This window comes from Myotis daubentonii, chromosome 2 (genome assembly GCF_963259705.1).
Source record: "Myotis daubentonii chromosome 2, mMyoDau2.1, whole genome shotgun sequence".
NCBI lineage: Eukaryota > Metazoa > Chordata > Mammalia > Chiroptera > Vespertilionidae > Myotis > Myotis daubentonii.
The window spans coordinates 164,190,846-164,262,934 of NC_081841.1; the positions used below are offsets into that span (position 1 = coordinate 164,190,846).

The 72,089-nt window shown below is 39.3% G+C and overlaps 1 pseudogene; it reads right to left on the reverse strand.

Moving 5' to 3' along the window:
- Window positions 1-10,207: 10,207 nt before the first annotated feature.
- Window positions 10,208-12,697, reverse strand: LOC132226382 (protein Jade-3-like; annotated as a pseudogene).
- Window positions 12,698-72,089: the final 59,392 nt, after the last annotated feature.

A 72,089-nucleotide genomic window follows, 5' to 3' on the forward strand; every position in this document is an offset into this window, starting at 1 on the left:
ATTTTAAGGTCTCAGTGGCAGGAAATATACTTTTGTCATCTCTGCATATCACGTAGATTTTGTATAATGCTTTGTGCTTATTAAATGCTCTATAAATATTAGTTGAGGTTAAGTTATTTAAAAAGCAGTATTGTTGGACACACTTTGTTTGATAGTTTGTTATTTTTTAGTTATTTGGTGTTTTTTATGGTCATTTTCATGATCCAAATGAATAGTTAAGTCTGAAGAGTGTAGTTTGAGTAAAACAGAGGTCAGTTATCAGTCATTTTAAAAATGTGATCATTTGTTAATGGGATTTAAACATAAAAGCATTCATTTACAAATCATTTTAAGAAGCAAAAAATGTGTTACTTTGCTCATAGTAACTATTTTGAAATATTTAGGCCAAATTTTATTTTAGTTTGTGTCATTGACTTGTAAGAGATAAAGAAACACTGTGTTATTTATGTTTAGATATAAAATAAAAGAAAAATCTTTGTTTTGTCCATGTGAAACAGTTCTAAAACTGACAAACTCATCCATTATTGTCAAAGCTCAATTGCTGATGCCAAAGTGCGTCAAACTAGCTCTTTCTTCAAAGCCTTTTCATAAATATATCTATCATAAAACAGAAATAGCTCAACAATATTTATGTAAGTATTTGTTTTTCTCTTAGACATATTTCAATAGGGCAATTGGATATGAAACGCTTTCAAAAAAACCTTAAAAGTAAAATGTAGTTCAATGTCCCCTAGGATCTCACATTAAGAGCAGCATCTTTTAGAGTTATCTTCTGTTATTTGTTAAAATAACATAAACTTTGGAAGAAGTGACATCGTTTAGCAAAGGAAATTTCAATGCTGAGAGCATGAACTTGAATTCAAACCAATTAAAACATAATTTATTTGGCAAGGAAAGAAGTATTTTGGTAAGTAAATAAACAAAATGTTACTTAATCTCATTCTTTACAACTAACAGAGGCTTTGGTTGTAGCTAGTTGATAATCTACGACAGATTTTTCCCCAATGATGCATTTTGTATACAATCGGTAGAAAAACTAGAGAATTCTCCACAAAGCTCCATAGGAGGTGGCAGAATCCAATGTGAACAGTTTACAGAGTGTTGTTCTGGGAATTAAAGAATTGGTTATGAAGGTTCTTTTTAATCAAATTATTACATAAGTGAGAGAATATTTTGAAAACAGTAATTTGATGCTTTGGGTTCTTCTCTTCTATTTAAAAATCATTATTCATGGGGAAGCAGGGAAGGTAGATACTTCCAAGGGAAGGAGGTGCCAGAACAATGAGCGATGATCAAGAAAACCAGCCACACAGTCATCGCAGAGTTGTCTGAGCGGCACAGGTCCCTCACTACTGATCCATTAAGATCCTTCACTTCCTCTCTGCCCAGATGAGGATTCAAGGGGCTAATGAGACATAAAACATTATTTTTGAGGGGGTGATAGGATAAAAGGTAGAGAGCCAAAAGGGAAAATATCTCCTTAATACATGCTTTAGCTCAAATATTTTAAGAACATTTCATGTTAAAAGAAAAAAAACCTTCATATTTATGACCAACAAATTCATAAGATAATTTCCATGTTTTCTCCATAAGCATTGGGTTTTTTCTCTTTGAAAATTCAAATTGGGTCTTTCCATGTTTCTCTTTAATATGCTTACTAGTATGTTTTCCTGTACTTTCTTGAACATATGAAATATGTAGTTCATCCTTGAACAACTAAGATGGTAAAGGGAATCCACCCTAGTGTAGTTGAAAATCCACATATCACTTTTGATTCCTCCAAAACTTAATTACAGTTTGCCTTCCATATTCATGGATTCAACTAACCAGGGAGAGAAAACAGTATTTTTGATCCATGGTTGGGAATCTGCAGGTGGGAATGAGAAAATACTGTTTTGATCAGAAGTTTGTGGAATCTGCAGATGTGGGAAACCTGCAGATAGGAGGGTCTAACTGTATTTATTGTTAAAAAAAAAATCTGAGTGTAAGTGGACCCATGCAGTTCAAAACAATGTTGTTTAAGAGTCAACTATAGTTTTAACAACTCATAACTCTCATGGTACTCTTGTTTACCTATTCTATCAGCTGTGTCATTTCTAGATCTGTTTTAACTGATGGATTTTTTCCCTCATTCCTGGACATATATTCCTGCTTCTTTGCTTATCTGTAATTTTTTATTAGATTCCAGACATTGTAGATTTCACCTTAGTGGGCACTGGATGTGTGTGTGTGTGTGTGTGTGTTGTGTGTGTGTGTGTGTGCATGTGTACAGATGCTAATCCTAATATTCCTTAGTTTTGATTTGGGACACAGGGTTAAGTTACTTGGAAAGAGTTTGAGCCTTTAGAGGATTGCTTTTAAGCTTGGTCTGGAAGTTTCAGAGAAGTCTTTATCTTGGATTGATCCCTCCCACCCCACATTCTGCCATTACTAAGGCAATAGTTGAGCATCTACTCATTACTCCATGAATTATGAGGTTTTTCCACGATGACTGCTGGTAACAAACTATTCCTAGTCTTCTTGAGCTCCAAGAATTGTTCTGTCTGTTCTTTTCCAGTGGATCTTTCACCCGGAATGTGGCTGAAAGAAACTCTGTAGGTCTCTGGGACTCTTTCTCATTGTATCTGTCTCCTTTGGTACTAGACCCTAAGAACTCTAGTCTCCTTGGCCTCCATAGAACTCCCAACTCCCAATTAGGTAAACTCAGGAAGACCATAGGGCTCAATCTACATTCTTTTTCCCTGCTCCAAATCCTAGGAACATTTCCTAGGTAGTTATTTGGTACAAAAATAGGACTCATGCCATTTGCTTCTCCTCTTATAGGCATATTGTCCAATATTTGAAAACTGTTATCTCATATAATTTTTTTCATTTTGTTGTTTAAAAAAGTGGAAGAGTACATCTGATTCTTGGAGCACCACTTTGGCCAGAAATGTCTCTCTTTTCTTAATATTTAAGAAATTATCACTTTTATCTGGAAAATTATGAAAGTCACTATACAAAGCTATGCATAATGAGATTGTTAATAACCTTCAGTTGTTTTTAACACTTATAACTTCTATTCATTGGTCATCAGGCATTTGTAATTTGTTAATTGTATCTGGTATTATACCAGGAACTGGATATTGTTAAGATTATAAAGCAATTCTTGCCATGTTCACAGATTAAGGAGTTTCTAGTATTTTAATCATTATTTCTCAAAAGCAAGTTTCCAGTTTACTTTTACATATTTAGAGATTCATCATTAGTATGAATTAATCTACATAACAGCATGTACCAAAATATTGCTCAATTCCAAACTTATTTGTTTTTTTCTTCAGTTATAGTTGGTCCTGTCCGTGCTAAAGAAATTTAATTTCTATAAATTTTCACATTAATTACTAGTTTTGGTTGAAAACAGAGCAGTAAGGAAATACTTTAAAATTCACAGGAAAATACCCTAACCAGTTTGGCTCAGTGAATAGAGCATCAGCCTGCGGGCTGAAGGGTCCAGGGCTCGATTTCAATCAAGGGCTCGATCCCCAGTAGGGGGCGTGCAGGAGGCAGTTGATCAGTGATTCTCTCTCATCATTGATGTTTCTATCTCTCTCTTTCTCTCTCCCTACCTTTCTGAAATCAATAAAAATATATTTTAAAAAAATTCACAGAAAAACAACAAAAATGATTAAGGGATTGAGGATGACAATAATAAAACTTTTACAAATTAGTTTTAGAAAACATATAAAAAACACATTGACTCTTGGTTCAATGCCTGTGTATCTTGGCTGAGAGACAGTTGGAAAAGGAGGAACACACAGTGCCTGCTAAATGAAGTTTGGGCAGAATAGTGGTATCTCAGCTATTGAGTGGGCTTTTCTATCTAAACTAGGACCTCTAAATACTCAGCATCTCCCCATTATTTTACCCTCCAAGTTATATACTTATCTTGCTTCCCCACCAGCTATATAAATAGCATATCTACATTTTTAAAAAGTCAAACAAAACTTTAAAGGTTGTTTATTTAAAAAACAATCTCCTTATATCTCATACTCTGAAATAGTCAACATTAATTTTCTATGGTTGTCATGTTAAATATTTTTTATGCAAGCATAATTTTATATATAATCATATGCACATACTTTAAAAATTGTTTATAGTTGAATTAGCTTTAAAGTCTCTTCCTTCCTTTATCTGGAACCAAGAGTTAATCTGGCCTTAAGAAAACTACGTGGAGTGAGAGCGAGGAAGCCAAGAGAAATTAGGAGTACCATTAACAGAACAAGGTAGATGGATGCAGGGCACTTTAAAAAAAAAAAAAAAAAAAAAAAGCCCACCACATAAGGATTCTGGACATAGAGTAATGAGACATAGGCATGCACCCTAACAAACCTCTTATTAGTTTTATGACCTCCAACCACGTCCTTTAACTTTTCTGAGCTTCAGTTTCTATATCTGCAATATGCGCTTATAGAAATGAAATACAAAATGTATATAAAATGTAGAGTGGGCATTCCTTTATTATTCACATCTCTCCTACTGTTTTTCATACATTCATGTTTTCACCACATATTCTGAGTGTCTATTTTGTGCCAGATACTGTAGTCTTAATCAAAGGATTACATTCAGAAATGTTAAATTACATAATAAAGGGCATTCAGGAAGTTTCCCTGAAGAACTAGTAATTGTCCTGTGATCTGTAGAAGGTCAGTGGCTGATGAGGTCAGGAGGCGGGAGAGTGTTCCAGGTTGAGAGAAAGCCATCTGGAGGTTTGGGACCATGTGTGTTTGAGGAACTGAAGGAAGGCCAGTGCAGCTGGAGTATAGTGACTGAGGGTTGTTGAGTGGAGATAAGATTGGAGACAGAGTTGCGTTGGAGACCACTGTAAAAATTTTGTTCATTATCCTAAGAATGAAGGGCCATCATTGTTGTATTTTAAACAGGGCAGTGAATAATAAGGTTGCATTTTGAAAGGATCACTTAGACCATGGTATTGGAGAAGCGACAGAGTTGGAAGGTGGCTGACAAGAGTGGATAGAGCTAGAGCAACTGGGAGGTAATTGGGGAAGTCTAGGCAAGATAATTTGGTAGCTTAGACCAGGTGAACAGCCAGAGAAGTAGATGGATGCAGGATACGTTAAGAATAGCAGGACTTGGTGATGGTTTTGATGTGGGAGATAATGGAGAGAGTGTGAGCGCTGAAGGTGATTTTGATATTTTTGCTTTGGTGATGGGCTGGAAGGGTTTACCATTCACTGGTTTAGTTTGAAGATGTGATGCAGAGGGTAGCCAGACAACTTGAATTGATTCTGACATATTTTTCCTATTTCTTCCACTAAGTACAAGTAAAAACCTTGGATATTATATATAAAACAAACATGAGAAGACCTTGAAAAGTAGAGAGAAAGACTGATTAAGGATCTTGGGACCCAGAGAATGACATGGTAGTGAGTTTCCAGGGTTCCAGGTTTGGAGTTGAAGAAGCCAGAAACCCAGAGATACCAAAGAGCTCAGAAACAACAACAGTAACAACAACAATAAAAGTCTGATTTTCCTAACCAAAGATCAGGAAAGAAACAACCTAAAAAGATAGAAAACATTTACACAATAACTCCTCTACTCCAAGCAAACAACACAGAATTAACTTTGACACCTCCCCAATTCCACCAGCAAAGGTCTACTGGGGTGCCCAGACTTCCATATTTTCTGTGTTATAATGTGCTCCCAAAATTCTATCCACCTAGAGAAATGAAAACTTATGTTCACAAAAATACCTGTACACAAATGTCCATAGGAACATTATTTGGAGTAGCAAAACTGGAATCAGCACACATGTCCTTCAACTGATGAATGGTTAGACAACCTGTGGCATAGCCATACTATGGAATACTACTCAGCAATTAAAGAAATAAACTGTTGATACATGTGACAGCTTGGATAAATCTGCAGAGAATTTGCTCAATGAAAAAATCCAAACTGAAAACGTTACATTCTGTATGATTGCCTTTAAAATATTTCTAAAAGAACAGAAGTATAAAAATGAAGAACAGATTAGAGGTTGTCAGGGGCTAAGGGGAGCACACAGAGGAGGGAAGGGAAGTGAGTACAGCTATGAAAGGGCCATATGATATGTTGATTTTATATTCCCAATTAGATTGCAAATGTCTAAAGAGAAGTACATAGCCACCTATCTACTGAGCTACCTCTGTGATTATAGGTTCAGGCTCCAGAGTAAGTCAAGATGGATTCTGGCTTTGCCTTTTGCTAGCTAGGCAATTTTGAAAAAAACTGTTTAAATTTTCTGGGTCTTTATTACCTCATCTGTGTGGATATGGGGATAATTGAATTGCATACCTCAAATGTTTGTGGGAATTGAATTATACACATATAGTCCATAGAATAGTGCCTAACACCATGTGAACACTCAGCATGCTGTCTATTATTATCTGCTCTCTGTATTACTTAGCATTGTGTGGGAAAGTCTTTATCCAACCCTATAAATTAAAAGAACCAATAAGCTTCTCATAAAAATATATGCTCTCCTTTTCTTTCTGGGTCCTCTTATTTCCCAAATCCTTTAGAGACTGGGTGTTGACCAATAGAATGTTAGAGGGAGTGATATATGGTATTTCAGGCCTAATTTATTAAAGACTTCCTACAAGTACTTCTCCTTGCTTCTGGCCACTGGCATGGAAATTACCTGAGACATGGAAGCCATGTGTTGAATATGGCAGCGCCTCCAACATCCTGTCACCACACCAAACTATTCATCCACTGGTTAGTTGTGTCAGGCAGAAATAAATAAACTACTATTGAATGAGACCCATAGTGCATTTCTTGAGTCTGTTTGTGATAGCAGTTCACAAACAGACCCTGCTATTATACACAGTGAAGAGCTGTAATAACTGTGCATGTGAGAAACATCTTGGTATAAGGCAATGTCTCTATCTTGAAGTATCTGCCATCTGTCTTTTAGTTTGGGCCTCCCATTCAAACACCTGCTGTTTTCTCCATCCACAGCTTCTCCACATGCATGGCAAGGCTTGCCTACTCAGTGATCTCATGGGATCCCAGTTGTATCTTAATTTTAGTTCTATTAAGTGTAGTTTCTATCTTTTTAAAGTTTATCTCAGGATACTTCAAACCAAAAATTGTATTTTCTGCACAGCCCCTGTTTAAGTAAGAGCATTCCAAAAATCAAACACTATACCCAAAACTTAACACTTTTCAAATAACTTGACAACAGAGAGGTGTGTGTGTGTGTGTGTGTGTGTGTGTGTGTGTGTGTGTGTGTGTGTATGAGAGAGAGAAAGAGAGAGAGAGAGAGAGAGAGAGAGAGAGAGAGAGAGAGAGAGAGAGAGAGAGAGAGAAGCTGAAGTGTTCTCCTGGGTAACAGAAGACCATAGGTTAGAAAAAGCAGGTGTTCCTGAGTAATCACTACTTTCTATTCTTTGAGGCGAACTTAAGTATTTATCCATGTCTCTCAATTCTCCCTCCCTGCTTTGTTCATGCAACAAACTTGGCTTTGGTTGAGTCAACAGGAAGACAAAGATGCATCAGTGCACATGACATGCTCAGGAGAGGCACTCTGACGCATCTGCCCATCCTGTGACTTCACTGCAGAAGCTATTCAAGAAGCACTTTACAAAGCATTTCTACAGGGTATTGGAATTTTGGGATCAGAAAACATGTAGGATAAGCCCTCAAAATAGTATGGAGTAAAAATAAAATTAAGTAAAAATAAATTTTTTTCCAATATGGGGAAAGATTTAGTCAGGGGCAGAAGTGGGTGCTTTCCTTCAGAGATGGAAATTCAGGATCCTGTCCAGCGTCATTGTGGTTTGAGAATTAACTCTGTTCCCAGCAAATGAAATATGTGAGCCTTTTCTTTCTGTGAGACACCTAAACTCTAATAAAAGGGCTCTAAAACTGCTACCGGTAACGGTTCAATGACTCAGCTTAAGCTGGAATGGAGTGAACGTGCATCTGGTCACTGAATTCTAAGATTTGTGGGGCAGTGTCAAAAGAACCGTATCTTGGCCAAAGTTCTATTGCTGGTGCTCAGGACTAGTAGCCAAGAAATGGCAAGATTGAGCAATAGCCCCCCTCCCTTTCTCTGTCGACTTCCCTTCAGAACTGTCCCACCCAAGTCCCAGCAGATGTTAATGTTTGTGGGTTGACCTTACAGAAGCATCAGAGCAAATTTATGAGTTCATGAGTTCCTCTCTTTCCCTTCCCTCCCCCCTCTCTGCAGCCTACAGAGCTGGGGAGAAAGAGAAATATCCCAACAAAACGAGAAACAAATCATGACTTTGCTACTTTTTGAGGGGTTAAAGCTGTACCACACATCATTTTTCACTAGGCTAGTAGTTTTGGTATTACCCAGTACTTTTGTGGTTATTTAAGTGCAGTCTTGGAATTTTAAATGCCACTTTAAATTACTAATCATCAGACTAAAGCTGGATGTCTCCTGATCCTGCAAAACATGAGTCAAGTACCAGATGTTTAGTAAGTTTTTTAAAAAATCAGGAAAACGAAATTCAGGGTCTTGGTCAGGAGGGCTTAAGATACAAAGCAATTAATATATACCCATTTGGAGATTTATTGAATTCTATAACTATGCACATTCCATCACAGTCTTTTTTAGCTCCAAAAGTTAGTTCTTGTAGAAACCATAGATAGTTATTCTAGGAGTGCCCAAATCATGTAGGCTAACTGAAATTAAAGAAAGATTACGTTTGCTGCCTCAGTTTGAATGTGATTCTTTCTCACATTATCCTTGGAGCTTATTTCTTGGACTCTGTCTGAAGGAAATAAGTAAAAGCAATACCACAAAATATGATGTTTAAGCATGTGTATCAGGTCATGGTTTATAATAGGACTTATTGGGGGAAAATATCTAAGTACACACTAGTGAAAATAATTGTATTAGATTCATAAAATGTAATGTCTTGGATTTATTTTAAATATTATTGTATCAATATAAGTTCATTTCAAATAAGTTCATCCCCAAACAATGTATACTCACTTTAATAGCTGATAGCTCAATTTTAAAAGTGAAATGTATTTTAAAAGTGAATTAAAGTGAGAAAAGGGTAATAAAAAAACTATATCATGTGTTAAAATAATATATACATATACTGTAGAAAGTTTAATAAAACACAATTAAAAGTTCTCTATATTATAAAAAAATACTATATAAAATATAATTAATGATTATCACTTCATGGTATAATTATAATTTTTTTCTTACATATAGTGTATGTGTTTATAAACATGAGTTTCTTATGCCATAAAGATAAATTTATATTAAAATATTATAGATTTTAGACTAAAATGGCAAAATGAAGCTGGGCCACAAAAGGTCTCTCACTAGTAAGTAACAAAATAAATAAAAAATAGTAATGAATAAATAAAAAAATAACATTTACCCAACAATCAAACAAAAAAAGAACCACATGTCATCAAATTCAAAATGTGTTGTTTGAGACAAAAACCAATTTCTTTCATGGAGCTGAATGTGTAGCTCCTAACCTTTTCACCACGTTTCAGTAGTTACATTAGATAGAAAAGTTAAAACAACAAAACTCTCATTCTTATTAAGATCTGCACCCACTATTACCAGATTTGAGAGTAGTAAGCAGGCAGAAGTTGGGAGGTTGAAGAACTTATTCCAGAGACAGGCAAGGACAAATTCTGTAGAGAAAAGGCCTTATCAACAGAGCCAATAGAAATGGACCACAACACCATTGAAGAGGCTAGGGATTATCCAGGATTTCCTGATAAATTCTGGGAAAAAATCCAAAGACCAAGTGAATTCCCTTTCAGAACTAAAGACCCTTAACAATTAAATGGAATGATATGGAACATTTAGGAAAACCCCAAAATAGAGAGCAGAGCTGGTGACCTTCAATGAAGGATACACATGGACCAGCTGAGGTCCTTCCCACTCCACTTTTCTCCCCCAACACTCACCAGGGCCTTTAGGCTATAGAAAGCAGGTGGGACACTACCTCAGCCTTCGAGGTGGTCAACCAAGACCAATGAACAGGTTCTAAAACCTGTGGAGTGGGTATCAAGGATATTTTAAATACTTAAATGTACTATTTCTTCCTTTCTATTCTTTTCAGCAAAATTTCTCCTCAACATATGTCAGAATTCTTTTGGTGTGTGGGTTTTCCCCAACATGTGAGACAAAGGCAAAGATTGAGTTATTCTTGGAAGTTGTTATTCACCTTTGCACTGAACTGTGGGAGAGGAGATATGTCTTGCTTTTACCATGGCAATCCCGTCTAGGGTCATGGGAGGATTCTCCCTGTTTGAGGTCTCTCTCCTTACCCTCACTTTCTCTTTATTCCCATCACCTTCTGCTCCTGAGTCACTCAGCTCCAAATCTGGACAATACCCATTGTTTTCCTGGTATGGAGCTTTCCCTTCAGAATGCTTGACAAGCTGCTTGCCCCTGAGATACTCCCTGTGGTTAGCATTCTTGGTTGTCTTCCCACAGCCCTGGAGGCCCGCTGTGGTCCTCACCCACATGTTGGTGGACTCCTGCTGAAGAGTTTCACAATAGGTTTTCAAAAGCTGCCCCAGTGGGAACTGAGCATGGAATCCTGGCCACATAACATCTCCCTTGTGCTGTCTTTTGGGATGATCTCCCCAGACCAGCTCCCCTCCCTGCCATTGGATTTGGCAAACTTGGAGTTAGGCTAATTTTTCCCATTCTCAATTAAGGTCTGTCCATGCAGGGCAGCCTGGAGGGCCAGGGGTTTTCCCAATGACTGTCCATGATAGAACTCCAGAGATGGAGTTGTCCAAGCAGGACTGGGATTCTGTGATTCATTCCTAGAAAAGCCCACCAGTCAGCAAATGGTTATTCTCGCTCTCTAATGGATGCCTTGGGTATGCTATCATTCTCATTTCTAATGATTCCTGGGGCACTTGCATGCTCCCCATATTGTGAACAGAGGAGTTGCTGTCAGGAGAGAGGGGTCCATGTGGAGCTGTTTCAGCAGTCTTCTGGGGCTGATCTGGGCATTTTTAAATTTAAGGTATTTCTTGGTAGTGGGTAAAACAATGAGCTTTCTCGTGTACTTGTCAAAGGCAGTCTTTCAGCCATTTCCTGGTTAAGAAGCTGAAGATCTATTACTATACTTTGTTGTATGGCAACTTCAGCTTCTCTCGCCTGCTCATCATGCAGCACAGATTTCGGCCCCACTCTAGGTCTTGCTGAAGGTGCATAAGCATTCTCATGTGAGTATGAATACTTTCTGCCTTTGGCTACACTAGGCCTTTTCCTTTATCCTCCTTCAGAGGAAATAATGGCTTATTGCGGTTACTTTTCCTCTTCAGTTTCCAGTAGTTATAAAGTCCACAGTTACTGTGGGCAGCCCAGTTCTGTGGCCACATCTCCACACTGACCAGGGTATAGAACTTCTCCAGTTCCCAAAGCTTCTGTGCTTGCGGGCTGGTCTTGCTTTTGGCCTGGCTCTGCTCTGCAGCCCTGTACAGGGGGTACTGGGTGTCCCTAGATTCTGCCTGTTTTGGCTGTGCTTGAGGTAGAAAGACTTAAACTTCACTTCATCCCTCTGATCTAGGATGGTCTTCATCTCTGGGCTGTGCTCAAAGGCACAGATGACATGGAAATCAGCGATGCAGCTTTTCACTGAAGGCAAGCCCCTGTCTTTACCTTGCACAGGCAGCAGACTAAGGCCCACCAACAGGTGAGATGTGGGAGATCATTGTGATTGGTCCCATCCTTTCAGGACAACCAATGCTGACCTCTGGAATCTACAGTGCACAGCTGACATGAGCTCATTTATTCCCTGTCCTTGTGGTCTTCCTGGCTCCACCTTCCTTTGGACATAACAGGCTTTGGGAATGAATGCCCAGGACATAGGAGCAAGCAAACCAGCTGCCTTCTGGCACTGTAAGGATGCCATATCAGGGCAAGGTTACTGGCACAGGGTGTAACCTGATGATGTAGTAGGGATGTGAAGGCAGAGGGGAGACTCCCAGGTAGGCAGCAAAAAGTCTCCCCAGGGTACATACAGAGATGTCATACTTATCACAGAACACAATGTCATTCTCTTCTTCACTGTCTGGAGACCAGGACAAATCACAGATCTCATCTTCATCATACTCTATGCCTAGCCCTTCCTCTGCCTCAATAGCATGGTTCATATTTTCATGTCATTAGCATTCCAGGACTTCTGTCTTTTCCATAAGATTCTCATCAGTTGGCTCACAACCCATTTCTGCAAGGTCTTCATTAAGTGCCTGGAGCCAAAAGATGTCCATGTCGTCTAGGTCATAGTGGCACACAGATGCCACCTGCTCCTTGATGTGGATATAGCCATGTTCTGTGGCCTCTGGGATGGAGCAGTAGATGTACTTCCGGGAGAGGATAAACAGAACATACTTTTAACTTCTGGACTACAATTCTGAGGGAAGGCTGTGGAAGAGTGTCTGTATTGGCTTATACCTGGAGTCCCTTTTCCCATTCTTCTTTCCATGTATCCCTAAAGAGGTACTAGGATTAATGTGGTGAGAATCTAAAAGTTTCACAAGGTCATTCTGGAATACCTCAGTAGAATTCTTGTGTTCATTTGGGATTTTTGACTTGTTCCTCTATACTGAGCCAGCAAGGAAAACCAGTAAGGGAAGTGGAAGGAGTCTCATCAGAACTGACACTGCTGCTGAAAGTTCTATGACATTTCATTTTGGAACATCGTCAGAAGGCCAGGCTGGGAAGTGAATTTAAATCGGGTTTTGGCAAATGTTTTCAACCAGACACATCAACCTGGAGGATGATCAACACCGAGGCCACTATCTTCTCTTCTACTTTGACTCTTCCTCCCTTTTACTGGTCTAAGTTGGCACCCTCCTCTATGCAGTCATACATCTTACCATATAATTGGGACAGGAATGCACAAATAAAATTAAAGATGCATTAAGAACCTCCATTGTAAAGAGAGATGAAAGCAATTGAATTCTCTCTCCGAGTCCTGGCCAGTACTTACTAAATGCAGTAAAGCCAATACAACCACCCCAAACATAATCATCCTTTACTTCCCAGAGTTAGAGAGGCATCAGAAAAGAGAAGGCCACTGGGGACTTGCATCCTAAAGGGAGCTTAGTGTTAGCAATGAAGGATTATACCTTTCCTCCCCATGGAGGAGAAGGAGGGATTCTCTTACTTAAATGATGGAAAGACTCCCACATAATTAGATGTTGGTGATGTCCACAAAGGGGGGAAACTGATCTATCTACTCCCTGGCTGGATGCTTGCTGAGCCATGAAATCTTTGGGCCCATCATGTTTCCTTAGGCCAGTGAAACAGACTACGGTGAAGGAGTTCAGCATCACTTAGAGTTGTAAATGTTGCATTCTAAGCACTGATGCCTACTGTTCTTCCAGAGATTTTAGAAGGTTCAGCATTTATTTGTGCAGACATTTCTAGCATGGGTAGTGGATCTGGCAAGGAAAGAATTCCCAGCCTTGTTTTCTACAATACTTGAAAGACCTCCATGGTTCCTATGACTCCATATGAAGGAAAACAGAGTTCAGAGGAGGAAGCAGAAGATTCAAAGTTGACTAAGTGATCATTACACAATTAAAATGTAGCTTACAAGAAGGAAAGAGCAGAAGGAAAATGAGTGCTACTTTTAGAAGAGTTCTTACAGATGAACAGGACACAGTGAGCTGCATGCCAACTCAGAAAAACCACAGACAGTCTATATTGAGACAGCACATCAGCAGAGGCCACCAGCAGTAATGGAACCAAACCAAGTCAGAGAATGTCAGAGATGCCGCTACACCACTGATATGGGTGGTTATGAGTGGAGAATCCTCCCTCCTTTTCCTTCCCTCTCTCTCCTTCTCCTTTTTTTTTTTTTTAATCTTTATTGTTGAAAGTATTACATATGTCCCTTTTTTCCTCCTTTTTAAAAAATATAGATATAATTGAGGGAGAAAATGCCAACAGATTATTTGTGAACAATAGAATAAGGGTTTGTGAATGAATGTGTGCTTGGGACTGGGGAACCAAGGTTGGCATGGAGGAATATGTTGACAGGGCAGAATAGATGCTCCTGGTGCCATAGCAATGGTCTAATAGGGAAAGACTGCCAAGCCCAACCTAGATATTTTAGGCTCCAGCTATATGAACAGGTGTCCCCACATTGATGAAGCTGTTTACATCTACCAGAGGACAATTTAAACTTTAAGGAGATTCTAGCCTAAGGTACTCTTCTTTTAAAAGTAATGTGCCTATCAAAAGTGAAGCAGGGGAGAAACCAAGATGGCGGCATAGGTAAACACCAGAAATTGCTGCCTCACACAACCACTTCAAAAATACAACTAAAAGACAAAACGGATAACATCCAGAACCACAGGAAGGCTGGCTGAGTGGAAATTCTACAACTAGAAGAAAAGAGAAAAGCACTGAGACTCAGTGGAGGTGCAGAAGCAAAGTGCAGAGGTACGGAGGCACACGCCTAAAGGGCTGGCAGCTGAGGACGTGGGGCACATGGAAAGGGCTGGCAGCTGAGGACGGGTTGTCTTTTTCAATCGGAGGGAGTCTCAAGCTCCTAATTGCTCTGAACTCCAGTTCCAGGTGAGTCTCTGGGGACCTAGACTCATACAGGGAGAAAATGGACGGTCTGGCGGGCAGAACTCAAGGTCCGCTTTTTCTCAGAGGTGCTTACAGTGATTACCGGGACATTGAGATGTGGGGCCTTTTAGGGTAGAACTGGGGAGCAGCCATAGCTGCTTGCTCTGCCCTGTTGGTCCCCTGAGACCCCGCCCCACCAAGCTGTACACAGAGGCTTTTGCATATGAAAGGCCTGGTCCTTGCAACCTAAAAATTACCTAACAAACTGCAGCTGAATCAGAGAGACCCAGAACTTCCAAAAGAAGGTCCAAGGCCCCACAGCAGCTTGCAATGCTTCACAGCTGGGCCTCATCTGGGCACCTCCAAACCCCAAACGAAGAAGAGGAATTTCTCCATAGCTCCTGCTGGGTATCCTCAGGAAGAAGCTAAATTAGCACCTCCTTAGAGATCCAAGAGCCAGTGTACCCAGTGGTCAGAGAGGGACCATCCAGATTACAACTCCTCAGGTCCATAGGGGACACACTCAGGGGGCAGACTCAGTGAGCACCAAACCTCACTGAAGCAAGTCTTGCCCCAGAAGAGTGTCTCTAGGTCAGAAGTTCTCCCACTGCAGACACAGCTGATTCTCACAGCCAATTGGCCTGGAGGTCAATTCCTCCCAGTGATACCTACAACTATCAAGGCTTAACTACAACAAGACTGTGCACAAAGCCCACAAAGGGCTGCACCAAGAGTGTTCACCTCAGGTAATTGGGGAGGCTGAGCCACTGGGCCCTATAGGACACCTAGCACACAAAGCCACTCTATCAACACAGGGAAGCATAAATAATGCGGAGACAAAGAAACAAGTCACAAATGACAGAAATGGAGGAAAGCAAACTACTGGATATAGAGTTCAAAACCACACTTTTAAGGTTTTTCAAGAATTTTCTAGAAATCACTGATAAATTTAGTGAGACCCTCAAGAAATCTAGTGAGACCCTCAAGGTTACGAAAAAGGACCAGCTAGAAATTAAGCACACACTGATTGAAATAAAGGATATTATGCAGGGTTCCAACAGCAGACAAGAGGATCCCAAGAATCAAGTCAAAGATTTGAAACACAAGGAAGCAAAAATCACCTAACCAGAAAAACAAAAAGAAAAAAGAATCCAAAAATATGAAGATAGTGTAAGGAGCCTCTGGGACAACTTCAAGCGTACCAACATCCAAATTAGGGGGGTGCCAGAAGAAGAGAGAGAACAAGATATTGAAAACCTATTTGAAGAAATAATGACAGAAAACTTCCCCTACCTGCTGAAAGAAATAGACTTACAAGTCCAGGAAGCGCAGAGAACCCCAAACAAAAGGAATCCAAAGAGGACCACACCAAGACACATCATAATTAAAATGCCAAGAGCAAAAGACAAAGAGAGAATCTTAAAAGCAGCAAGAGAAAAAAAGTCAGTTACCTACAAGGGAATACCCATACGACTGTCAGCTGATTTCTCAACAGAAACTATGCAGGCCAGAAGGGAGTGGCAAGAAATATTCAAAGTGATGAATAGCAAGAACCTACAACCAAGATTACTTTACCCAGCAAAGCTATCATTCAGAATTGAAGGTCAGATAAAGAGCTTCACAGATAAGAAAAAGCTAAAGGAGTTCATCACCACCAAACCAGTATTATATGAAATGCTGAAAGGTATCCTTTAAGAAGAGGAAGAAGAAGAAAAAAGGTAAAGATACAAATTATGAACAACAAATACACATCTATCAACAAGTGAATCTAAAAATCAAGTGAATAAATAATCTGATGAACAGAATAAACTGGTGAATATAATAGAATCAGGGGCATAGAAAGGGAGTGGACTGACTATTCTTGGGGTGGGGAAAAGGGGTTGTGGGGGTTGCGGGAAGAGACTGGACAAAATTGTACACCTATGGATGAGAACAGTGGGTAGCATGGGTAAGGGCAGAGGGTGGGGTGGGAACCGAGTGGAAGGGAGTTAAGGGGGGAAAAAAGAGGAACAACTATAATAATCTGAACAATAAAGATTTAATTAAAAAAAAGTGAAGCAGGAATTTGGGGGAACATAGGCAGGCTTAGGGATATTTTAGAATTGGGGTCCATGGAAAAGTATGGAGCTGCAGACTGGGAGAAGGTACATTTCCATAGCACAAGGAATCCAGGTGCAGTTACATCTCCATAAGACAAGGGAACAGCAACAGTTGGCATTTACACAAGACAAGGGAACTGGAAGTAGCCAAGAAAGGTCTATATTTACAAAATAAAGAGAAGGAAGCTCTTCATTCAGATGGAAAAGAAGAAATCCCAGTGAGAAGGAGGGGAGAGAACCTCACATTTCCCATGTGAGGTTCAACCTTTGAGCCCAGCTCCAAGGAGAATATTGACCAATCAGAGGGCATATCAGGCACCAGGATCCGCAGCCTTTATAAGCCATAGGGAAAGGAACCCAGTGGGACTCATCGCCCTCCTTACATGGGAGTCAGTTCTGTGGGACTCTTTCCCTCCCCCTATGAGGGAGTCTGTATTTGTTCTGAAATAAATTTCCCCCTTTGCTATACCATTTTCTGTCTGTGGATTCATTCTTGGATTCCGGTGGACAAAGAATCCAGGTTCCAGTCCAAAAATTCGGTATCAAAAGCAATGACTTCATTCCTAGCAGAAAGTATTAAAAACAATCCTTTTAAAAGAAAGTAGAAAAGTTGTGGCAATTTCCAATTAAAAATTATAATTTCTGAGTAAAAATGTTAATAAACTAAACTAAATCAAACTAAAATTGTTTGATAGAACATAGAGTTTCATTAGTTAGCTTTTTAAAAAAAGTACATTTTAAAATTCTGAATAATGGAGCATAACATTTTGTAATTATAGCCCAAAGGTATTTTCCTGTTAATTATACAACAAATTAGATAATCCCATAATTCACTGTGGACATTAAATCTGTTTTAAATGAAAAGATGGACATTATGCCAAGTTATAGTTTGGGTATATAGCTATGGCTTAGAGACAAAATGAGATAGAAGGCTTAGGAAGTATTAGGATAAAAATGGTAAAGAGTTAACTAAGTGATATATCATATAAAGAAAGAGGAAAAGATGTTTTTCTGATCTAAATTTGAATTTATTGCACGAAATGACAAATAGAAATAAAAAAATAAAAGTGCAAACAAAAAGCACAATAAAATACTTTTTAGTTTAGATGAGAACTTTATTAGTATCTATTTACTCTAGTTTGATTTTTTTTCCTCACGTCATTCACATTTTCAAGTTTAACTAGCAAGAAAAAAAATGAAATATACATGTAATTCAGATACCATTTCTTATGAGCCAGAGAGACAAATCCCTTCTATTAAATTCCTGAATTAAGAGAAAGGAATTTCACTATGTGGGAGGTATTCACCTCTTAATCACAGAGATGAGCCTTTGATGAGAAATCAGCTGAACAGTAGTTGTGCAATCACTGATGGGACAGCAGAAGTCACTGCTGGGAAAGCATAAGGAAGTCTGAAGATTCCAAGGATAGAGGGAAGGACTCCAGCTCCCTTGGTGGAATCAGGGAATTTATGACTTCAGATAAAGGTGATGTGGTTTGGTATTTCTACCCCAGAAATATACAGCAGATAGTTCAAAAATGTTAAGTGGATCTATAGCCACAAATTTTATTAAGAAGAAGGAAAAGAAAACCAGAGAAAAATGGTTAGGGGCATCTTTACACAACAAAGGTTTAAAAAAAGTATTCTTTGTTTCTCTGTATGTTACTCTGGATTGTAATATTTAAAAAGCACTTAAAAATGTCGCTGTCCCCCTGCTGGAAACACTGTTGATTTAAATCTATAACTTTCTCCATTCCCTTTTAGATTCTCATTTTAGCATCATAGAGGGTAAGTTTAAGAGTTCTTACAACTCCCCTTGCTGGCAGCAAATAAGAATTGCAGCTTTAATATGGATATGGAAAACTTCAGCATATTTATGCTTAAAATAATGGCTAAATATGAGATCAATTTTTAATTTTAAAAACAAGATCTCTTCCAGCTCTGATCTCTAAGTTTGAAACATAAATTAAAATCATGAAAAATAATAATAAAATTTGTTGGAGATAATAATTTCCAGAAGACAGACCAATAATGAATTAAAAAAAAATTTTAAAGCAATTGATTTGATAGCTAGCTTCAAATGTTTATATTTTTAAAATATGTTTTAAAATAATGTTATGATCTTTTAGACTTTTAGATTGTACCTCTGCTTGCTGCCATTTTCTCTCTGTAAACCTATCATTATCTAGGGCAGAAATAGGAGGTTGACCAGTCATTTAATGTGGTCACACACTTCGCAGCCCCTGGCTTGCAGTTACCAAGCAGAGATGGGTGTCACTTATTGGTCCACAAATACAAGATCCAGCCCATGACCCCCACATCTGTCTCCTCCACTGCTAGTGATACAGAATTTTTGGACTGGAACTTGGATTGTTTGTCTACCGGAACCAAATAATGAATCCATGGACAGAAGATGGTATAGCAAAGGTGGAGATTTATTGAAGAACAAGTACAGACTCCCACATGGGGAGGGGGAAAGTTTCCATGGTTTATAAAGGCTGCAGTTCCTGTGTCCTGATATCCCCTTTGATTGGTCAATATTCCCTGTCAAATTGGTTACTATAGTAACTCCTGAGGTCCTCCTCCCTCATTGTCCTCCTATTTCTTCTGGGCTTTCTTCCTTCTTCTTTATTTTATAAATATAGACCTTTTTTTTTTTTTTTGGCTACTTCCAGTTCCCTTGTCCTATGGAAATACATCTGTTGTTGCTTCTTTGTCTTATGTAAATGCAACTGTTGCTACATCCTTGTCTTATGGAAATGTACCTTCTCCCAGTCTGTAGCCTGGTGTTTTTTCCATGGACCCCAATTCTAAAAATTCCCTAAACCTGCCTATATTCCCCTAAAATTCCTGCTTCACTAGGGTCACTGAGGAAGTCCCAGATAGTGTCCAATGGCCTAGGTAGTTGAGTATCTATCTGGAGCAGAGTCCCTCTGTGTACTTCCTCCTCTCTTTAACCAACAGTGGACTTTAATTGAGTGAGAAATGCCTGTAAGAAGCTAAATAATTGAAGTTTTGAGGTTATTTTGTCCTGAGAATTATAAAGTAGTTGATGTTTTTAGATAACTTGCAGCACATTAGGCACAATCCTGAACACTTTGTATGTCTCAATTCTTGTAACAGTGAAAAGAAAAATGGGGGCGGGAGGGGGGTGGCTTGCAACCTAGTTCAGTATCTGGTTAAAACTGTAGTCTTACTTCCCCACTCTGACTGACGTGGGTGGAGCTGTGGAGCATGTCTCCAAGGCCCTGCCAGGACTGACTTGGGTGGAGCCACGGGGACCCGCAGGGGCTCGCCACAAGAGGAGGTATATAGGTCAGAGCCTCCCTACGAGTTCAGTTCAGGCTTTGGATACGGAATTCCCCTGGACTAGCAGATATTCGAAATAAAGGTTAAACTTTCCTCCCTCAGAGTGCTGGCTGACCATTCTCCTGTGCATTCTGCCACAACATTTGGTGTATTGGCAGAATCATCAGTTGAGCTGGCTCTTAGGCCACTGCTGATGAGAACGGACTTTGGGGCACTCGCTTCGGGCTCTGGGACCCAAGGAAGGTGTGCTACCGACGACGCATTAGCTGGTTCCTGAACTCGTGGGGCCGGGAAGGGACTGCAGTGACTCTGCAATCCAGCGGACCCAAAAGAGGCAGGAAACACCTTTCTGGGACTTCCTGGGAGGGAAGTCACAATCAGACGTCTGAAACTATGTTTTTCCCCTGGGGAAACGGGTCCGAGTTATGGCCTGTCCTATGGGACAGAAGAGGTGGCTGGCCCCTACCTAGGTAATTATTTACCTCAGGATAGCTGGGATCATCTGGAGGAACGGCTTCCAGACAGTATTCACCCTCTCTGGGACTTCCCGGGAGGGAAGTCAAAACTCAGACTGGCTAAGGGTTTGAGTCTGGCCTGCCTTTGAAAAAGGTAGAAGAGAAGCATTCCTAGGCAGTTTTATACTGCCTCTGTTCAGGGACTTGTTCTGTATCTCTGCGCAATTGAAACTAATTTGGTGAATGCAGGGTATTCTGTGGTGTAAATGTGGTGAGCGCCAGTGTAAAAGTGTTCATTTACTGTTGGGGCTTTGTGTCCGTTTGTTTGTTTGTGTGTGTGTGTTTTGTTTTATTGGGGTTTTTGTTTGTTTGTTTGTTTTTTTAAACCTTCTAAACCTCTCCCATGTTTCCGTGGTGATTCAAAGTTTTTAGTGGGGAATGTTATCTGTCTTTATTGTTTAAATATGTCTCTTTGTTGTTTGTTTAAATTGTTTAGCTAGTGAAATTTCTGTTTGTGTCTCTTAAAAATTATGAATGTATTGCTAATCTGAGGAATGTTAATTATTTATATGTCACCTAAAAATTAAGGCTAAGAGATCTAACTAACTAGAAACAAAGTATGGCTTTGGTGTAATGGAGAAGGGTAAAGAGAAATGTTGAAAGAAAGTTGCATAAATGACAGGCCAGTAAGCCAGGACAAGTAGAATAGGAAAACTGAGACTGTTAAATAGCAAATTGGAGGCATCTTGTAAATCCTATCTTCCCTAAATCAAGGACATTGGAGCCATCTTGTATATCCTATCTTCCCTAAACCAAGGACACTTGGGAGTAAATGATTTGCATTTTGCCTCCATAAACAGAGGTTAAATAGCTTATGTCAATGTACTCAGGGAGACTGATAGCAGAGATCGGATTAGTGTAATTTGCTGTTCACACCCAAGGACAAATGAAATTAGAAATAAGCCTTATTTTGATTAGTTCTTTTATTCAGGTATTTTCTTTAAAAGGATGCAACCCAGTCCCTCCCTGCAATGTGGGTAATAGCTTCTCCTCAAACTCTACTGTCTTAGAATGTATGTTTAGGAATTTTAAAAAGGGGTTTATTGGGGACTACAGGGTAAAACTAGTCCTCTGGGAATTAAAAAGGATTTGTGAAATAGACTGGCCATCTTTTAGAGTAGGATGGCCACTGGAGGGCATATTAGATTTCCCCACAATCAGGAATGTTCACAGAATTACCACAGGAGACCCAGGTCATCCTGACCAGTTCCCTTATATTGACCAGTGGATAGAAATAGCAGGGCTTAAGCTGCTTTGGATTTGGTTTTGTGTATATAAGGAAAAAGGGAAGGCTTCTCAGAAGGAGAATAAGCCTCCTATTCTGCAGGAACCCCCTGAGGAAGCCCTGCCAGTTCTACCACCTCCATATGCCAGGGACATTAGACACAGACAGATGGTCCAGGGAGGCTCTCTCAGATGTGGACCCAGATGGGACATAAATTCAGAGGACAGGAGGGCCAGATTAGAGAGATATCGACTGACCATCCTCCAGGGGTTCTGGGCTGGGGCCAAGAAACCCACCTATATGGCCAAGACCTCTGAGGTTTTCCAGAGGTCTGATGAAAGTCTAACAGTTTTTTATGAGAGACTCTGAAGCATATCGAGTTTATACTCCCTTTGACCCAGAGATTTCAGAGAATAAAACTGTGGTCAATGCAGCCTTCATTAGTCAGGCTCAGCCAGACATAAGGAGAAAGCTACAGAAGCTTGAAGAATTTGTGGGAAAGAATGCAACCTAGCTACTATAAATAGCAAACAAGGTTTTCATTAATTGGGACAATGCAGCTAAAAAGGAGGCTGAGGAGAAACTAAAAAGGAAAGTGACTCTGATTGCTGTGGCTGTTATAGAAGCTAGCTCCCAGAAAAGGAAAGGGAGACAGCAAGGAGCCAAGTCAGGAAAAGGAAAGATGGAACTTAAATGGGACCAGTGTGCCTATTGTAAAGAATTAGAACACTGGAAGAATGAATGTCTAAGCTGCCATAAAAAGCAGGCAAGGCCATCCAAACCACCCAGCTGCTATTGGCCAGGGCTGCCTGAGGCAGACCTCATTGGACTGGCAGCAGCTCACTCTGACTAGAACAGATTGGGCTCTTTCCAATGGGCCCCCGTGAATCCATGGTTGAAATGAAAATTAGGGGCCACACTGTGAACTTTATGGTTGATACAGGAAGAGAGCACTCAGTAGTTACTCACAGGGTACTCCCTTCTAAGGACGGGATGTCACCATTATTGGAGCTACTGGGGATCACACCTGCAGACCATTCTGCTGCCCCCACCAATATCATTTAGGTGGCCACCAGGTGGTTCATGAATTCCTGTACTTGCCAATTGCCCAGTCCCTCTAATGGGCAGAGACCTTTTAGCCAAACTGGGAGCAGAAATCACCTTTGACCTGGACAGCTCAACACAACTGCACTTAGGTGAGGAGACCTCTCCGATGATCCTGTCTTTAGCAGTGCCTAGGGAGAAAGAATGGAGACTTTATATTTCCTAGTCAAAGGACTCACTATTAGAGCCTGAACTAGAGAAGGAATTCCCGCTGGTCTGGGCAGAAGGAAATCCCCCCGGGCCTGGCTAAGAACCATGCCCCAGTGCTAATTGACTTGAAGCCTGGGCACAGCCTATAAAACTTTGCCAGTATCTAATTCCAAGGAATGCACACCTAGGTATCCAGGGCCACCTAGAACTACTACTTTAATGGGGACTTCTTAAGCGGTGTCAGTTTCCATGGAACACCCCTCTCTTACCTGTCAAGAAGCCTGGGACCAATTATTACAGCCTGGTACAAGACCTACAAGCTGTTAATGAAGCTGTTATAACCCTGCATTTGGCGCTGCTGCATCCACACACCCTCCTGGGACTCATTCTGTCAGAAGCGGAATAGTTTACATGTCTAGGTCTAAAGATGCCTTTTTCTGCCTTCAGTGGGCACCCTTCAGTCAGCCCTGTTTGCCTTTGAGTGGGAAAACCCGACCACAGGGGCTAAGGAACAGTTCACCTGGACCAGACTGCCACAAGGGTTCAAGAACTCCTCAACTCTTTTTAGTTGAGCACTAGCAGCAGAGTTGTCCAAATTTCCAGGACAAGACATGGGGTGTGTTCTACTCCAATATGTAGATGGCCTCCTACTGGCTAGCTCCCCCAGAGCTCAGTGTTGGAAGGAACACGAACCCTGCTAAGACTTAACTGAAACAGGTTACTGGGTGTCCAAAAGGAAGGCTAAAATTTGTCAGAGGGAAGTCAAATACATAGGTTTCTGAATTACCCAAGGGAAACGAAGACTAGGGATTGAAAGTAAGCAGGCAGTATGTGCCATACCAGTCCCAAGCACCCGGTGACAGATTCAGAAATTCCTAGGGGCAGCAGAGTTCTGTCGAATTTGGATCCCAGGATTCTCAGATCTAGCTAAGCCCCTGTATGAAGCCTTAAAAGGAGAGGAAAAGGGAGCCATTAACTGGGGTCCTGAACAGGAAAAAGCCTTTGTGACCATAGAGACAAAGCTCACCAAGGCGCCAGCCCTTGGGCTACCAGATGTGACATGGGACTTTAACCTTTTTGTTCACAAGAACAATGGAAGCTAAACCTGGGAAACATGGGAAACTAAATAGCAATAGAGGAGACTTACAATCTATGACTCATCAAATTAGCCTTTCACATAATAGGTGGTCAGTAAATGTTTGTGGGGTGAAAGTAGAGGAGGGGATCAGAAAGGAAAGATGAAGAAAAACCAAAGAAGGTAAACAAAAGGATTACAGGGCAGACTCCCATCTTTCAGGATAGGGTACTCAGACTCTATGAAAGAGGTGGGGCTTGAGCATGAACTTGATGGATGAGTAGGCTTTTATATTGATAGAGAGAGTGGGCCAGGGTGTTCCAGGTGAGTGGATCAGCAGAGACACATGAATAGACATGAAACATCTCTAAGGAGAGTGAATAGTCTTAGTTTAGCTGGGACAGAAAACTTATGTGTTATTGAACATTGTGAAAAAAGGCAGGTAAGAATAATTGTCACCAAATTATGAAAGTCCCTATTAAGGAAAATGCAGTTATTTTATAGGCAGAAAGACATTCTTAATGTTTGTAGAATATTGAGCTATCAGTGAAATATAGATAATGCCTAAAGATCTAGGCAGAGAGTGATCATTAATACACACACATAGGCACATGTGTGCATATTATTTTATCTATGGCAATCTTTCTATGGTGTCTGCATATATGTTTTCTCAAATTTTATCTGAACTACTATCAAAAGTTATATCTATTAACAGTGTTTATGCTATTTCATTCTCTTGCTTTCTGTATTCCTTAATTTAAAACAAATGAGATACCACAGACAAAGTAAGTGAACATAATTTTTACTGGAGAAATATATGCATATGGATCACATAAAATACGCAAAAGAACTTACCATCTTTACCCCCAGTCCAATTCCCCAAAGGTAAGCTCTTTTAACTGCCTCTTTTAGTCTGGAGTGATAATTACCTTCATTATTTTAAACTAGGGGCCCGGTGCACGAAATTCGTGCACTGGGTGTGTGTGGGGGGGAGTGTCCCTCAGCCCAGCCTGCCCCCTCTCACATACTGGGAGCCCTCAGGCGTTGACCCCCATCACCCTCCAATCGCAGGATCGGCCCCTTGCCCAGGCCTGACGCCTCTGACAGAGGTGTCAGGCCTGGGCAGGGGACCCTCATTTCCCCCATCACTGGTTCTGCCCCCAGCCCAGGCCTGATTCCTCTGGCCCAGGCATCAGGCCTGGGCAGGGGACCCCCAGACCCCTCCGATTGCTGGCTCTGCCCCTTGCCCAGGCCTGATGCCTCAGCCAGAGGTGTAGACCCCCATCACCCTCTGATCACCTGATCGGCCCCTTGCCCAGGCCTGACACCTCCGCCAGAGGTGTCAGGCTTGGACAGGGGGCCCCCATTTCCCCCCGATCACTGGCTCTGGCCCCCGCCCAGGCCTGAGGCCTCTGGCCCAGGAATCATGCCTGGGCAGGGGACCCCCATCTCCCTCTGATCGCTTGCTCCACCCCCTGCCCAAGCCTGACGCCTCTGACCCAGGCTTCAGGCCTGGGCAAGGGGACCATCATATCCCCCCAATCCCCGGCTCAGCCCCAAGCCCAGGCCTGATGCCTCGGCCAGAGGAGTTGACCCTCATCACCCTCCGATCACCAATCACCGGATCGGCCCCTTGACCAGGCCTGAGGCCTCTGGCTGAGGCGTCCGGCTCGGGCAGTGGGGACCCGCAGCTGCAGCGGCCCTGTGATCATGGGCTCCGCTTTAGGCCCAGGCAAGGGACCCCTAGCTCCCGGGACTGCCAGCTTCGACCGTGTCCAGCTCCCATCGCTGGCTCCACCCCTACTTCCTGCTATCACTGGCCAGGGCGGCAAAGGCACCTGATTCTCTGATCATGGCTGGGAGGCAGGGCAAAGGCGGCCCCAGGGCCGCCTTTGCCCTGCCCCCCAGCTCTTAGCTCCCCGCTGGGTTTCCGATCACTGTCAGTGGCAGGGGGCTTCTTCCTGCTTTCCCTTTCGCCTCCCTGCATTGTGCCTACATATGCAAATTAACCGCCATCTTGTTGGCAGTTAATTGCCAATCTTAGTTGGCAGTTAACTGCCATCATAGTTGGCAGTTAATTTGCATATAGCCCTGATTAGCCAATGAAAAGGGTATCGTCGTACGCCAATTACCATTTTTCTCTTTTATTAGTGTAGATGATATGCTTACCTTATTTCTTGACTAATAAAATTTTTAAATTGTCAGGCATTCAGGGGAGTGTTGAACTAATACCACATGATCTCACTCATTTGTGGATTATAGAGAACAACATAGACTGATGAAAAGGGACAGACCCAAAGACTGAGAAACAAGATCAGGCTATCAATCCCCAGAAGGAAAGTAGGGGAGGGCGGGGGTAAGGGGAAGAGATCAACAGAAGGACTTGTATACATGTATATAAGCCAAACCAATGGACATGGACAACGGGGGGATGGGAGCATGAGTTTGTGTGTGGGGGGGAGGTTGGGGGTTAATGGGGGGGATGAGGACACATTTGTAATACCTTAACTTATAAAAAAAAATTTTTTTTAAATTGTCTTTTGACTTCTTAATACAAAATAAGACAATTTATCTCATGATATTCCATTCTTCTTGATTTGATATTTTACATCATTATTTTAGTTTTTAAAACTACTTTTGTAACTCTTAATAATATTATTAATTTCTCTTTATTTTTCCATCAACTCTGACAATACTTCTCTACTTCCACATTGTGAGATAAGCCCTTCTCTCTACAAGTTCTCTTTTTCCTAAAAGTCAAACTTCCACCACAAATTTGTCAAGATTATTAACATTTATAACCTCTCCAGTAACTCTAACCAAGTCTTTTTACCTTTTGACAATACATTGATGGTAAAATTTGAAAAACCAATAACCAGTCTTTACACTGGTCTGTGTAAATCAGTGCCAAAAGTTGTATGCTCAAGTCAGTTTCCACTTTTTAGGCCCAATGCCTTCACCTCTTGATCACCCTACAAAAATGCTATTAGAGTTAAAGCCAATTCAATTTTCCTTTTAAATACTTCATCAATTATTAAGTTCATGTCACATAATTTTGCTTTTTATCTTGACAATGAATTTCATGATCAGGGATTTTTGTTTGTTTTCTGTGAGGTTTTTAATTGCCTTTTTTTTCTTAACTTGTGTTGGTTATATTCATTATACCCTGTTTTTTCCTCTGTTCTTATATTGTGCACTTAATATGTTCTGATCTCTAAAAATATTAGAGACCTTCTAAATATCTTTCTCTAAGATCTGTGTTCTGGTTGTTATCCTCTTTCCTGCTATTGATTTTCCTCATATGCTTGGTAATGCTTGATTATCCATTCAAGATTAATATAGAAGAGGGGTAGCTGGTATGAGTTGCCCTGCTATTTCATTTATCAACTGAAGTTTCTCCCTGTGAGGGAATTATAATTGGCAGCTCTGCAAGGGGCTGATCCAGGCAAAGAGAATGACTGGATCTCTAATTAACTCTGTGCATATCAATATAGTCCACTCTTCCTTGCTGTAGAAGAAGGGGATAGTGAACATGTGTGATTATTTTTTTTTCTTTTTCCCCCCACATAAGCAGGACTGCTCTGGTAGCCCTATCGCAAAGAGGTTTTACTTTAGGGAAAATGGGTCAGAATCCTTTCTCTGACTATAGCCCTCCAAATTCCAGAATGAGGGGATTTCTTAGTGGTTGGGGATCTAACATCCCTATTGGAATCTATGACTTTCTCCCTATACTTTGGTTAAGTTTCTTTAGAGAATAGACATGCAATACTTTGCCTGAAGAGAATACCAACTGTCTGGGCTCTGATCTGGGTTGAATGGGCACATAGACTGGTACAATGGTCCCATAAAAGGTCTTTATTGACTCCCTTGTTTCAACTGCATTTCCCTTTTCTATATTTCATCTTTAGCTAATTCTAAACTCTGAGTCCCTTAGAGGTCCCACTAAACAGATATTACTCCCTGGTAACATTTTAGGCGGACTTTACCCATTGTCTCGTTTTAAAATTCATTTCTATCCTTTCTTTATTTCAGACATTAAAAAAAATATTTGTCCGCTCTCAACAGTTATTCCCTGTCATCATCTTGTTCTTTCAGATGCCATTGTATTTTCTTTGTGTACTTTATACTACACCACCTCATCAACTCAGCCTGCTACTGTTGGTGTTTGAAAAAAAAAAAAAAAAAAGATGAGAAGCAAACAGGGATGTCAATCATAGTATCTTCTATTTTGCAGAGATATTACACATTTTAGAATCTCCGATTACAGGTTTCCAAAAGGAATATCAGTATAAAGAATAAGAAGTAGAGGTTGCTACTTGAGGAGTCAAATGGTATAAAGGAAATGAAGACATAGTGATAATCAGCTATTGATCATATTTCATAGCCTCATAAAGAGAATTGAGCCAAGCTGACTTTTGATGAAGGAGATGCATTTGTAGTATTTTTAGAATCCTTAATTATTGTCTTTTCAACTGTATCTGGTTCAGTGGTTGCTCTATTTCAAACTTGCTTCTGCACATTCAGTTTCCTGACTCAGTGTCTTGAAGAAGAATATTTCTTTCACATCTCTACTTGATGTCTCCACAAAGAATTTAACCAGAGTTTTAGTTTCATCCCCACCATCTATGTTATTACAGAAAGGATTGTAGGACACTGATTTCTTTTTCTAACCTCTTAAAATCCCGTTGGATTTTTAATATGCAATTCCCAGTGTTTGTCAGTTTAGTACCATCTGCAAATTAGTTAATGTGCAGTTTAGCCTTTCTTTGAAATCAGTAATTAAGATGTAAAGTAAGACTGAGCCTGAGACTAATTCCCTGGGCTTCCCACTGGGACCTCTCCTGAGCCTAATAACTCTTTTATCATCACCTCTGGTTTATCTGCTTCCAGCCAAGTCTCAGGCCATTTTACTAGGTATACAATTAAGTTGATTTATTAGTTTACTACATTAATTTTATTTTTAAAATGTTGTCAGATACATATAGTTATTTTGTTTAGCTGTATATGTACTTGCATTGGAGTAGCCAAAGAAGAGGAGAATATTTTTAGCCAAGCTAACCTTGGTATTTTCTGATAGACAATCAGTCTGGAGATATACAAAGATTATTTCTTAATATTAGTTCTATTATTTAACTGCAGCCAAAGTCCAGCATCAACAGTATAATTTTATAATTAAATGATATTTTTCTTCTATCTTATTTATTTTTAATATATATATATATATTGTTTGTTTTATCCTTTAGGATAAAAACAACAAAAAAGTAACTCTAGTTTAGTAAATTTATTCACTTATTCCCCAATCAACCATAGGACAATTTTTTGTTTTTGAATCTTTGGCCTTTTCTATTAGCTGCCAATTATCTATGTCTCAGACTGACATTCAAATAATTAAATATTCAGGTGCACTGATCTTGCCACCAAGAGTTTTATGAGCATTTGAGAAATTTGTTTAAATTTAATTGGGAAATTAAGCCATGGGACAACGTTACTGCAAAGCTATACTGCTGTGTTCTGAATAACTAGACTAATCTAGGTCTAGAAAAGCACAATAGGACATACAAACTCCCAAAGAACTCAAAATTGTGCTTTTAATGACTGCCAAATTCTGAGATACTTTAATCTTCCCATCGCAAGCCGACTCTTCTTTCTTTTTGGTGTACAGATTAGGTTCTGGTTTATAATCTAAATGTTCTTAATGATTTCTAGCTCCTGCCTCTTCTCTCTGGTTCTCCTCTCTCTTTTCAGAACTCACTCATGTATTTTATTACTTGTGTGTTTACAAAATATATTGCCTTTTTTTTTCCTGCAGCATCAGACAACACTCCCAGAACTCTGAACATCCTAGATGTTGATTTCTCTGTTTCTGGGAAACACATCCAGACAAGCAGTAAACATTGTTATTTCACTATAAGTACTTGAGAGTTTATGGTGTATACATGACTGTAGAATGATTATTCTTTTCCCCAGATGGTTTTTAGCTACCTCTTGGCAGAAATAACCAAATGAACGGGCCTTTTTCACTTCACATTTTCTTGAAGACCTGCTTCACATAACTGAAATTTGCCAAAAGAGAAAGGAAAAGAAAGAAAAAAAGAGAGAAGAGAAACTGAGGGATAGAGAGAGGAAAGGATAAAGAGAAGGAGGAAGGGGGGAAAAAAGCTTGAGAGTATGTGGACTTGTTTCTAATTTTGAACTCAAACTTTCCCAGCTGTTTTCTATTATCAGTACAGTTAAGACACTTAAAAAAATTTCCTGGATTATTCTTGGGTGAAACATTTCACAGCTACACAGTCACATTTCCTACTTTTTTGCCTTTTTAGCAAGTAGAGCAATTAACTGAAGACCAGTACATGGCTTTAAAAGAAAATTATGCATGTTTAAGATTTCTGAAATCACAAATCTCTTGAGATAGACACAGAAGTATTAGGTTCTTTTTTAAAAGATAGAAGCCTTTTAATTAGGAATTTAAGTAAAATTGAAAAGAGTTTTGTCAATGGTGTTCTCAGCTCTGCTATTCCTTGTGACTTTCTCCATCAGATCTAACAATCCTGATTTTGGCTTGTTACTATTGTATTCTTGGTTTTGATTATATATTAATTTAGTCTTCTCCCTGCTATTTTACATTGATGATGACTTACAATAAAGCTCTACTAAACCTAAATACAATATGTAAGAATAATTAGCATGCTGCTTTGTTTCTCCATGCATATTATGGAAATAGCATACATAGGCATATATGAAATGCATAATCTTGAATATCTCTTTAAAAACATCTTATAGCCCTACCCGGTTTGGATCAGTGGATAAAGCGTCAGCCTGCGGACTGAAGGTTTCCTGGTTCGATTCCGGTCCAGGTTGCAGGCTCAATCTCCAGTGGGGGCGGAGGGGGAGAGGGGTGGCACAGAGGAAGCAGTTGATCAATGATTCTCTCTCATCATTGATGTTTCTATTTCTCTCTCCTTCTTCCTTACTCTCTGAAAATAATAAAAATATATTAAAAAAATAAAAACATCTTATTATTGCTTATTTTTTTTCAGATAATCTGATAGGCTAAATTAGAATATTGGGATAATAGTGTTCTAAATAGGTAAGTAGAATTTGTATACCTGGTAAATAAGTATTTTTCTACTTCTAGCTATATCAAAGGATTTTGGGAACAGACCTTTGATAGTAAAAACTTTTGGTCCATGATGTTGAATTAAACTATGATCCTACATGTATCTTAGTTGGGTATGCCATTAAAATAAAGTACTTTTGCCTGGTAGGCATGGCTCAGTGGTTGAGCATCGACCTATGAACCAGGAAGTCACAGTTTGATTCCAGGTCAGGGCACATGCCCAGATTGCTGGCTGGATCCCTAGTGTGGGGCATGAAGGAGGCAGCTGATCAATGATTCTCTCATCATTGATGTTTCTATCTCTCTCTCCTTCTCCCTTCCCCTCTAAAATAAATAAAAGTATATAAATTAAATATAATAATGTACTTTGGAAGCTATAAGGCAACTTAGAAATCAATTACTCTACTATTTCAACTTAGAGATAATATAACTGAAGTTCAGAGACTTTAATCCATTAGCCAAGGCAATCCAGAGTGTTAGCAGCTACAGAACTAGAACTAGAGCAGCTAGTGAGAGTATTCTGCTGTTCTCTCACCATCAAGATTCCTGCTTCATCTGAGTATGAGAGAAGCACTGCAAAACATACAGGCTTGTCCTTTAAGAGGAAATATCTATAGCTATGGCCAGCACCAACGAAAAACCTCTGAAAATATACATAAATGAGTAAATGAATTTTTTGCTACTTGTGTATTCTAAAAGTAATAGGTAGGTGATTGTTATTGAAAGCCTTTGGCTAAACTCAGAAAGAAATGATCAGAATATAAGCTACAGAAGAGTCCTGGGTTAATCTGCTTGATATTAAAGTTAGCTATAAAGAATGCACTTTTTAATATGCAAACCACTTAAAACACTGACTGTTTCCAAATGTAATCATCCTTTGCATTATATAAAACATTTTTAAAAATTCTAAAAACTGGGAATTCTGTATTAATTAATAACCTGTTCTTCCGTTATTATGTACAATTAATTATGGAACCGGTCATAGACACCATTAGGTGGCAGTATGACACAAAACTATTATTTCTATTAAAAGCTTACAGTTCAGTTTCCACATCCACATTGTAGTCATAGTAAGTGCTTAAATTTTACAACCGAAATGCAAATTAGAGACTGATCCAGGAGAATGAGACAGAACTGAGAGAGAAAGGTAAAAAGAAAAAGAAAGAAAAAAGAAAAAGGACTTGGAAAGAGTAATAAAAGCATGAAAGCTGATGACAGAAAAAAAGATGTATTCCAGGAAGACCAACAGAACTTCTCTCTACCATGCTGACTTAGTGCTTATATGATACAAACATTGCAAAGTTTGGAAAATGTTTTGGACAAATTTATTTTATTTAAAAATTGAAAGAAAAGTCATTTAATTACTTTGTGATGTCTCTAACTTCGAAATGAAGAGTAACCCACGTCCCATCCATCATTAGGTCTGTAGATAACCATCATTTTAATGCCTAAGAGGTGGGTCTTCACTGCAGGATAATTTTGTATGATGATGATTTAACATATAAAACCTTTTTAAAAAAAGAAGATTTAGGTTTAGTAAAACTTTAAAAAATAATCCAGTTTCTTTTTTGGAGAATATGGTTATGAAATGCAACTTACTCTAAAGCGTTGGCATTCTTTATAAACAGCTTGTTTTATCAGTGTTAACAGGAAGGAAAAAACTGAGAGACTAACTCCAAACTTTCTATTTACCCCAAAATTATTTTGTATAAAGTACAATAGACACCATGCTTAGGAAAAATTCTTTGCTGATGTGGAAACACTGAATTTCTTGGTAGGAATGTAGAAAGAAGTAAAGTTGAAAGTCTCTATTGCTTTAATTGGTCAATGGTGAATGTAAGTTTTGAAGGGCACAACATAATACTCCAATTTTTAACACTTTTCACTCCTCTCCTTCCTTTGTATGGCCAGCTCCTGACATAATGAGAGAAAAGTAGCCTACTGGGACCAGCTCAGTTCTGTGCCATGTTTTAACAAGGCATGATCCTCATTAATGCGAGGGACTTTTTGGAGCCCCAGTGGTACCCTCTTATAAACATGATTTGTCTAGTACCCAGATCTGCAATAGTATAGACTTGCCTGTCAGGTTCTTTCTTTTCCAGATTATTCTCCACAGTAGTGATCTAGTCTGGTTAGTTCGGTATTTTAGTGCAAATCCATAAACTTTGCTAACTTGAGAGTCTTATCATTCATGTGTATAGAGATTTTTAAAACCAAAAATTTTATCCAGCCTTCCAGAAAACAAAAACCAAAAACAATGCAGTTAAGATCTGCCCTATATACAGGGTGCCTGATTCTTTCATGCTCCAGGGCATACTGTTAACACCAGCTGTGGTCAGGGGAAAAAAATCCCCATCCCTGTGATGTGATACAGTACAATTAGGCACATAATGTAGATTTTATGCTTTTCTTTGAAACATCTGGCATGCTCCACTTTCTAAAACCAAACCTTGGAGAGCCAGACCTCCTGTAGCATTTTAATATCAATGTGTCTTTTCACATATTAGTTATCTAGTGTTGGTGCCAGTTTTTGAAAACACCACATCCTAAATATCAGCTCTTGAATGAGTATAAATTCAAAATGCCTGCCAGGGGGTTATGTGTTTGGGGTAGAAACTAATATCTGCCCTAATCTGAATACCAAATGAATTTTAGATTGCCATTCTAGCCCAGAATTAACATTGGCCCTTGGGAAAATCATTGCTTATGTATTCTTTTCAGTTACCTGGAAATAAGAATCAATCTATTTAAACCTTGTTGCTAATATTACACTTGTATTTCTGGCATATTAGGAAAATATGCATAGAATGATTACTTTGTTCTCAGAAAAAAAAGTTAGCAATTAAAAGTTTTAAACTAATTATCTCCAAGAGGAGAACAATAGGGGTTGAGGTAACTGTTCTAGTAAAATGCACTGGTCTTGTCATGCCATCTTCATAGAATTCCATTTTCCTATAAAATCCACATCTGAACAAACAGCAGATAAAAAAGAAACACAAATTACACAAAAGGAAAGACTAAAAATACAATGGAGAGAAGCCCATTTGTTCAGAGAGTTTAATAATATAGTAAAGTGTTTATAAAAATGTACAGGCTCAGTTGGCATTTAGTCCTGATTCCATTAATTATGTTGAAATTGTAATAATTATGGACTTATTTGAACCAACTACAACATAAATGAACTATAAAACAGTAAAAAAAAAAACTAAAAGTATTATAAGTTGCATAGACAATTTTCTACCTCCCAGATAATTGCTTTAAGACATGTTAATAAGTTTAATGAAGAGATGATATGGATACTTATTTTAACATTAGAATGTCAGGTTGATTCTGAACAGCAGATTCAGTGCCTCAGTGTTATTTGGTAGAAGTATTGCAAAGACCTTAGGAAATTGTTCTTGAACTCTCAAGGCCTTGGTTTTACGAATTGAAGAGTTGGTTATCATGAAATGGCTTCTAAGGTAGTTTTTAGACCTAAAATACCGAATCCATGGATTTTAATGTAATACCTTATAACTGTGGTGAATGCCTTGCTTTGTGTCTTGTTATTTGTACATTTTGATGCTTTCACATCATAGTGGATTTCAATAAATATCAAAAAGCAATGGTCAAAACACCGTACATAAAATACTTAGAAACAGATGGCAGTGCTAGATATGTCTAAGTAGAAGGACAGATGAAGCGGGACTTATTTTAAACCTGGAAGCTTGGAAAGGGTTGAATGGAAGATTTATTTTTTCCTCTAATTTAAGATATAATTTGGTGTAAGGACAAAGAGTATCATTTCAACTATGTAAAACAATATATAGAAAGAAAAAAAAAGAGTTCTTGCAACATGGCAGGCTGACCTAATATGAACCACTTTCCCTAAACTAAAAATCATAGTATGTTGTGTAAAATGTTATCTTATTGTTTTAGTTGAAATACAAAGGTAAGTTAGAAAAACTAGAAAATTCGTATTTGCAGAGTCAAGTAATACAATCAGAGGCAGAGTATAAGCCAGTGAATCAGGGCTCTGATCCTTGGGATACTGACAATGGGGTATAGGTCCAAGAAGGAAAGAGACAGTCTGCCTCAGGCTTACTTACATGGTCATGGGGGTAAAACCAAGAGCCTGCAAGCACTGCCCCTTTCTTAAAGGACATTCTGGGAAGAGTTAAAAGTGCTTGTCTGTAGATGATAGATAAGTCTCCAGTGATAAATAAAAAGCCCAGAGTGTGGAGTCCAAATTTATATATACACATTGTATATGATCCCCAAGTTGAAGAAATCCATGGGCTATCTAGTTCTAGACTAACAAAACCTCTGTGAAAGCAAAGGTAGGGACACTTCCACAAGGTAGAGTACACAAGACGTCCACACGAAAAAAACTAACAAACCAACATACAAACTACCAAAACAGCAGCAACAACAATAAAATACCAACTGAAGATAAGCTCGCAATAAAAATTATAAAACAACATACGGAAATGAAAACCATAAGAGAAAGTCAGCAGAAACACAAACAACTGCCCCCATAAAGAACAATCCAAAGGATAGGACCAAATATGTATATGTCAATAACATTGAAATCGTGAGAGTGGGGATACAAATGATCATTATTTTCTAATTCGTATTTTTCTCTAGTTCATAAAATGTCCACCAGTAACTGGTATTTACTTTATAACAAGAAAAAATATTGTGAAGGTCTCTGTTTTGCAGCATTCAAATACTAATTCTTGGGGGAAACTTTCAAGTTGCTCTCAGATCAATGGTAATATAAATGTCAAAATTTCCAGTTGAACTTTAACTGAAAGGCTGCAAGCAACCATAACAGTTTGGTTTGTAATAAAATTTTATTTTATTCTTGAATAATCCTTCCATTGCTTGTTATTTAAATCAATGTTCTGGAAATGCTTCAGTAATCATGGAAATAATTATTTCCCCGACTCAGTATTATGTCCCAAAGACCTCTCTGTTCTCCGACAACAATGGAAAAGGTATGGCAGTTTCAATTATGAGATACTTTCATTAGTACATTGTCTTAATGTGATGATTAAAATATGTGGTAATTCATTAATATCAGAGTTTTCAGACACGAGGTAGGTAAGTTACATTAGAAAGCAAAGACTGTTGATCTAGAAGTAAGAATATATTTCCCCTGGTTTGTAGAAGTACAAATAACCTTTCTTTTTCTTCAAAAATATCAGTGTGGAGCCCAGAGGGTGGCATGCACTCAGCCCTCGGTGAAAGGAGGGGCCAGAGCTAACAAGGGGCTGCCTTCAAAGATGGTTAAAACCCAGGGGGATTTTCATCACAGGTTTTTGGCCTGGGTAGGTCTTTGAAGATTTTTGGATTTTCACTTAACAGGTGGTCTCTGTGCCTGCTGCCGTCTCTGCTGATCTGAAGACACACAGCTCAGCACGACGCCTCCCTGCCTGTTTTTTTCTGGAGGTAAGATTTCAGGAACCTCTCCGTTTTTTTCCAGGTAACGATTACTTTTCTTATGAGAAGGTTATGGTTTCCCTTCCCACACTTCCCACCCACTACCAAGTAGTGCCCACACTTTGAGAGGAATACCTGCCCTTTAATGATACTAGACAGGAAGAGCCCTAGAGGAGAAGCAGTAAGATGAAAAGTGCCCACTAGATGGCAGACTTGATCAAGCAGATAGGTTGTTAAGGCTGTGAGCTCAGGGAACAAAATCTGGATGGGGAGAAAGTGCTCTGAGAGCTGGTGCCTCCACCATTCCCAATACCTCTCCGGACCACCCCAGGTGCTGAGCTACCTTAGCCACACTGCCTTTACATTCCACAAGGAAGGGGCACCTGTCATCGCAGTGTCTGCCAATTGGCAGTAAACACTTGGTGATGCTCTGTCACCAGAGGTAAGAGATACCCCTGAACGCTTTAATTTGAGCAGGGGTGACCTCTAAGACTGAAGCACAGAGCACTTAAGAAATTTGCAAAGATCAAACAGAAGGGATTTCTTCTGTAATGTGTAAATTTCATTCTTAGTTGAATTTGAACGTCATAAACATTATACCTTTACCTTTACTTCATGATTGCTTATAGGGTCAATTTTATCTTTTCCCTTATTTGTAAATAAGCAGTCACCAAACCTTATGCATGCTCTGAATAATGGGTAGTACATATGCTGGGCTCTCAATTATTTCAATTAATTGAGAGTTAGAACATAGAACATAGAGCTTGTATTTTCTATACAAATGCGGAACGGTGAGTTAGACTGTGCATATACAAAGTTTAAGGAGAAAGAGGACACTGGCATGAATAGTTATGTAAGCCCAATTTAATAATAGTTGGTTTTATTGGCAGTATGAAAATTATTAGAATTATAATTTCTGTATGCGTTGATGGAATGTTATTGAGTGATAACCTTATTTTGGATCTTATATTTCTCCTATAAGAGCAACTCAAAAAGCTGAAGAGGAATTAAGGACTATCATTCTTGTTATCTCTTTTTTTGTGTAATCTTTTTATTTTGGAATAATTTAAGATTTAGAGAAAAGTTCCAAAGATAGTACAAGAATTCCCATTAGCTCATCATCCAGGTTTCTCTCATGTTAACATGTTACTTAACATAGTACATTTGTCAAAACTAGGACATTAAGTTTGGTGAAGTACTAGTAACTAAGCTACAAAGTTTATTTGGATTTCACTGGCTTTTCCAATAACATTTTTCTTAATTCCAGGATTCAATCCAGGACACCATGTTTCATTCTGTGTCCTTCCCTTTTTACCCAATTAGTGCTGAAGTGTAAGGTAGCATCATTGCTTCCAACTTCTGCTGCCTGTTTACTTTGATGTGAACCACTTTAAAGCCTAGATATTTAATGCAAATCTCATGGGTGTTGGGTCAAATGGGAACCCAGCTTGAGTGAACCAAAGCCTGAGACTTCAGATTGTGTTAGTGCCTTAATATCCTTCCAACTTCTCTGCTCCCCTACCTCACCGAGCTACTTAAAAAGAGGCCTTTTAATTCCACCTGTTAAGAAAAGAGAAGAAAAGGAAAGGAAAGGAAAGGAAAGGAAAGGAAAGGAAAGGAAAGGAAAGGAAAGGAAAGGAAAGGAAAGGAAAGGAAAGGAAAGGAAAGGAAAGGAAAGGAAAGGAAAGGAAAGGAAAGAAAGAAGTCTCCAGGCAACACTTTGCTATTGAGGAGATACAAACGGATTTTTAAAGCATCCTTGGACACTGTTTCTTTTTGTTATTGCTTGTGTTAGCCAATGAGTGAATCGCTGTTTCTTTGGGAAGAATACTAAAGTTTTCTAATCATTAAGAGTTTGTGATGTATAAAATCCAGGTATCCCTGCTTTGGTCATCTTATTTTGTTTTTTCCCTTGTTTTCCAGTGTCATGAATCATTCAGTGTCAAGACTATAAAAGGTGTTGCAATGCTTTATTGGTCCTACAAAATAATTGTTAACTGGAAAAAGGATAAAACAGAACAGAAAAAGAATAATACAGAATAAGTGTAAATTTCTAAGAGGGATCTCAGGACAAAATCACTTTTCATTCCATATGCTACAGGAGAGATCTTTACATGCTGACAACGACTTACAAACAATATACTCATACAGTCACTTGGGTGATATGAAAAGGTTGCATTTATTGTTATTATCACTTTTGGGCATACCTGATGAGGCTGACTATATATGACTGAAAATAACTTTCTGGCTTCTCAGCTGTCATCTCCGTGCTTGGGTGATGCCTGCGACAGTCACACCGATAGGAAGCTTATACTGAAACCAGAATCAAAGGTGTAGGAGTGGGAATCCGCCTACATTAATGAACCACTGAAGCCTCTCTGCGCACAGATGAGCACTAAGTCACCGGTTAGATCCCTGGTGATTTCCCACTTGAGAGATGTGAAAAAAAAATGGCACAGACTAACAGCAAAGGCTTAGCAACTTGTCAAAATAATTTTTAACATACAGGCTTAAAATTGTTTTAAGAATTATCTTGATAAAACTATTACAAATATTTTCATCAAGTATTTTGATTTGGCAGCGACCCTTGAAGGAGCAAGTCACTGCATAAAGAAGCATTGGGATTCATCTGATAGGTCTTCTCTGACCTTGTGAACACTTTGGTCACAATTAACAGAGTTCTTTTATGGCTTGAGACAGAGACAAGAGCTAAGGAGCTAAGTGACGTAAAGTTGTGGGTTCCCCAGCCCCCTCAAATCGACTAGATAATTACATTGACTATTCCTTTTTGCTTATGAATACCTTCACTGCAGTTGAACCATCTATTATATCATTTTAAAATAGAGAATGCTCAGTGTTGGGCAAATTTTTGGTGGAAATTAAGAGACTGATACCAAATCTTGATGCTGGTTACTCCATCTTATCATTGTAATTTACATCACAGAAGTAAAATTTGCTTTTTTGTCCTTTGTGAAGAAGTTGTTATTTTATTTAATTTATTTTTTTAATCGTCACTTGAGGATATTTTTCCATTCATTTTTTAGAGAGAGTGGAAGAGAGAGGGAAAGACAGAGAGAAATACCAATGTGAGAGAAACACATTGTTTGGTTGCCTCCTGCATGTGCCCTGACCAAGGCCTGGGCCAGGGAGGAGCCTGCAACTGTGGTATGTGCCCTTGGCTAGAATCAAACCCGGGATCCTTGGGTCCTCAAGCTGATCTTCTATCCACTGAGCCAAACCAGCTAGGGCAGGAGTTGTTATTTTAAATTAAGTTGAAAATATATATTGAGAATCTATTCTGCATTGGTTTAGTTACATGCATTGCTGTTTGCAATTTAATTAGCAGCATTTCTTAGACACATTCTATGTGCTGTGCAGCATGGGGGTTTACAGTAGTGAAAACCATAGTGCTTAAATTTTTAGTACTTCATTGTGGAGAGAAGGAGATAGAAAAAAGTGAGGAAAAAGAAATAAAATAGGACAAGATAAAAAACATTACATAATATCAGTTATTATTTTGCTAAATTGTAATCTGGTTTGTGAAGTTTGGCTATCCATATTCAATAGGTTTGTTTCTGGGATCACAAAAGCTCATGTTTAGAACACTTTATTAAGACTTGAATAAAAAGATAGCTTCCCTAACAACTATAGAATTCCAATGTAGGGTTTTAATAAAGTCTCATTATCTTCCTTCTTTTGCATCATATAATTAATTATACAATAAGTTAAACAGAAACATTCCCAGGTATGTCCAAAAGCAGAAGGATTTTGTGAGCCAAGTGGTTTCCGTACTTAGCAAAGAAACTTTTTAATTAGACAGAAAATAATCAGTGGGTTCAGGATACTAGTTCAAGTTCTATTCTAGTTCATTTTATATTAGAATCTGGAAAGGATAAAAAGGTCAATGGACTCTTATCTCCCCCCTCCCCCAGTCCAGGGCCAACTGGATAAGGATAGCTGAGTAAGAATATGCAGCATCCAATTGTAGTACAAGGAGCCGAAGACAGAATTTCAGAAAGTCTAGTTTAAGTCTTTGGATAGAGAATGAATAAGATGCCTCTAGAAATATGCATAGTCAACAGAAAAGTTTATGGAGATCAATTTCATTGGTGAAGAGAGAAGCACTTAAGATTAATTATAACGATTCATGGAAGGCATGATGTTTGTACAGGTATTAGAAAGCCTGGAAGAAGAATCAAAGTAATCCCAAGAAGACAATATGGAGAGAAGAATTCCCAAGTTACACATCTGCCAGATGTCCCTTGGAAATAATGGTAGACCGGTTTTATATGGGCACCTGGGGAAATAGAGTTACAAAAGTGAGGGCAGTTTAAACTTGATTTTGAAGTGTTGGGAAGACACAGGTTTTTAACAAGGATGACGCGATGAAGGTATTATTTTAGAAGGTTAATATAGAGATAAACATGGTAAGGCTGATGTAGAGATTAATTAGAGGCTAGATAACAAATTGGAACAGTTCAGTTTTGTAGCCAAAGGGACTGAACCAGAGCAGGGGCAATTGAAAATATAAAGGAAGTGAAGAATATGAGAGGCAATTCAAATCTAAAATTGCCAAGACAAGACTTTCCCCTTAATTGGGTTTGAGGAATGACTAGGGAGGAGAGTTGAAAAGAGTAAGAAAGCTCTGTGTCTTCAAGACTAGGACAATGGTGATCAAATATATTCAAAATGAGAAAAAAAGATACCTGTATCACAGTGCTGTCATGAGAAGATGAAATTTAAATAATAACCAATAAGGTGAAGAGGTGATGAATTCATTATCAGGAATCGTAAGTTTCTGATGACCCAAGTGGAGATAGCTAAAAGTGCCATTCTCAATTATTTCTGCGGGTATAAAAAATCCGCTGTTACTGATAAAAGACACAGAGCCCAGCACAGAATCAGCTGTGAACATGACCAGAAACATGATCCAAGTGCCCAGCTCCATTTGGTAGTGAGTTAGGTTAATAGAGAAGGCAGCAAGACATCACACAAAGGGAAATACAGAAAGGCTATTTATTGTGTGTGTTTGCAGCATACCAAGTAATTTTACTCCTACATCTTGTGTGAAAAATCATTAAGCTAGATGGTAAGATGCTCACTACAGAGGTGAGAAAATTGGCAGTGATTGGAAGCAAATTAACCAACACTTCTCAATTAAAAAGCAGCAAAGCTGGTTTTCTGATTCCAAGGCCAGCATCTTTTACGTACCTTTGTCTAACATACTTGGACAACTAACTCGGCTTGGGCAATATAATTCCTCCGAACCACTGTTCCTACATCAATAAGGTGGAGTGATAAGATTAAGATAATGTCAAAGGATGCCCTAGCCAGTTTGGATCAGTGGATAGGGCGTCGGCCTATGGACCAAAGGGTCCCAGGTTCAATTCCCTTCAAGGGCATGTATCTTGGTTGCAGGCTTCTCCTCGGCCTGGGCCTTGGTCAGGGCGCATGCAGGAGGCAACCAATCGATGTGTTTCTCTCACATTGATATTTCGCTCTGTCTTTCCCTCTCTCCCACTCTCACTTGAGGATTAACAAAAGAAAAAAAATAATAATAATGTGAAAGGATGTGTAAGTTGTTGTATACTGGAACATAGTAGTTATTATTAGTGTGTAATGATCAGCACACTGCTTTGAACAGGTAGAGGTAGCTATGAAAGGATTGAAGTATGGCTGATATTCTCTGATCATCTGACTTAAAATTTTTAAAATTAATTTTTATTGAATAAATACCTCTCAAATATTACTTCTACTTGATTTATTTATGAAAAATGAAACCACAGACTCATTGTCTATTTTGGTGAGGCAGGAGAGTTCTAAGAATCATTTAAAGTTTATTATGAAATTATATGATTTACAGCCATAAGACTCCTTGAATATATTATGCTAATATAGTTTTTCCATAAAAATTACACTCCCATACCAAAGTCATGGCAAAGCTTATTTTAAAGCCTTTAGAATGTGTAAAAACATGCCCAGACTTTCAAAATTACGGTTACCATTTTATTGTATAATATTGTATTTGTCTTCTGTGAAAACCTGCCACATTCAATAGCCATATGTATGTTAATGAAAGAATAATCATGACAACTAATAGAATACAAGAGCCATGTCAGTGTACCACTATCAGAGCAAATGAAAACAAAACTGCATAAAGACAATATGATTCCAGATCTGAAGCCTCATGGTTCTTAACTAGTTTTATGTTAATGAAACAATTATTAGAACACACAAAACCCTTCCTTTATAATTTGATAAATTGAGTGGTGATGTGAGTTAATTGAACCATTGGTGTGATAATAAGATGCAATTGGTATGATTTATCAGAGGATGACATGGTTGCAGGCATTGCTTCCACAGAAAATAATGGCTGTTATTACCACTTCCTGAGGTGAGTAGGTAAGCCATAAACCTAGGTTATTGCTACACAGGTCATAAAAATGAGGGGTCCGTTTTGACTTTCATCTAAGTAAATATTTTAAGGCTGCCTCTTTAGAGCCACACTTACTAATTTTGCACTTATTTTTCCATAAACAACATCACTGAGTTTGTTTAGGCTATTTCATAATCTTAACATACTTAGCTAAGTATTGAAGTGAAAAACTCCTAAGTCTCTAAGAGCTTTGAGGTCTAATGTGGGTAATTAAAGGTTCATCTTGGATCTTTCTTTCTAAGCTACATTATCTTGTGGAGATATTTTCACAAACGGTTATTCTAGCAGAATAATCCTCTAGGGTCTTGCAGCTTGAGAAACAAGACCTGTGCTTTTTCATGTGTGATTCAGAGAATATATTACATGCTACCCACCATCTAGTGGGGAGAAAGAAAGCAATGATCACAGTCTGTTAGATTTAAAAAAAAAAAGATATTCACATTGTTATATTTCATTATATCTTAAATTACTTCAAAATAAATAAAAATAAATCAATGTCATTGGATATCTGAGATATATTTATTTTGGACATCTGATTTATTTCTGCCATGTAGGGATTCTGGCAAAACATTTAGCATATGTCCATGCTATGAAAAATAAATCTAGGGTCAGGGAAGAAGCTTCTATCTATGCTAAGGAGCATATATCTTAAAATATCAACAAGATTTCCATTCGTCATTAATCATATTCATTTGTTGAATTTATATTTTTAAAATTCCATTATATACATTTTGGGAAAATTATATATATTTAATTCTTATAACCACTTCTTATGTTGGCATGATCGATCCAACTGTTAAAGATGAAGTAAATGAGATGTGAGTGATAATATGATTGACTAGGGGCCCAGTGAATGAATTCGTGCACCTTGAAAGGGTCTGTGGGCCTCAAGGCTGCAGTGGACACGGGGTGGGTCTCGGCTTATCCTTTGCACCCCTGCCTGGCCCCTCCCACTGAGGCTCCCAGTCCCCTCTCAGCCAGCAACCCCGTTCCCACCATCACTGCTCCCATGCACTGATGGTGCTGCCCAACTCCAACCCACTCTGACCGCTGATGGTGTGAAGTGATTGGGGCTGGTGCCAGCAGTAGGTGCGAGTGGGGCCAGAGCAGTCAGAGGGTGTGAATGGTGGCTGCTGCCCCGATCACCCCTCAGGGTCAGGGGGAGGTAGAGAAGCCCTCAGGGGTGATCGGGGCTGGCAGCCTCTGCTCACATCCACTGACGGCACCGAGCAATCGAGGATGGCACTAGACGCCAGCAGCAGGTGTGAGCGGCGGCTCTGGTACCAGCAGCAGGTGTGAGCAGGGCTGACACCGGCAGCAGGTGTGAGCGCCATGTGGGAGCAAAGAATTTTCAGTAACCACCAGAGGCTTGCCCCAATGACAGCTACCAGCACCCCGCCTTGGTCTGGTGGCCCCGCTCACCTGCTCCACCATCCCGTTGCAGCCACCTCCCACCATGTTCCATGCTCTGCCACCTGCTGCTGACACCCGCCATGTTTCACACACACCCCCTGGTGGTCAGCGCACGTCATAGCTACCGGTTGTTCGGTTTTTCAGTCTATTTGCATGTTAGACTTTTATTATATAGGATTATATAAAATGAAAAACTCTGAGAGGGTGAAAGGAAGCTCTTACTAATTAATCCTATACAACAACTATAACCAGGACTGCCTGGGACCAGAAACTATACACCCTAGATAAGAGACTTATCAAAATTGAGAAATTTTACAAAAGTAGCACAGCAGGAAAGTGGCAGAGCTAGAATTTGGTTCCCTGCCTTTAGGACCTAAACTTTTTTACTATTCCCTCTCAGTAGATTTAGTGATTCTCTTCTCTACTAATTATGACATGATTAGAGGAAAACAAGTCAGGGATCCTTTCCTGCAAAACATCAATGCTAACATAGATGCTTTGTCTTACTTATCTTTGTGTATCGAACTTGAAACACATCAGTTCTTTAATAAACATTTGTGGATCTAAACCAAATCATATTGCTTGATACTTCATTTTAGATACATTTATTTAGATGGTAGGGGTTTTCTGCCTTCAAGAATCAATGATTAGAATAAAAATATACATACAGGAGATACACACTCAGGTCAGCAATTCCTTCACTGTCTATTAAAGTTAATTTACAATAATCTGGAAAGAAATTTTATAAAAAGTTATGATAACTGTCAGAGAGTTTCTAGTCTCAGAAAGGAAAAGACCACAGTAGGAAGGTAGCAAAAGAGTAGTTTTGGTGGCTTTCACCATATCTTCAAATGGTCTGTCCTTATGTCAGTTTTAACCATGTCTATTTTCTCACCTTTAGTAGCTGCACTGACAATGCTAATTGAGAGTATTTCCCTTTTATAGGACTTTCTGGTCTAGGTGAAATTTTTAATTTAATCACATTTGATGATGAGCTACATCATCTGAAAAATAGGAGTTACTAAAAAGAGAGGCCTAATGAGAAGATATAGAAAATATTAAGAAAAACAAATCAGGTATTGTAATCATGACACATTAAATAAAACCACAGGTCTATACTAAATTCATTCTCTGAGCCTCTGATTCCCTCCCTTTAAGATGAGTTAATTAGCTTAGATTATATAGCATTTAAAAAATAGTTCTAATATTCTTTTGTTTTGTAAGTCAGATGCACTTGGTAAAGCAATATAATTCTTACTATTGGTATGTGAGGAAACTTCCATTGCCTTCATTCTTTAGATAAGTCACTTAGACCATGAATGTTGTTCCTCTCTAAAAGAAAGACGAGTTTCAAACATAAATTTTTCATATTGCTATCATATTATCAAGAACTATAAATAAAGGTTAAATTTGAGAAGAAGTACAGCATGGAAAAATCTCCACTTCTCTGCATACTAAATATTATAAAATATTTCTGGAAGCATTTTGCTACATTATCGGGTTGTGAAAGTGATAAGTTTCCATGTAATATTTAATTCTATCATTTCCCAATTGTTTCTTCACCCCCCTTTCTCATTCCTCATTGAATTTCTTTTATTTCTAACTTGCCACACTACCTAGGTATGGGATGTTAGGTATATTTTTCATCCTTTCTGAGTCTGTTTATGCATATGCAAAATGGGGATGATCACATCTCCACCTGATCTCAGAAGAAAAAAGTAAGCTTCTATTTCAATGTTGTATATAAATAAAGCTTTATGACCATCATTTAAAAATTAGATAGTCACTATTCTATAGCCCACGATTGATGAATCAGATTTTAGCTATTTATTTCTAGGTTAGTTCTTCCTAAGTGTATTGATTTGGACACTTCCAAGCATCATAAAGAATTTGAAATGAATAGTCCTGAAATGTTGGAGGATTTTCTACCCACATTTTACAGAGGCACATTTACAGATTACAACAATTATCTATTGTTAATCATGGTATCTTTTTTCCATAACAGGACAGGGGCTGCAAAACACGGAGGTTCAAATTCCAATTTCTTATATCATATTTAGTTTGAGCCATATTTGTTGTCCTAAAAAATCCATCTACACTAATAAAAGAGAAAAATGGTAATTGGCGTACGACGATACCCTTTTCATTGGCTAATCAGGGCTATATGCAAATTAACTGCCAACTATGATTGGCAGTTAACTGCCAACTAAGATTGGCAGTTAACTGCCAACTAAGATTGGCAGTTAACTGCCAACTAAGATTGGCAGTTAACTGCCAACTAAGATTGGCAGTTAACTGCCAACTAAGATTGGCAGTTAACTGCCAACTAAGATTGGCAGTTAACTGCCAACAAGATGGCGGTTAATTTGCATATGTAGGCACAATGCAGGGAGGCGAAAGGGAAAGCAGGAAGAAGCCCCCTGCCACTGACAGTGATCGGAAACCCAGGGGGGAGCTAAGAGCTGGGGGGCAGGGCAAAGGCGGCCCTGGGGCCACCTTTGCCCTGCCCCCCAGCCATGAGCGGAGAATCAGGCGCCTTTGCCGCCCTGGCCAGTGATAGCAGGAAGTAGGGGTGGAGCCAGCGATGGGAGCTGGGCACGGTCGAAGATGGCAGTCCCGGGAGCTAGGGGTCCCTTGCCTGGGCCTAAAGCGGAGCCCACGATCGCGGGGCTGCTGCAGCTGCGGGTCCCCGCTGCCCGAGCCGGACGCCTCAGCCAGAGGCGTTAGGACTGGGCGGGGGCGGAGCCTGCAACCGCAGGGAGCTGGGGGTCCCCTGCCCAGGCCTGACACCTCTGCCGGAGGCCTCAGGCCTGGTCAAGGGGCCGATCTGGTGATTGGTGATCGGAGGGTGATGAGGGTCAACTCCTCTGGCCGAGGCATCAGGCCTGGGCGGGGGGCTGGGGGTCCCCTACCCAGGCCTGATGCCTGGGCCAGAGGCATCAGGCCTGGGTGGGGGGCTGAGCCGGGGATTGGGGGGATATGATGGTCCCCTTGCCCAGGCCTGAAGCCTGGGTCAGAGGCGTCAGGCTTGGGCGGGGGGTGGAGCAAGCGATCAGAGGGAGATGGGGGTCCCCTGTCCAGGCATGATTCCTGGGCCAGAGGCCTCAGGCCTGGGCGGGGGCCAGAGCCAGTGATCGGGGGGAGATGGGGGTCCCCTGTCCAAGCCTGACACCTCTGGCGGAGGCGTCAGGCCTGGGCAAGGGGCCAATCAGGCGATCGGAGGGTGATGGGGTTCTACGCCTCTGGCTGAGGCATCAGGCCTGGGCAAGGGGCAGAGCCAGCAATTGGAGGGGTCTGGGGGTCCCCTGCCCAGGCCTGATGCCTGGGCCAGAGGCATCAGGCCTGGGCTGGGGGCAGAACCAGTGATGAGGGGAAATGAGGGTCCCCTGCCCAGGCCTGACACCTCTGTCAGAGGCATCAGGCCTGGGCAAGGGGCCGATCCTGTGATTGGAGGATGATGGGGGTCAATGCCTGAGGGATCCCAGTATGTGAGAGGGGGCAGGCTGGGCTGAGGGACACTCCCCCCACACACACACCCAGTGCACAAATTTCGTGCACCGGGCCCCTAGTTTACTTATAAATAGCTCTTTAATTAATTTTGAGAACCAATCTAACTTTGTTTCTGACACTATTAGAAGTCAGCACTTAAGAGAGGATACATTTTTGGAGTTGTGACACCACACGGTTAAATATGTTGTGGTAGTAGAACTATATCCTTGTCATGCAGCTGAAGGAGTAGGAGGAAGAAAGACTATAATGAAGATATTAGATTGTAAACTTCTAAAGGGGAAAGGGAACTACTTCTTACTCATTTTCTGGCTCCCACAAATACACAAGTCACTGTCTTATTGATGGTACTGAGACATATATGAAATATAATGCTTCAAGTAAGAAATTTTAGAGGTTATAAAATTTATTTTAGTGTTGTGGCTAATTATAATGCTTTGACATTAGAGCATGTACTTAACATGGTAAACTCTTCTAAATCTTAAAAGCTTTAAAATCAGAAAACTTTTAAGAAACCCAATTATTTAGAATGAAGATAATTCAGTAAGCTCTCAATATAGGAAACTAGAAGTCAACGGTGTTTAACACAAAGTTAATAATGTGTCCAGCCAGTGTGTCTCAGTGGTTGAGTATTGACCTATGAATCAGAAGGTCATGCTTCAATTCCTGGTCAGGGCACATGCCCAGGTTGCAAGCTCAATCTCCAATAGTGGGTGCAGGAGGCAGCTGATCAATAATTCTCTCTTATCATTGATGTTTCTATCTCTCTTTCCCTCTTCCTTTCTCTGAAATCAATAAAAACATATTTTTTAAAAATGTTGATAAACTGCGATTCTTTGGAAAATCAAAGAAGTTTAAATAAACATGAAGAAATACAGACATCCATAGTCTTAAGATTTCTACACAATGTAGAACAATTTTGTCAGTATTCAGTTAATATTGATGAGTAAAGATGGGTCTGGTATGTGGCAGGAGATAAATAAATAGTGACACTCATTATTATCATTAGGCATCTTACTAAAGGTTTTTTTTTAAAAAAAACAGCCATGATTGCCATGACTAGAAAAAAATAGTGACAAATGTTCTATTTAGGCACCTCAGTACTTCTCTACTGCCTGAAAATACTACCTGCAAGTTCCTTGTATCAAATACTTTCTATTAAAATCAGACTAACAATGTGAAAGTAGGTATCAATGTGGTAAAACTACTGTGATTTGAATAGTGTTTCAGTCAAATGAATAGTGCCAGGAACAGCCTCCAAGCATCTACATTGTCATTAAAATTACTAAGCTACTTTTTTTTCTGTCATCACGAGGCAACATTCAGACAGTCGAGTTGGTGGGCTTACTTCCACCTAAAGGTTGCTATTTATCAGCCAAGCTGAGCTTGCTGGGAATGTGAGAGGTGTAGCTAGTTGTGTTATGTTGTGTCAACAGTATTTTGTGTGATTTGTTCCATATCTCCAGAGGTCTGAGGAAAGGTTATGTTTCCAGCCTTCTAGTACACATAAGATGACATGAAATATATTGTTGACTCTATTGCACTGTCAGCATGGGCTGCAGACCCACAATCTGACGTCTGAAGGTTGAGCTTATACATCAACTTGCTCTAGAGAAACCCTATACAGACCTGAAGATCTCTAAAGGTGATATAAAGCTTAAGACTCCAAAGAATGTTTCTGCATTGCAATGTGATCTATAGTGATATATCTGCTAGACTAAAAGCTAGAAAATGAGATCCAGGTGGTAATATAAACTTTAGGAAGAGCTGGGACACAGTGACAAATAATTGTCACACTTGTTCATTTGAAATGAAAACCACATTCCCTGTATCAGTTGACATTTCTGCTTTTAATTAAGGAAAGCATGACATAAAAATATAATTAGAGTACATAATAGACAAATAGACCAATGAAGAAACAGAATAGAAAGAATATACATAAACACAAATATATATGAAAATGTAGGTTTTAATAAAGCGATAACTCAGATCAACTATTCTAATATGCCATTGGAGCAAGGGGGTAACTATTTGGGAAAAAGACAAAATTGGATCATTTGTATTGTACATCAAGATAAATAAATATGAGACTTGAATGTAAAAAGGGAAACAACAAGCAGAAAGTGTGGGCTCATTCTTTCATAGCCATGAACTGAAAACAAAATCCAGAAGCCATAAAAGAAAGAAATGAAAACTTTTTCTACATAAAAATAAAAAACACATCACCAAAACAAGATAAAAATTCACTATAAGCAAAGTTAAACAACAAATGTCAAATTAGGAAAAAATATCTACTAATTATATCATAAATAGGGTTAATCTTTATAGTATATACAGAGCTACTAGAAATTAAGTTAAAATAGACCAATAACTCAATAAAATAATCAAGAGGCATACAGATAGTTCATGGAAAAATAAATACAACTGGCGTTAAAATGTGCAAAAAAGATAAATCACACCATAAGAGAATTGTGAAATGAAACTAGATACCTTTTTTTCACCTATCAGACTGGCAAAAAATAAAAAAAGTCGTTAATATGCTCAGTTGATACAGCTAGTGGAAAACAGGAACTCTTATACATTTCTGCAAAGAATGTAGAATGATGCAACATTTATGAGGGTAAAGTTGGCAATGATTATATCAAATTTACAGATGCACTTACTTTTTAACCCAGAAATCCAGTTTTGGTCATTTAGTATACAGGTATATTGCACAACTCAAGTGACACAACTATATCACACTATGACATTACTTATAAGAAAGCTAGTGGCCCAGTGCAAGGAATTCATGCACCGGTGCCATGGAGGAAGGTCGCATAATGATAAGATGTGGTCCCTCCTGTCGGTGCACATGTAATCAAGATAGGCAGGCAAACATTGGAAAATTAATAAGGCATCATAGATTCACAGATGTAAGTTAAGTACTCAGGAAGAAGCAATTATACCAGGTACAGAATAAAAAAAACTTTATAGAAAATTTGGTAAATGAACTTAGCTTTTCTTGATGAGTAATTGGAATCTCAGAGGCAGCAAAGATAGGAAAGGACCTTCTAGGTTAAAGAAGCAAATGTGTAAATGGAGAAAAATATCGCATGTTTGAAGGCTGGGAATAGTCTAGATCAGTGGTTCTCAACCTGTGGGTCGCGACCCCTTTGGGAGTTGAACGACCCTTTCACAGGGGTTGCATAAGACCATCGGAAAACACATATATAATTACATATCGTTTTGTGATTAATCACTATACTTTAATTATGTTCAATTTGTAAGAATGAAAATACATCCTTCATATCAGATATTTACATTATGATTCATAACAGTAGCAAAATTACAGTTATGAAGTAGCAATGAAAATAATTTTATGGTTGGGGGGTCACCACAACATGAGGAACTGTATTAAAGGGTTGTGGCATTAGGAAGGTTGAGAACCACTGGTCTAGAGTGACAGGAACATGATATCCTATCTAATAAAGAGGTAATATGCAAATTGACCATCACCTCAACATACAAGATGGACAAAAGATGGCCGCCACAAGATGGTCGGCAGGGGACGACAGTTGTGGGTGATCAGGCCTGCAGGGGAGGGCAGTTGGGGGGGGACACAGGCCTTCAGGGGAGGGCAGTTGGGGGAACCAGGGCTGCAGGGGAGGGCAGTTGGGGGGACCAGCCATGCAGGGGAGGGCAGTTGAGGGGGACCAGGCCAGCAGGGGAACGGGCAGTCGGACATCCCTCGAGGGGTCCCAGATTAGAGAGGGTGCAGGCTGGGTTGAGGGACACTCCCTCTCCCCATGCACGAATTTTGTGAACCAGGCCTCTAGTAAAAAATAAGAATAATAAGTTGAGGCCAGATAATGAAGGGCATGCATGCATACTAGCATGGGGTTTGGACATAGTTCTAAGAATAACACAGAGCTCTTAAACTTTATTGAGAAGTGGCATGGTAGGCATTAGATTTCTGGCATTAGTGTGAAGGTAAACAGGTTGATCAGCATGGAGGCCAAGCCAGGAGCCCATTAAAGACTCAAAGACTGAATAAGTGTAGTAGAGCCCAGCCAGCATGACTCAGCGGTTGAGCATCAATCTATGATCCAGGAAGTCATGGTTCCGTTCCCATCAGGGGACATACTGGGCTTGTGGGCTCAATCTCCACTAGGAGGCATGCAGGAGGCAGCCAATCAATGATTCTCTCTCATCATTGATGTTTCTATCTCACTCCTTTCTTGTCTGAATATTTGATTGAAAAATAACAACTTTTTCACTTTTTAAGAAAATTTCTAATTTTATGTTTAAATTTTAAGTTCTGTGATGGTAAAAACAGTTATTTCACATTTATATGCTTGGCACATCAAAATCTTTAATGTTTATTTTAAAAGCTTGATTGATTTTATTAAGCATTGCATTTCCTTTATTTGCATTTATTTAAATTGTGTATCTTTAAGAAAATACTAAATTTTTATAGGAAAATCAAGGGTTTTAATGAGTATAGTCTTGAACCCTGGACCAGATATCAACAACATTCTTCTGCAAAGGGACAGATTATAAATATCTGAGATTTTGTCAGCCATATTACCTCTACCACAAAAAATCAATTTTTACATTGTAGTGTGAGGGTGTCCATAAACAAAGTTTGGCTGTGTTTCAATAAAACTTTATTTACAAAATAAGTGGTAAGCCAGATTTGGCCAATGGACTATTGTTTGCTAATTATTGCCCTAGACCAGTGGTTCTCAACCTTCTGGCCCTTTAAATACAGTTCCTCATGTTATGACCCAACCATAAAATTATTTTTGTTGCTACTTCATAACTGTAGTGTTGTTACTGTTATGAATCATAATGTAGATATCTGATATACAGGATGGTCTTAGGTGACCCCTGTGAAAGGGTCATTCGACTGCCAAAGGGGTCGTGACCCACAGGTTGAATACCGCTGCCCTAGACCAATCTGAGGTTAACCATCTCATCTAGAGTTAAAGTATTTAAAATTTCAAGCCCTAACCGGTTTGGCTCAGTGGATAGAGCGTTGGCCTGCGGACTGAAGGGTCCCGGGTTCGATTCCGGTCAAGGGCATGTACCTTGGTTGTGGGCACATCCCCAGTGGGAGGTGTGCAGGAGGCAGCTGATCGATGTTTCTAACTCTATTCCTCTCCCTTCCTCTCTGTAAAAAATCAGTAAAATATATTTTAAAAAATAAAATAATAAAATAAAATTTCATATGCTTAGTTTTTGAAAGATCATAATTTGTGGTAACATTTTATGTTAATTCTATACTATTTCCATGTCCGCTTTATTGAAATATAATTTACATACAATAAAATTTACATTTTTTTTTTAGTGTAAAATACTATGAATTTTGACAAATGCATACAGGTGTATAAACATTACTACCATTTATATAGAGAGAAGTTCCATCTTTCCAAAACTTTCCTCATGTTTCTAAGTAGTTAATCTCTCTCCTAAATTCCAACTCCTACAAACCACTGATATATTTTCTGTCTCCTTTGTTTTGCTTTTTCAAGAATGTCAAGTAAATGAAGTCATACACCATGTGACCTTTTGAGTCTGGCTTTTTTCATTTAGCATAATACTTTTGAGATTTATGCAAGATATTGTCTACATAAGTAGCTTGTGCCCCTTATTACTTTCTTCCTTTGCATGGATTTTTTTTCAAGTTTCTTCATACACCAATTAAAGGCTATTTGGATTGTCTCCATATTTTGGCAATGATTAAAGCCATTACAAACATTTGTATACAGGTTCTTGTTTAAATATGAGATTGCATTTCTCTTGGGTAAATATCTGGGGGTGGTATCATTGGGTTGCATGGTATTTGTCTAATGTTATAAGCAACTGCCAAACTGTTTAGCAAAGAGCTGTACTACTGAATTCCTATCAGCAATGTGTAAGAGTTCCAATTGCCTCAAATTTTTGTCAGTAATTGTATTGTCAGTTCTTTTTATTTTAACCTTTTCAATAGATGAGTAGTAGTATTTCATTGCAGTTTTAATTTGATTTTCCTAATGAATAATATTGTTGAATGTATTTTCATATGCTTACTATCTATATATCTTTTTTGGTGAAAAGTATTTCAGATATGTTACCTATTTTAAAGTTGTTTTTGTTATGTTTGTTTTGTTTTAGTTTTCAGAGTTCTTTGTATATTTTTTTGGATGCAAGTATATCATTGTATATACGTTTTGAAAATATTTCATCCCAGTCTGTGCCTCATCTTTTTATTTGCTTAACAAGATCTCAAGTTACTATATTTTGAAATGCTAACAGCACTATACTATGTATTTTTCTTAAAAAATGGGAATAATAGGGCCTTTTTTTGAGGGACAATTTAAAAATGACATCCATGAATATTATAAAACCAAATAGCACATTTTATCGTTCCAAAGCTCAATCTTCAATCTGAGTCTTAGTCATGACAATAAAGTCTAGACTCACAGATATTCTCTATCATATATTTAATTTTGAAGAACTTTAAATCTTTGAGAAGTGACAAAAGAAACTGACACATCTATGAAATAGGACATCAATCTGCCTGCCTTGGCTTACGAAGCACAGTAAAAGGGAACATTTTTAAGTAGTGAACTGTCTCTTTTATTTATTGATCTTCAGCTAGAAATAAGGCTATAATCAAATGCTCTCCCCATATCTTCCTTGCTGTATGAAAACAGGGTTACAGATCAATTGATTTACCATCACAATTGATTAGGTACCTTTCCTACTATCTCCATTGTGACACAAGACATGCAGTCATATAGATCTTTCATTAGGAAAGCCATTGAAAAGCTAAGGTTCATTGCATGCTTAAATGGTTTGTATCCCACTCATTAAGCCATTAACCGACCATTAATATTGCTTAACCTCAAACCTTGCAGATAAAATAAGTTATTGCCATTTTATCTTCCCAGTGTACCTTTGCAAAGTGAACAAGTACATGATTTTGTTACAATCTGACTTAAATATTCAGAGACATGCCAAGGAATTCAGGTATCTAGACTATTAACCCTAAAAGGACTTTGTGTATTCCTTTAGCTGCATACTCCAAAGCATAAACAATGGTAGACCAAAACAGAAGCATTATTTAAAATTGCTTTTCTCCCATCAATTTAATGTGTTTTTTAAATATTTTCTACATGTTATTACTATCATCAATAACATTCATTTTAATAAGAAATTTTCTTTGTGACATTCTTAAACATAGCAGTAAAAATAAAGAAAAGCTTTGTAAAGAGAAGTTAACCATTGTAGGACTGTTTAACTTCTTTGTACTTCAACTTTAAATTCAAATGAGTAAATGATCACATACAACATCTAACAATCCTCTATTGGTATGTTTCTCTTGAAATAAAGCCAGAGAAATTCAGTAGAGCCCGTCATTATCAATAATATAGACAGATTATTTGCTATGTCTTGTACAGAGTAAAACATAATTGAGGATATCCACTCCAATATTTGCTTCAGGTATCATCAGGGTAACTATAGTGAACATAAAAATCATTGCACATAACTTTTTATAAATTTTTTAAGGCAGATCTTTCTACAGGAAAACAAACTGTAATGCAAAAATCAACCATTTCTTTTAAGTCAAGAAGAAAAATGTGAGCACTTGAACAAGAACCTCATAGATTTATAGTATGTATTCAAGAAGAAATGTGAACAGAGTCAAACGTGCAATTAAGGAAAGCTATAAATAGATTTCCAATTCATATAAAAGAATATCACAAAACCATGGGGATGCTGTACAGTAGGTAAGGAAATGTGAGTGACCTTTACCAACTCATCTACAAAGAGGGAGAAATTGATATACATCTAGCAACTGTACTGAAATGTTGCTGCTCAATGTCTATTTGGTTATATCAGGACTGAATTTCATTTTATTTTTTAGTTTCCAACTAGTTAAAACCTTTAGCATTTCTTGGGCCATAAAAACAAAGTACTAGGTCATGTGCCACCTCACTGATGAATGAGGGTTGGGTACATATAATATCATTACTTATATAAAATTCATGTATGCAGTTTACAAAATAACTTATGAACTGATAATCAACTTAAAGGGCCAACTCTAGAAGGCCTTAAATGTTCAGTTGTAGTTTGCATTTATTAAAATCATTTATAACAGCTCAGCCTTCCTCCGTGGCCAGTCAGAGTAGCCTGAACTGGCCTCTTACATGCAGGTGAATGTGATAAGCAGGGAATTAGTGCCTTGGGCCATATCTTTCTGAGGCATTTTAATTATTTCCAATACACAGTGAGGAAAATGACACATGTCTAAAGAATCATGCAAATATTCCTTTGCTGAAAATATGTCCTATACCCTGAGGCATTGGAGAGGGTGGAAATGAACTTGAGAAGAGTCCAGAGTCAATGCACCAAAGCATTGAAAGGAAAGGGATGCAGGGACACAGGGCCTTTTTGAGAGAGGTTAACCTACCTGTTATCTCTCCCTACACCTTTTGAAATCCTCTGTTTCTTATCTAGAAGTGTGTGTGCTGGTATTTCGTTTTTGGAGAGGGAGGGACAGGATAAAGAAAAGGAAGATGATCATCTTATTTTTTGTGTGAAATAAAACTGACCTATAGAACTAGATTTCCTAGAGAGTAAGACAATGTACAGGCAAGTCCACTTTTGTGTTTTCTTAAGATTGATCCAAAAGAATGAAACTCACAGTAAATACAGGGATTTCTTTTCCGAACCAATGTCAGATGAAAACAACCCATGGGAGGGGCATTTGCTATAACACTTGTACTATTGGCTCCTGAATCTCTTCAGAGCATTTACATTGCTCAGAAAATATCCCAAGTTAAATCTCTAGAGCCATCGGAACCTAGGAACAAAGCCTCCATGGCATTTTCTGGAGATAACCATAGAGCAATCTGGGAGACAAAAGGGCCTTGGAACTGGTGAATGCCCTAGGGAGAAAGTCTCAGATCGTGGAACACTCTCTTCACAGAAGCTTTCCCCCTAGGATATAAGACTGGATCAAAGTTTGGCTCAAGGACAGTGTTCCACAGAGAGGCCACAGGCAATGAGGTGTCAGCATTGACTTTTCCCCTCTTGACATCAACCTGCTTATATTCTATACCCAGTTCAGGGCTGCCTGGGTTTCTGAGGCTTGGTCATCTGGCAGTTCTAGGATGTGTGTCGTTAAGGAGTACCCTTAGAAAACTGATTTGACTTGGCAATTAAGAGACACGAATAGATAAGTTTAGGATTAGTCTGTCAAGATCATGCAGAGAATACTTGATTAAAGCAACTTTATAGTTCCCCCAAGGCTGTCTCTGGGTGTTAATGGGGTATTGACAGAGAGATAACTGGGTCTCTTTTGTTACTTGACATGAGAATGCTTCTTTTAGCATCCTGCAGCCAATGCTGTTGGGCATAGGCCTGGCATTTTGGAGTGAGAAATTGGCCCGTAGATTTTATTATGGAATTTCTTGCAACCACCAAGTTCTCTGGTCACTAGATGCCTTTAGATATTGGCAGTGCTCCTAAAATCAAAATTTAAAAAATGAAAAAATATTTCTATATGTTGATCTATCTATTATCTATCTATTCTCTCTTACATCTCTTGCTCTCCTGCCAACCCTCTCATATATAACATAATGTCTTCTTAAGGACATCTTATGGTTGCAATTTAATTTAAGAAGTTTTCATAAATACAGATAAGCCAGAAAATACTAGCAGAACCCTCCCCCTTTTTGTTTATGTAAGTAAAGAATATTTAATTAAATACTCAAATATTTGTTTTTTTTAGTTATCTAAACTAAGAGTAAGAAAAGCTTAAGAGGAGAATTTTTTGTCTATTCCAGAAAAATTTTGTTACTAATTTATAATTTTCTTTAGTATCATATTTGCTAAATAGTGTCAACAATTAAGAAGACTACATCATTTACTATGCACTAAAATATTTTCCATTTTCTGAGATTATTTTCATGGGAAGGCAGTTATTACAGAAATCATGTGATATAAAACAGGATCTCTTCATGCTAAATTTGTATAAATAATTAATTGAAGGGAAAGTATTTCACTATGATAAATGAGAGACTGTATGGAAGGAATGATGCCATTTTGTGGGAGAAATAATAGAGTAACATGCCATTAAATAGAAGACATCATATTAAATTTTATAGTTAAAGTACAAAGACATCAAGATATATTGAAATTTGAATTGATTAAGTTTCCTAAAATTCTGGTCCTGGAGATATTAATTGGAGTTTTGCCAATATAATTATTCAAATGAAGGGAAAGAGGAAAAATGTTTAGTGGAAACGTAAAAACAATTTGCTAGAGAAAAAGATGGTTGCCAGTAAAGTAAATCAATATGCAATGAGGGAAATAAAGGACGTGCTGTTGGCCTCATGTAATGAGGATATAATTTTAATCAAAATGAGGTCCATGGTCAGCAAGGACACAGTTCTAATAGCAAGGTAACTGATGCTACCTGGTGTACGAGTAATTGCACTAAATTACGTCACGATGGCTAAATTAACAGTAGCTATTAACCTTCGGAACAGAGATGCCTGTGAGAGTATAAAATATTCACTGAAGCAGTCAGAAAGGGCCCAAATCCACAGATTGACAAATACAGACACTTCAGATGTGTGGTCTTTTCCTAAACAGGTTTTTAAGAAACGTGACTATTTTTATTAAACACTGTTTTTAGAAATTAAGTACTGAGTAGTTGCAAAAGAATTCCTATAAAATATATGTACAGTATAAAGATTAAAGAGTCGTGGTATAATGTACACTCATCTATGCAGTTGAAGGAAAATAACACTAATGTTTGCTGTTCACAAAAAGTGTTTTGCTTTCCTCCTCATCCCATTCCATTCCTTCCTTCCTCAGAATTAATCACTATTCTGAACTTTATCTTTATCTTTGTGATTTTTCAATTATATCTGTATGCCTGAATCACATTAAATTTTATAGTTAAAATTTGTTTTGAACACTGATCATTTTTTAAAAAAGGAACCCTTCAGTCCACAGGTCGACGCTCTATCTACTGAGCCAAACCAGCTAGGGCAAATACTGATCATTTTATAAGATAAATATTTTGCTCAGTTTATTGTGTAAATGTGCTATCCTGAGATTCATCCACATTGTTAAAATCAGCTGGGATTTATTACTTTTCATTGTTGTATAATATTCAATTTGAAGACTATACTTTATCTATTTAAAGCTGATGGACATTTAGCTTATTTTCTATTATAGCACAAAATATCCTATCTAATAAAGGAGAAAAATGGTAATTGGCGAACGACGATACCCTTTTCATTGGCTAATCAGGGCTATATGCAAATTAACTGCCAACTAAGATTGGCAGTTAACTGTCAACAAGATGGCAGCTAATTTGCATATGTAGGCACAATGCAGGGTGGTGAAAGGGAAAGCAGGAAGAAGCCCCCTGCCACTGACAGTGATCGGAAACCCAGGGGGGAGCTAAGAGCTGGGGGGCAGGGCAAAGGCGGCCCGAGGGCAGCCTTTGCCCTGCCCCCCAGCCATGATCAGAGAATCAGGTGCCTTTGCCGCCCTGGCCAGTGATAGCAGGAAGTAGGGGTGGAGCCAGCGATGGGAGCTGGGCATGGTCGAAGCTGGCAGTCCCGGGAGCTAGGGGTCCCTTGCCTGGGCCTAAAGCGAAGCCCACGATCGCGGGGCCGCTGCAGGTGTGGGTCCCCGCTGCCCGGGCCGGATGCCTAGGCCAGAGGTGTTAGGCCTGGGCGGGGCAGAGCCTGCAACCGCGGGGAGCTGGGGGTCCCCTGCCCAGGCCTGACACCTCTGCTGGAGGTCTCAGGCCTGGTCAAGGGGCCGATCCTGTGATTGGTGATCGGAGGGTGATGAGGGTCAACTCCTCTGGCCGAGGCATCAGGCCTGGGTGGGGGGCGGAGCCGGGGATTGGGGGGATATGATGGTCCCCTTGCCCAGGCCTGAAGCCTGGGTCAGAGGCTTCAGGCTTGGGCGGGGTGTGGAGCAAGCGATCAGAGGGAGATGGGGGTCCCCTGTCCAGGCATGATTCCTGGGCCAGAGGCCTCAGGCCTGGGCGGCGGCCAGAGCCAGTGATCAGGGGGAGATGGGGGCCCCCTGTCCAAGCCTGACACCTCTGGCGGAGGCGTCAGGCCTGGGCAAGGGGCCGATCAGGCGATCGGAGGGTGATGGGGGTCTACGCCTCTGTCAGAGGCGTCAGGCCTGGGCAAGGGGCCGATCCTGCGATTGGAGGGTGATGGGGGTCAACGCCTGAGGGCTCCCAGTATGTGAGAGGGGGCAGGCTGGGCTGAGGGACACTCCCCCCCCCACACACACACCCAGTGCACGAATTTCGTGCACCGGGCCCCTAGTCATAATATAAATGTATAACATCCGTGTCCATGTCTGCTGGTGCACATGTATGCAAGAGGGAATCAAAGGTTGTATACACGTCCAGCTTTACTAGAGATGACACCAAATGGTTTTGTCAAAGAAGCTGTAACAACTTACACACGGAAATGAAGACCAGCCTTGTATTTGCTCTTCTCCCTGTGTACACATGTAGACTACATTAGGCAGCCTCCCTCCTAGTGGGAGGAGCCCATGTGATTGTTATGCAATGAGATTTAAACAGGAGTGATTATGCCACTCCTGCACATGACCCAGAAAACCCTTATGCATGTCATCCTCTAAGCATTTCCCCTTCTGTCTGGCTGCCAGGAGACCACCTCAAGATGGTCTCACAGGCCACATATTGATGACAGAGGTTCAAGATGAAAGGAGGCTGGGTCCCTTCCACTTAACATGCAGGATATCTATTTTGGTTTTCATGTAAACAAGAAACACATTTCTATCATTTCTGAACCATTATATTATGGTTCAGTTTTTGTGTTTTGCTGTTAGCCTACTCTAATGGACATACTCCTCCTGGCAAGGATAAGGGACCTGTTACTGCAACATTTGAAACTTGTCAACCTTCATAATTCTTACCAAAGTGGTGAGTATGAAATGTCATGTTACTGTGGTCCATTTGCATTTTCCTAATTACTAGTGAGGGAAACTTTTCCTATGATAATAGCCATTTGGAATTTTTTTTTTTTTTCTGTGAAGTGTTAAGACTTGTGCCCATTTTCATATTGGGCTACTTGTCATTTTCTATTGACTTGTGGGAGCTCTTTATTTATTCTAACCAGAATGCTTTCTTACTTATGGATGCAATAAATACCTTATCTCAGTCTGTATTTTCTCTTTTTAAAAAAATACTTATTTATTAAATTTATTGGAGTGACATTGATCAACATAAACAGGATTAGATCCTACAAATCTTAACGTGCCAAGTTATTTGTCCATGGGAGAAATGTGCAGAGGATTACTCCGCATCACTGACCAGGGCTTTGACCCTGAATCTCTATCTATATACATGTAGGGAGTTATATTGCAACGTGAATGAGGCCTAATGCCCATTGTTGCCTCTCTGTCTTCCAGGCTAGGATTGAAGAAATAGAGCCAGACTGACAGAAAGTCCCTTTCCTCTCATTATTTTTAATCAGGAGAAGGTCCAAGCTGGTAATTCTATATCAACTCTTTTCCAACAAGGAAATTGAGGAGGTGAGGCAGCAAAACTATCACAAATGTCTTTTTTCTTCTTTACAATTTCATGGATAGAAGAATCGTTCCTACTCTAAATTTTAGCAACCTCCACATATCCTGATTAAGTCAAGAACTTTCACCTTTTCACTTAACAGAAACACTTTACGGCTCCTCTTCGGCATATTGAAATTACCAGTGTCAGTCCCCTTGTGCCTTGGGGCCATCATACAGTAAAAGAAGGGTGATTTGAACACAAGCACTGTGACATCCAAACAGTCGATGTGATAACCAAGATGGCTACTGAGCGACTAACCAGCAGGTAGTGTCTACAGAATGCAGCCGCTGGACAAAGGGATGAGTCACATCCTAGGCATGATGGAGCTGGATGTCTGGGGGTTTAATGGTGCTGTTTAGAACAGCAAGCAATTTAAAATTTATGAATTGTTTATTTCTGGAGTTTTCCATTTAATATTTCTGAACTGCCATTGACCATGTGAAGCTGAAACCTCAGACAGGGAGACTGTGGATAAAGGGGAGTTGTGAACAGCTTGTATGAGAGGAAGCGGTGAACGTCGCCAAGCCTGATCTCCTCAGGCTGTATTTCTCAGAAGGAAGCAAATGGCCTCTTGCAAAACTGACCTCCTGCAAAGGTCCATGGAGAGTCCTGTGGGCCTCGTGCTTCAGAGAGGACACCCTGGTCAGCCTTATGACTTGCACCCAAGCCACCTCACCACTGCTGTGACACTGTGTTCTATAATGAGAACCGTCTATCTGGTCTTTGTCCCAGTTTCTAGCAGAGCTCCTAAAACCTTTTGCATTTCCTAGTGATGAGAGGAATAAGGGTATCTTTTGTTATGCTAATGAGGTGACTTTTCTGGGATTTTCCATTTAATATTTTTAGACTGTGATTGACTTTGGGTAACAGAAACTGCAGAAAATGAAACCTCTGATAAGGGAGGACTAGTGTATTTGTCTTTTTGTGACTGCCTTATTTCACTTAGCATAATGTCCTCAAGGTTCATGCACGTTGTATTAATAATTCTTGTAGCCTTAAATTTGCATGGGTGCTGTAAGAACCGCATTGATCATGTTGTACCAACTTGATTTATTTAACAGTATAAGTTTATCTCTACTAATAGTTTTTCATCCTATTTGTATGTTATTGTTAACATTTGTTAATTTTGCATGATTTAATATCAGTGTTATTTTTCTAATTCACAAATGGTGACTAGCTTGACAACGAGTTTTTTAAAGTAAATGTAGTGATAAAGATTATGTTAAGGCTTCAACTCAGAGTAACACGGTAATGTAAACAATAGAGCAAATTGAGTAAAATGATAAAATATAAACCTATTTATTTATACAGGGAATTGATGCAATTGGAGCGTTCATCTCACCTATTTCTTATGCTCTATACAAAGGAAGACTCAGACAGATGAACAGAATTTGTTTTATCCCACCAACAGTTTGATCCAAGATGATAATATGGTGTCCTTTGCAACAGTTTCTTAAAAGGTGGCATAAAAACTGTTTCAGTTTAAAAAATTAATTTATAAAATGAAACTTCTGATAAATAAGAGTTCCCTAATGCTTTACAATTTGATAAATCTTAACATTAAATATGGACTTGTCCTTGCATAAAAGTGCAACTGTCATTCTGGAAGCCTTAGACTCTGTGATGTTTTCCTTGGTCAGAGCTCATTTCCTGTGACAGCTGCCCTGGCTTCCTTTATTGTACCAGCCACACAGTGCAAGCCTTTTGTTAGTAAACGACATAGTTCTCTGTACCTTCTCTGAAGACATTGTAACCAATGTTTTCAAGCACCATGCCGACAGATTACTTGTTTCCTTCCCTTGGTTCTTTTCTTTCTGGTTTTGGCACTCATTCTTCATTAGTATTTCTTACAAGACATAGCCATGAACCAAATAGCAAACACTGCCACTTTAAAATTGCATTAGTAATTACTTTTGAATACAGTTAAAACAGCAAGAACATTTAAAAAAACTTTCTATCCCAAATTTCTCCAGAGATGAAATAAAACATTTGGATACAATGCTAACCCCTTGAAGGAATGTTTTAGAACTCCCCTGAATTATTTTAAATGGGGCAAAATAGTTGTATTATTGTAACAGGAAGCCAAAGTTGGAGGCACAGTATGGATGTCTCTTACTTCAATAGTCTGAATTCTATGGTACAAGTACCTAACCAACAGCTTCAAAATATAATTTAGGGGAGCTCCTTTTTACTTGCTAGATGGGTGCTATCCAATTCATGAATCATCCAATAAAGCCAATCAGATCTGCAAATATATATATACTGAGTGGTCAGATTATTATGACTGGCCAGGTTATTATGACCACCCCATCAGTACTTTGTCGTGCCACCTTTTGCCTTCAATACTGCTGCGATTCTTATTGTCATTGACTCCACGAGATGTTGAAAGGTGATGCAAGGAATCTGACACCATGCCTGATGAATAGCACTGTCCAGTTCTGTGAGATTTGATGGTTGTGGAACCAGCTACCTGATGGCTCTTTTAACTTCATCCCACAAATGCTCAATTGGATTGAGATCTGGTGATCGTGGGGGCCACCTAAGCAAGGTAAAGTCTCCCTCATGTTCTTGAAAGCACTCCTGCACAATACAAGCACCGTGGCATGGCGCATTGTCTTGTTGGAAGAAGCCATCTTCATTGGGATACAGCAACATGATAGGATGAACTTGATCAGCAATGATACTTAGGTATGTTGTGCTATTCAGATGTTTATAATGGTCTGGCCTTCTAGCAACTTCTGCATGAAATTATAGCTAATTTGCCTACAAAGGTCAGGTGGTCATAATAATCTGGCCACTCAATATATATATTACGTTTTCTCAGAGGTGATGTACTCTCCCTTATACTTTCTCCTAATGACTGTCCAGTGTATCCTAGAGTTGCTACTATGACACATTCATACCAGAGTGTGAGAGAGAAATATCATGAAGATTCAGGGTCCTGCTACATTGGGAAAATTTCTAGTACACCAGTGGTCCAGGGCACACCAGGCCATCCTTCTAAGACAAATGATGGATGGTCACATCTCATACCTCTTACCACTAAGAAAAAACATAGAAGGAGGTGACCCCTGAGTTGATTACTACAAGATAATTAAATGGTAATGAAAGATGGCATTCTTGACTGAAGAAAGACCAAGGTCTAAAGGTGTAAAACAGCATGTTTACTGTGGGGAAGCAAAAGCAATTTGATATCATTAGAGCATAAACTTAACAGCAAGGAATGTTGGGAGAGGTGATCAGAAAGGTAGATTTGAAATGATGGGTTTAACAATGGAAGAGTCTTAATAGGACAGATGTCTTAGGTTTTCCCGGAAAGCAAAGCCTGAGGCAAAGTTGATGTGCTACTAATTTATTAGAAAATATCACAGGAAAGCAGGAGTAAGGGAAAAAGTGAAGTGATACAAAATAGAAGCAAGACTGAACCTAGGATGCTACTCTGCTAGCTAGTGCTACTGATCAGTCTCACACAGTGAGAAACCACGTGAACAACTGCATCTACAGACAGCCTGTTCAGGAAGAGAAGGAAACAAGAATTTATTCCCAGCTTTCAATTTCCATTGGTCAAAAGTTCTCCCCATTGTAAGTTAAGTCCTTCTACTTGCTTGGTGTACCAGAATTAGTTACTCAGTAGTACACAGGAGTTGTTTTTTAAGCAGTGAGGATTCCTCTGACTCAGAAGTTGTGGCTTCAGCATGGATGGAACTGGAGAGCATTATGCTAAGTAAAAAGAGCCAGTCAGTGAAAGATAAATACCACATGATCTCACTCATTTATGGATAATAAAGAACATTATAAACTGTTGAACAAAAATAGACAGAGGCAAAGAAGCATCAAACAGACTGTCAAACTACAGCGGGAAGGTAGGGGAGGGTTGGGGTGGGTAAGAGATCAACCGAAGGACTTGTATGCATGCATATAAGTACAACCAACAGATGCAAGACACTGGCGGGGGGTGGGGGTGGGGGAGGTGAGAGCAAGTGCTGAAGGGTTAGGGGAGGCCAGGAGGAGGTCAATAGGGGAAAAAAAGGAGACATATGTACTACTATTTGTAATACCTTAAACAATAAAATAAAAAATAAATTAAATAAATAAAAAAGAAGTTGTGGCTTTGCCCAGAAACCTATGTGCTTTCACTATAACTCTCCTATTAGGGCTTATCCCAGACTCCACCAACATCCTTACCATCATAGACATTCCTATCACTATCAGATCTGTAAGGTCAGACAGTGTGAGCAGTGTGGAAATTTACATATAGTAGTTTGAATTTACTGAAGAAACCTCTCTTTCTGGCTGCCTCCTGAGTCACCCCATAAATAGGGTGGATAAGCATTATCAAATGTATGTTACCTCCAAAATCCAGAGTTCAATAAGTGCTGTACTTCTTCTTAGCAGGAGATTTGTTTTAAAGATGATACCCTGGCATGTCCCAGACTACTGGACCACTAAAAATTGTACCGGTGTAACATGGCCCTACATTTTTGTCAACTTTATTTCCAACTTCTGGCATAGGTGTCACACTAAGAACTTGATACTTATCATTTTCTGCTCATAAGATTCAAATAGCATTAGGCCATAAATATAGTGAATCTATATCAAGATATTCAATGTTTACATTGTCATATTGTTGGCTGAGTGATTACGATTTTAAGAGCAATACTCTCCACCAGAGGAAAAATGTCCTATGTTCTCAAGATCCATCAACGATGCTCAAGGTCCCAAGAAGAGGGCTTTCCTTAAGGAAGCCACCCAAAACTTCACTCCTGCTCACATCTCTGAACCGGGCTGACTCTTCTGGTTCCTATACTTAGATTTAGGAAAATAATCTGGAAAATAAACCACCCTATTATTTTACAGGGTAACCTCCATGATCAGGATCTATACTAAGCACTTTAAATTAGATGTTTATTTTAATTTTTACAACTTAGAGAAAGGTACATTGATCACATTTTTGCAGGTGAAAAAAAAAAAAAGAACCTCAGAGAGACTAAATGACTTGACCAAGGTTAAAAGCTAATTAATGACAGAGTCAGAATTTGAATCTAGTGTGCCTAAACCCTTGGCTTTTGGGATAACAGAGCATACTACATTTTATTTTTCCCTAGTTTCTGCTTCCACATATAACAGTTGCTTATTTGTGCAACTGTCTCTTTGATTTATCTCCTACATGTAGTGTGGCCTCATGTCCTGGATCCCAAGAATGTGTGTGTTTGGTTTATGTCGATTGTTCTGGTGTTCTGCCTGGTTAGTCCATCTTTCATTCTCAAAAGGGACTCACATCAGAGGATAAGTATGTGGTTACCTTACTGAATGCAGGTAATAATAAATATTGGAATTAACCTTACATCTGAATCTAAGCAAGCCTCCCATCTGAGGTCCATGTCTACTCAGGGCCTTTGGAGCTTCTCCGACATGTAGGTGCGGGAACCTGAAATATGAAAACTCTAATTTCTCACATTTACTTCAAGAAGAAATATTGGAAGAAAAATAAAAGGGAAAAGACAACAAAGTATTTCTAGTATGATTCTATATGACTAAAAACTGTTATTTTTTAATAAAAATGAAGGTAGATGGTATTATTTATACTACTAAAACACCTAGGAAGCATTCTTAAGGGTTCTTCTGACAACAAAGTCTTCATTAAAAGTTAGAGTTTAAAGATTATTAACTGAAAAAAGTAGGGGTTAAACTTGCTCATAATGAAAATATATGGATTCATCAGAGATAAAGGAAAGGCATTCCTGAAAATGTGCCATGAATAAAATATAAACATCTAAGTCAAGTTACAACAACCAATTAACAAAATATACTGAGGTCATGATTACATGCTGCTATTAGTGCAATATTACAGTTTCTTTCAAAATATGTTGTCTTCAGTTCTGTCAAAAGTTTTGCTTTCTTCAAGAACACTTAATTGATGATTTTCAATTGCAATGATCTGTTAAGACAGAAACGTATAGCAGTGGCCCACAGTCATATCCATGATGCCTACGCAGCAGATAGGAGCTCTATAATTTAGCCCGAAATCACAGCTGATACTGAGGTAAGCAAGGTAAGTGATTATTTTTTTTTTAAATAATCAGAGAGGAAGGGAGAGGGAGAGAGAGAGAGAGAGAAATATCAATGATAAGAGAGAATTATTGATTTGCTGCCTCCTGCACACCCCCTACTGGGTTCGAACCCACAACCCTGGCATGTGCCTCTACTGAGAATTGAACCTTGACCTCAACCACCGAGTCATGCCAGTCAGGCTAAATGATTATTTTATGCATGCTTACAGATGCTTAAATTCATTACAGATTTTACTGAGCAGTTAAAAAATCTGGTAATGGTCAAGAAAATATAAGTATTCAGGATTTATACATGTTGCAAAGAGACATTTAAGAAAGTCTGATTTCCTGAGAAATTCTCTCTAATTTAACAGATCACCTGGTATGTAGAGTTGAAAAAGCCCTAAGTTCAGAAATATGCTAAAACTGAATAGTATAAGTGTGACTAAGTGCCACAGAGTGGAATCCTATTTCTGGAACCTTCCCTCTGCCAGATTTGCAGAGTGTTTTTCCAGTGTATACATGTAAAATTGATGCAAGTTTTCCTTTATTTTCTGGTATTTTCCTTTTAATTGCTATATTCCACAGTCCTAGGAATTTGGGAATTAATTTGGGACTAAGAATCATGCCAGGAAGATAAATTACATTCATATGTCAGATATTGCCTCACAATGCTATCTTGCTCAGCAGGCTATAATGATCCCCCAATCACCAGGCCAAGCTCCAGCCAAAAAAAGAAATAAATATATAAATAAAAGAACACCTACTGTTTCTCCATCAAGGGCAACTCTCTCAGAGGGCAAACAAAAGCAACAGAGGGAGGCCAACTAGATCCATGCAGTTCCACGGGTTGCTATGCAACCCTCCGTGCAACTTGGGCAGCAACAGATGGACATTTTGAATAGAATTAATGCCCCTCTGACCCATGTTTTAAATAGTGCCCAGACCTACTGCCTCATGAATTCTATTAACTATAGGCATACTTACACATATAAAATATAGCAGCATAAGTGACATTGTTATTACCCTCCTTACTAACAAAAAGTCATAAATCTATTGGCAAAATTTGAAACCGATAATATTCAATGAGATATTTCTCTTTTTTTCTCCTTTTCTTGATAAATGAATCACTGATGTCCCATAACCTTGGGCTGCACATTTCCTTATGGTGTTGCTCTGATTACATATGCAAACCTGCAATGCTTGCTCTGAGTCTCAGCTTCATTTTTACAGAGTTTGTTTCTTCCTCAGCTGTTGTCACCTGTGGGCCCTGGGCATTGTGTAAAAACCTCTCTTTATTGTAACTTTAAGAAAGAACATAACACGGGATAAATATTTTATATGGTTTCGTGATGACAATGTTGTAACCATGTTCCTGATTGAATAATCAATCTGAAGTGTATGCTCAAAGCTGCAAAAGTTCTTTGTCCACTTGCCTTCTGCCCAGGCCAAGTTTTAGCCACTTTTCAGCACTTGTGGTGAGTAGGTTTCAGGGGAGTAAGTGTGCCCTCAAGCATAATCAGGCTAAGATCCCCTCCTTAGGTCTCTTACATTTTATAAACTATATGACTTACATTGTAAGAACTGAAAAGGGGTTAAAATCACTTCTAAAAAAAAAAATCTAGCAGTACAGCATATCATATTGACAGCAAGCAGTTTTCAAATTTTAATGAAGCTCATTGATGATCTATCTATATAATAAAAGCCTAAGCAATTGTTATGGCAGAACGACCAGAACGACTGGTCGCTATGATGCTCACTGACCACCAGGGGGCAGTCGCTCAATGCAGAAGCTGCCCCCTGGTAGTCAGTGCACTCCCACAGCAGGAGCGCTGCTCAGCTGACTGATGGGTGCCAGATGCCGGGCTCACAGCTGGCGAGCACAGCTGTAGTGGTGGGAGCCTCTTCCTCCTCTGTGGCAGCATGCGACTCAGTGGCAGCTGTGGCAGGCACAGCAGGGCAGCGCCCAGCCTGGGCTGGGGCTCCTCCCTGGCCACCTGCTGCTTAGTGCACTACTATATCCCTAGAGGGATCTGGGATGCCTCAGGGGATGTCGGACTGGTGAATCAGGCTGAAGCTGGCAGTCCGACATCCCCCAAGGGGTTCCAGATTGCAAAGGGCCCAGGCAAGGCTGAGGGACCCCAATGCTGCATAATTCTGTGGACGGGGCCTCTCGTATCTTAATAAAGTGCTATAGGAAAAGAAGCAATGGGCTAGAGAAAGGTGCCCAGAGAAGGGGTTCTGGTCCCAGCTCTCCACCTAAATAATCTTAGGGGAAAAAAGGTTCTCTACATTCCTTGATGCAAATTTCCTCATCTATACAAATAATAGAGCAATATGCAAACTTTCCAGGACTCTGTCACAGTAACGATCTACCGAACAGCAGGCTGCATGGGGCAACAAGGCCAGCAGGGGGGTTAGTGAGGGACAACCAAACGACTGAACAAGCAGGCTGCGTGGGGAGACCAGGCCAGCAGGAGGGTGCAGTTGGGGGCATCCAGGCCAGCAGGGGGGGCAGTTGGGGGCGACCAGGCAGGCAGAGGGGGCAGTTAAGGGTGATCAGACCAGCAGGCAGAGGTGGTTAGGGGTGATCAGGTAGGCAGGCAGGTGAGCAGTTAGGAGCTAGTGGTTCTGGATTGTGAGAGGGATGTCCGACTGCCGGTTTAGACCCAATCCCCGGGATCGGGCCTAAACCGGCAGTCGGACATCCCCTGAGGGGTCCCGGATTGGAGAGGGTGCAGGCTGGGCTGAGGGGACCTCCCCAACCTTGTGCACAAATTTCATGCACTGGGCCTCTAGTCTGTAAATAAAAGAGGTTTTGGTGAGATTGCTTCTTTAACATTTCCTTTAACATCCCCATTCTCTGAAGAAACAAAGATGCAGTTAGAAATGAATAGCAATTACATTTCTAGTTGAGCATGGAGATGATAATTTTCAAAGCCCCACATTCACATGTAATCAATCATAAAATTCTTTTAAGGAAGAAATTGAAAAGCCTTAGACTACCACCTAGAATTTCAGGGGGTTCTTTCTTGGTTCTATGCTTTCATTCCTTGCAGGTGCTCATAACCAAGGGGAAAGAAGTGCTCTCCCATTGATAATGTGGCTTCTGTCAAGGTTTATGTTTCGCACTGTAATCTCTCGCCAGAGCCATCCCTCTGCAGAGGAGCGATAGTATGTGTGCCTCCAGTTTTGCAAGTGGTGCTGCTTCTCTGTCAGGCCTCCTGCTGCCGCCCAGTGTGTCTTCGTTTTGGAAATATGAGCTTGGTTTCCCACTACTGCATCTCAGGCTTCTTGTCTCCTTGCTGAGAGCCATCACTAATCTATGCATGCATATCCATACATGCTTCCATAGGTACCATAGAAAAATATTGGTTTTGCTTGCTCCTTCTGCCACCTCCCTTGAAGACCCTGGGGGTGGGAAATGTGGCATCTTAAATTATGTTGTCATCGCATAGAGATTTAATGTTAATGACTATGGGCTCTTACCAATTCAATACCACCTGAAGTAATCACATAGAAGCAATTCAGCTCGGTAACAAACCAGTCCCGATCTTTGTAGTTCCACATACTTTCTGATGAAACAAGGGATCTGATTTAGTTGTACATTTATTCTGGTATTTATCATATCACATTTTATTGGAATCTCAAGTTGTATATCTTTAAAAAAACCCAACTCCCTATTTATTGTTTTATTATATAATGTTTTACTTGTTATAGTTTATATTATAAACATTTTAATATTTTATATTTCAAAATATATTATTATATATGGATTTCCTAAAAATGTGTGTTAGAGTGACTACTACAGGGAAAACCAGGACTATTAGGAACAAATGAATACTAGTGAATGAAATATATTTGAATGCTGTACTTCATATGTTTTTGTTTAAATTCACAGCAAGAAGGGCCCCACATACCAGTCTTCTGCTTTATAAAAGCTGAAATTCCGAAAATATTTCCCAGGAGTGGTAAAGAGGGACAGTTAAAAAAACAATTTTATGAACTGTTCATGTAACAACGTTGAGTATACCTTTTTAAAGACCGTAGGCTACAAGTTTAGAAATGCCCTACCTTTTCTTGAGGTGGAAGTTGCCCCTCATCTGAATTTTCTTTTAATGAAAAAAAATTTGAGTAATCACTACTTTATAACCTTTTAGATATATAAGGGCTTTAAGATTCTTCGACCTAGGCCAATTGCTTATTTTTTTATCCTCTCCTGAGGAGAGAGGATATTTTTTTTTAAAAAATATATTTTATTGATTTTTTACAGAGAGGAAGGGAGAGAGATAGAGAGTTAGAAACATCAATGAGAGAGAAACATCGATCAGCTGCCTCCTGCACATCTCCTACTGGGGATGTGCCCGCAACCCAGGTACATGCCCTTGACTGGAATTGAACCTGGGACCTTTCAATCCGCAGGCCAACGCTCTATCCACTGAGCCAAACCGGTTTTGGCGAGA